Here is a 72,089-nt window from a genome sequence, read left to right as displayed (position 1 = left end):
GTGACACTGGAGACTCATTCCATGAAGGTGAAATAACCATCGCCTTACTCCAAGAAGTCTTCACCATATCAACAATTCTTTTTAATCAGTTTATTTAAGTGGCACGTCCAACGTACGAGTCCCTGTGAACGAGCCGTTACTATAGAAACGATGATGTATCAGAGTGAGTGCGTTAATATCAGCCTGTGATGTGCAGCTGCACTACTGTCAGAGCTGCTGTTATAGAGAATTAATCAACTCCTTCATACAGGGAGGATTCACGCATCACCAAAGTGACTTTAACACGTCCTCAGCGTCAAGGCTGCTGCCATCATCCATTAGAAACGCTGCCTCTAATGTTTAGTGGCTTTCCCACACGCCGCTCGTCTCCCATTACACTCACATTCTCCTGCGTCCCTTCACCCGATAGACAGCTCAGCAGGGGAGATGTGGACCAAACAATAATTAAAGAAGTGGCATTTACTCTCTCTCACACACACACACACACACACACACACACACACACACACACACACACACACACACACACACAGTTTCTCTTTTTCAGAGATCTGAATCTGCAATTACCTTCCAGAAAATAGCGTTGTCAGGACAGGGCCAGCATTAATAATGGCCTCCATCTCTCCAGCCTACAATCGTTTCTACTGAAGCTGCACTTTGATTGTTTATTGGTTCAGCTTGGGTTATCAGCTCAACACTGGGGCAGAAATGGGAGGAAAAAAGACCAAGGAAAAAGGGTTGAGTGTGAGACGAAGTGTTTATTTCATGTCACCTATCTGAGTGTGATTCACAACACCATGCCCTGTTCAGGAGGAAATATTGTGATGCTCATGGGTAATGGACAGCATAACATTTTATTTTAGACTGTTTTGTTTTTGTTATTTTTTCCTCATTTTTAACAAATACTCTCTTTTCTGGAGTGAATGAATATAGACTTCAGATCGGTGATACAGAACTCTGCTTCATTTCCTTTTCATCTTATATTTTTATTGTTTTTAGTTTTGTCATTCCACCGTCTCAATAACGTGTTTCTTCAGATGTAAAGTTTGTGCATTTCAGAATGTTGGTCTCAGTACTGTCACTAACATGCAGGAGGAGGACACAAGTGCAGTAAAAGACAGTTTATTATACAATGTACACTGTAAGTGCGCTATAGTGAACTCCTGGAGGACGTCCAAATAGTTTGTTATACAGAAAAGTTCGTAACGCTGAAGTGGAGCCACTCATCACACCCAACCCTCACTCTTACATAGAACAAGACCAACTGTGCTTAATTTATATTTACACTTAATTCACTTATATATTTACAAAGTACAGGAAATAAGTCAACCTGCTAGATTTTTTTTCTCTACATATTTTATATTTGTATATCTCATCTCATTATCTGTAGCTGCTTTATCCTTCTACAGGGTTGCAGGCGAGCTGGATCCTATCCCAGCTGACTACGGGCGAAAGGCGGGGTTCACCCTGGACAAGTCGCCAGGTCATCACAGGGCTGACACATAGACACAGACAACCATTCACACTCACATTCACACCTACGCTCAATTTAGAGTCACCAGTTAACCTAACCTGCATGTCTTTGGACTGTGGGGGAAACCGGAGCACCCGGAGGAAACCCACGCGGACACGGGGAGAACATGCAAACTCCACACAGAAAGGCCCTCGCCGGCCACGGGGCTCGAACCCGGACCTTCTTGCTGTGAGGTGACAGCGCTAACCACTACACCACCGTGCCGCCCATATTTGTATATGTTAATATTTAATTTATCTAGAATTTTTTTTCTATTTTCTATTCTCTGTTTATTCTCTAATGATGCTGCTGGAATTTTAATTTCCCTGAGGGAACCCTCCCAAAGGGATCAATAAAGTTTTATCTATCTATCTATCTATCTATCTATCTATCTATCTATCTATCTATCTATCTATCTATCTATCTATCTATCTATCTATCTATCTATCTATCTATCTATCTATCTACTCACCATCGTTTGCTTGCTGCATCTTCTTTCTTTTCAGCCCGTCATGTTGATCGCAGTTATGGACGAAGTTTCACAACTCTTTTACTGTTACTTTAAAAGTTGAACTTGAATTTTTTGGGATTCCGTATTCTTTAGATGAATTGTCTCTTTCTCACCGTGCTTTAGACGCTCCAGTATATGAAATTAGTCTTAGATGGAGAGGATCTTACTTTTACGAGTAACCATGACAACAGTGTTTACAGACTAAAGACTCAAGTAAAACTGCTTTCAGCGCATAAAATAAAGTCCTTTTAAGGGATTTGCTGAAGTCAGTGATCACCGTTCTTGATAACTGTTAGCGATCGACATCTAAGCGAGGCTTGTTAAGTCTTTGTTTTATGGCATTAACATGTTTTGTTAACTTGACTGAGGACTTGATTCCTGATTGTTTGTCTCTGGGAGGGGAGGAGCGCATGGCTCAGTGACGATTTTTTGTGAAGACTCTGACTCATTGTCACTAAAGTCGGGGGACGCAATCTTAGTTTGGTATATTCAAAAGATTGTAGTAAAAGAGTTGGTTATAGCGACATTGCAGTGTGTGTGCAGTCAGATCAAAAACACGAAGCAGAAGTATGGTCAAAAAATCAAGCAAAGTGCAAACAGCAAAATACACTTCAAAGGCAAATCCCAAAAAATCAAGGTCGAGATGCAGGCGGAATCTCAAAATACCAAGAACAGCAACGTATAATCAGGGCTTGGTAATGTGAGACACAAAGACACAGAACGATGACGTCCCACTGAGTGAGTGGGTGAACAGTGTTAGTGGTGTGGCTGTGTGCTGATTGAATGTGAGTGACAGAGAGTTGGGTAGTTGTAGCTCTCAGCAGCCATGTTTGTAGGAAGTGAGGCATTGTGGGAACTGGCGTTCAGGACGGATTCCAGTGATTAAGATTCCAGTGAAGATGAACTTCAGCAGCTGCAGAACCCGACTCCAAACATGAGGAACGTGTAAATATTGATGTAACTGATGTAACTTTGCGAGTCTGAATGTGGGTCGTATTTTGTTTGGAAAATGGGAATATTTCAAATTGTTTCATCTTCACATGCACACTTTTCCTTGTGCTGCAAGTGGACACTCCTGTGACGTAAATGGTGTGACATCAATGAATATTTGTAGTATTTGACTTTTGCCTGATTTTATAACAAAAACAAAACAAGAACAAATTTAAAAACTGGTGTCTCTGTGACCGTGTCATCTAAGCAGCAGTTGAATTCCCTGAGTAATTGTGGGCAGGGTCACTGTAAACAGCATTTGTTAAGAAGAAAAACTGTGTACTTAGCATTTAGTGCTTATTTTTACTGGACAACCTGTAAAATCAGGTCCACATGAATGGAACAGTGAAGATTAGTGAAATGTGCTCAAGCGATGTTGAATAATGATAATTCTGCTCGTCTGCTATGTCACCGTCGAGGTTAGTTTCTTTTTGGAATTTTCAAGTGTCATTAAGCTCGAGCTTCACCCTTCATTACATGCTAATTAGTAAGTCTAAATGCCAGAGAGAGAGAGAGAGAGAGAGAGAGATTATGTAGTTATGTATCTTAATTATATTAAAAACATTTAAAATGGCATCACAGAATCATACAATATAACCACAAAGCACCTGCTATAAACACTTGGTGCTTTATAATAATAATAATAATAATAATAATAATAATAATAATAATAATAATAATAAAAAACAAGAAATTTCAGCAGGTAGAAACATTAGATTTCATATTTATCTAATAAATATGTTTTTAATTATTTGAGGACAGAAATGGCACCATGATTACTGACACAAGTTCTCCAATTATTCTAATCGTTTATTTTTTATTTTTTTACAAATACCAAGATACAACATATTTACACACGTTTGTGTTAAAGTATTAACTGAAATCAGGCCTTGGTTCCTGAATGATATGTCCAAAATCAGTAAAGTTACAGAATACAGTTTATATACAGTATAATGTATTGTTGTAGGAATAAACTCAAACAGGGTTTGAAGTGAACGCTTGTGACAGGAATCTATTGGTGCCACACCCAGACAAGTGCAAGGCAATGATCATGCAACGGAAACCATTTACTGGTCCCATTCAAGCTCTGCATCTTGGTAACAACATTATGAAGTGGACAACCTCAGAACAACTCCTTGGGGTTGAAGTGGACGATAAGATGTCTTGGTCAGATCATGGACTTCTAGGACTTCTACATGAAGGTTGTACTGCCATCAGTTACATACAGTCTAATAGTTTGGGACTCGTGCAACAAGACACACAAGCAACCTGGAAGAACCCCTTGCGAGGGTGGGCGTACTGCATACGGACTGTCACGGGACACTAGCGCTGAAGAAGTTTAACACGAACAGGATGGGACAATTTGGTGACAATGTACAAGGTATGATTAACGAAGTTCGTCTTCAAATGCACAAAAGATTATACTGTTACAGAATTTAAGGACAGGATCAAAATTTATTTTACTAATGTCAAATTTAGCGTGTAAAAGATTGAATTCATTTAAGTTATTGGCCGTTGAGTCCTTGATAGATCGACTGATCCACGATATCACTCCACCAAGCTGAATTTGACGTTAGTAGAATAAACTTTGATCCTATTGTAGCTGTAACTAATTACAAAGACAATAATTATGCATACTATTAATTAACTTAATGTGAAGATAAACAGATAATCAACAGATGTTAAAGGCCATCAGCAAGGGTCAGAGGTGAAACATACAATATCAACTTTATTGTCTAGAAGAACGACCCAAAAAGCAAATTCAATCTTCCCAGTGTCTAATTTGCACCCTACAATTGAATAAAACGGTTAAAATATTCTGTTTTGCTCAATTTCCGAAGGTTTGTTTACATCTCACTTATGTGCACTTTCAGCGCCAGGGGGCGTCGTCGTGACGTCATTTAAGCCAAACAGACCGGGAGCAGCTCTGTGTTTACCTGCGAACCGAGCACACGTGTACGGACTTTGGTCGTGAGAGGTTGTGTAAAATGTCTGAAAGCGAGAGCGATTTTGAAGTAGGAACTCTCCAAATTGAATATCGAGAGGTGAAACCGTATCTGTATGACCCTATGGCCGTTGCGAAGCAATCGCTGAATGTGGCTCACTGGTTTGACCGTGCGGCCTCGGAATCGGACGGCGACTCGGCCGACTCTGATCGCGGTGACCCCGGACCAAATGATTTATCCTGGTAGTTACGATAAATTCCTACTTTCATCGTAATACTAAATAAGAGCCCTTTTGAAGAATAATTAAACTGCCCTCCCTAGTGGATATAGGGAACGATTACTGGACAGCGCGCCGGTCGGCCACATTAGCCTGCCATCCGCGGCATTATACTATTTATAGCCGACTCTAAGCGAGGAAATATCCCTTTGCCTCATTTCCACAGTGATTGTACAGGATCCCTCAGGATTCTTGACTTGTCAGTTGCAAGTAAAAGTAAAAATATTTCCCTCCAATCTTCTCCTTTTTGCTGCTCCGTTTCTTCTTTGACTGCTTGATTTTGTTTCACGCGCAAAATCCACTCACTCCGTCTTGTCTCCTCTTTCGGAAAAAGCCAACCCACTCTCTCCGCCTCTTCTCCTCTTTTGGAAAAAGCTAACCCACTTGCTCTGCTTCTTCTCCTTTTTTGGAAAAAGCCAACCCACTTGCTCCACCTTGTCTCCTTTTGCCAGAAAAAGCCAACCCATTCTCTCCGCCTCTTCTCCTTTTTTGGAAAAAGCCAACCCATTCTCTCCGCCTCTTATCCTTTTTTGGAAAAAGCCAACCCATTCTCTCCGCCTCTTATCCTTTTCCTTTTTTGGAAAAAGCCAATCCACTCGCTCCATCTTGTCTCCTCTTTTGGAAAAAGCCAACCCACTCTCTCCGCCTCTTCTCCTCTTTCGGAAAAAGCCAACCCACTCTCTTCTCTCTTCTCCTTTTTCGGAAAAAGCCAACTCACTCGCTCCACCTCTTCTCCTTTTTTGGAAAAAGCCAACCCACTCGCTCGGCTTTGTCTCCTCTTTCAGAAAAAGTCAACTCACTCGCTCTGCCTCTTCTACTCTTTCGGAAAAAGCCAATCCACTTGCTCTGCTTCTTCTCCTTTTTTGGAAAAAGCCAACCTACTCTCTCCGCCTCTTCTCCTCTTTCAAAAAAAGCCAACCCACTCGCTCCCCCTCTTCTCCTCTTTCGGAAAAAGCCAACCCACTCGCTCCCCCTCTTCTCCTCTTTCAAAAAAAGCCAACCTGCTCGCTCCGCTTCTTCTCCTCTTTTGGAAAAAGCCAACCCACTCTCTCCGCCTCTTCTCCTCTTTTGGAAAAAGCCAACTCACTCGCTCTGCCTCTTCTCCTTTTTCGGAAAAAGCCAATCCTCTCGTTCTGCTTCTTCTCCTCTTCTGGAAAAAGCCAATCCACTCTCTCTGCCTCTTCTCCTCTTTCGGTAAAAAGTAAAAACTTCTTCCTGAACCGGTCCCTTTGTTACAGTTCACTGCACAACAATAAGGCATGGGGGTTTTCTTTGGAAATTCCTGAATGCACGTCTGCACTCAAGTCGAACAGCAATATAAGTAAACGGAAGTGGATTCAACTCAAGCGGTTTGTTTGACTTAAATGACGTCATGCGCTGAGTGGTCACAAAAATAGCCGAACAGAAATTCGCAGCGATCTGCACTAACTTATTTTAATTATTACTTATTAACAATACTTCTTGGGACCAGAAGAAAATTACAGAGGGTTTTTTAACATATAAAGTTTCAAATGTGCATAAAATTAAAACCATTGCCTATGAGCTTCAAGTTGTTTTTAAAAGATTGTATATATCTTAGACTTTTGTATTTGTAATTATTTGTCTCTGTACATGCATGGCCCCACAAGCTCTGCTGATCAACTTATTGTGTTTAAATAAAGGCATTAATTAATTAATTCTTGCATCCCACAGTGTTTTTGAATGGACCAAAATGAGAATACATCTCTATTTTACACTTTATCTACAAATAAACTGAATTCCAAGAAATAAAACAGAATATATATATATATATATATATATATATATATATATATATATATATATATATATATATATATATATATATACACACACATACATACATACATACATACACACACACATATATATATATATATATATATATATATAATGAGTGATTCCACGCTTATGGGTACTGAAATGGGGACATGAACTTATTTTTAAAAATTCACCTAAAACCATTTCTTTTTTTTACCATCAGGTCACAAAACATGTAATCTTTAATGAATGATATGTTAAAAGATAACTTTAATTTTCTGAGATGTAATAAAAACATATTTATATGCCAAAGTCAGAACGTAACAGAAGTGTTGTGGACATATATATTCTCAATTTTAACAATGTAGAATTACTTTTTGAAACATAGGAAGGTGATGTTATAGCAAATATAATTAATAAACGTGTGTAGTAGAATAAACATACACATTCTTTCAATAAGATTAACATGGTGTATAGCTAGATTGTAATTCATTTGTAACAGACGCGAGATGGACAATCGTAACAGAAGTAATGTAACAGACATCATTTTGGAACTCATAGGCTTGACTTTGGCATATAAATATGTTTTTATTACATCTCAGAAAATTAAAGTTATCTTTTAACATATCATTCATTAAAGATTACATGTTTTGTGACCTGATGGTAAAAAAAGAAATGGTTTTAGGTGAATTTTTAAAAATAAGTTCATGTCCCCATTTCAGTACCCATAAGCGTGGAATCACTCATATATATATATTTCCCTTGCATTTGCCATCTGACGTAAAGAAGGCAGGGTGTGATGTCTGATACAGTTACAGCAGAGATGTTGAATACTGTGGCTGAGAGAATGTGGATGTGAAAGAGGTGAAGAAAGAAAAGTGTGGACAGGTTATTACAGTATATTTACTTCACATCAGAAAAGACGGTATGAGCTTCTGATTTCATGTTTAGATTTTTTTTGTTAATTAACATCTTTACATGATTGACAGTTTTTGTCCCTCTCTCCAAACCAAACACACCCCTTTCTGAAATATCACCTCTGCAAAAACTCTTTAATCATTTAATTAAAATTCTGTTCTAGCGACTGGAAGATGGAGTCCATGAGCAAAAATGATGGCAAAGAAAAAAAAACAAACATGAGCAGAACGAACACATCAGAGGGAAAAAAGAGAGAAACCAGCAAACTGAATTTGACAAGCTACTGTATGAAAGGGCAGAATGTAGTTTTCCTGTCCGTGCATCTGTGTATAAAACACTGCACACTTCCCTGCACACCAGCACTGGATATGTTCTGCTGCATTTGGAAGATGGGTTTTTGCTGCTCCATGAAATGTGGTGTACAGTTTATATGTGGATGCTTACCAGTGTTGTATAGTAACGAAGTAAAAATACTTCACTACTGTACTTAAGTACATTTTGGGAGATTTTGTACTTTACTTGAGTTTTCAAATTTTTGAGAACTTTCACTTTTACTTCACTATATTTTTTAACTTAATTGCACACTTTTACTCCGATACATTTTCAAAGAGCCATTTAGTTACTCGTTACAAAAAAAGAAAGGAAAAAAAAACGTGTTTTAACCCCACTGACTGCAGCGAAGTCAGGACGTGCCTGGGCTTGCTCACCACTTGTGCATGACAACCAATAGATAGTTTTCACATGATGTCACAGAGTCGGGGAGTCCCTGGTGGCGGCCATCTTGGTGGGCCAGCTTACCGTACGGCTCACTGAGCACACATTGCAGTGCGCGAATTACATTCATTTATATATTATTTACATTTATAGTTACATTACTACTATTTAAAGCTAGCAATGGTGCAGACTTGTTGTATTCACGGCTGTCGTAATAGGTCAAATGATGAAGTCAAGCGGAGCTTTTATGGAATTCCCACTGTACGGGAGCACGAAGGCGAGCAGACAAAGAAACTCAGCATACAAAGGAGAAATCAATGGCTTGCGAGAATCAACCGCAAGGATTTTCAGCCTTCCAAACACAGCAAAGTCTGCTCCGATCATTTTATAAGTGGTAAGTTGTTTAAATAAACAATCAATTGTGTTTAAGTTTGTTTTTGGAAACCAAAACATCGTGTAAACAATCTCTAGAGAATGCCTAACTGGAACCGCTGAGTGTACGTTTACATGGTACTGTAATACCACTAATGGATATAAAATTTGTCTTAAATCAACTCGATATTATACACACACATATATTTATATGCAGTGTTGAGAGCTCTAAAATTCCAATGTTTACATACCTTGGTTGTAATTAGGACACGACTGTCACTGGTTTTTATATGGTGGACTTCACGGACCCAGCCACAGACAAAATAATTGTATGACTCCAGCGACTTGTATGCTTTGAGGTCGTCAAGTGTGTAGGCGCTTTTAGTATTTACAAAATAGATCACAATATCAGGGTACGATATGGATGGCAGCCCTGCATAGTCACTGGAAAATGCTTCTTTGTCCACTTCGTAGGGGTCAATTCCCCCAATCAAGCCCAGTTTGGCTGCATACCGTTGTCGTGAGATGTTGTCCAATGTATCCATATACTTCCGTTTGCTTGATTTTGCCGACATTGTTCTTTATTTTAGAAAACTGACTATATAACTTAATAAATTCGTCCAAGACAACGTGGCCGGTAGTGGCGATGGTCCGTTTTGTTTGCCCACCAAGACGGCTGGGGGGCGTTCCCCGGGATGCCGTGATGTCAGTGAAAACTATCTATAGGCTATACCTGTTGGCTTCATGCAGTAAGCAGACAGCTAGCTTCGCAATCAACAGCCCTGATGGAAGAGGAGACGGAGAGAGCAGCTACTTCGGCTACAAATGAAGAGGAACCTGATGCTGAGCACCCCTGGCCATATTTGAACACAATGTTCTCTTACGTTGATGTGAAGGATTCGTCTTATCGAATGAAGTGCCTCTTATGCCTTCCAAAAAACGTGGAAATTCTATCTTATAGAAACTCCCCGTCCAATCTAAAGAAACACATCGGAGTAAGTTCTAGGTTTATGAAATTGTTACAGTATATTCCCATTTCAGCAACCATAGTATGAATATTCTAGACGCAATTGTCAAACCTTGAGCATTCCTTTACAAACAAACTTTTTTAAAATGAAAGTTTTACAGTTTCAAATGATGGCGGGGGTTACGGTATGTGCAAGGATGACCTCAAAGGAGGTTTAAGTTAGAGGGGAAGAATAAAAAGGTCAAGGGTAAAAGTGTGTATTGGGGATGAGGAAGTGGGGCTTGAATGTGCAAAAAGAAAATCTGTTGGTGCTATGGTAAATGTTAAGATTTAGTTTATAAAGTGCAATAATGGTAGCAGCTCTTTTTTGTTTTATATTTTTTCTTGATGGTGTGATGTACGCCTCATTTTCAGTAGTATTTTATTTTTCAAAAAAAGGTTTCAAACTGTGGTCACCCTCTCCAGATGCCAGATAAGCTTCAGTTTTCTCCAAATTACTTTTTTCTTTTGATTATTATGACAGCAATTGGTCGTGTATGCACTGCCATAGTTTATAAAGTGCAATAACAGTAGCAGCGTTTTTTATGTTTTTTTTTCTTAATGGTGTGATGTATGCCTAATTTTCAGTACTTTCTCTTAGTTTAAAAAACAAAGGAAAAAAATGAGAAAAAAGGGTCAAAACTGTGGTCTCCATCTTCAGATGCCAGATAGGCAGCTTCATTTTTCTCCCAATTTTTTTTTTCTTGTTTATAATGGTTGTGTGTGCACCTCTATTTTCAGCAGTGTAACTGCTTGTCATGAACCATTGGTGACAAATTACCTTCAGTTTACCAAAATATTAAAAATATTACAAATTCAGATTGCCTTTGCTTGTTTACTTTTACGTGTACTTTTAATTACATTACTTGAGTACATTTATTTTTGCATTACTTGTCATACTTAAGTGCAAGAAATGTCAGATACTTTAAGACTTTAACTCAAGTAACATTTCAGTCAGTGACTTTGATTTTTACCAAAGTCAGTTTTTGGAAGGGTGGGCGGCACGGTGGTGTAGTGGTTAGCACTGTTGCCTCACAGCAAGAAGGTCTGGGTTTGAGCCCCGGGGCCGGCGAGGGCCTTTCTGTGTGGAGTTTGCATGTTCTCCCCATGTCCGCGTGGGTTTCCTCCGGGTGCTCCGGTTTCCCCCACAGTCCAAAGACATGCAGGTTAGGTTAACTGGTGACTCTAAATTGAGCGTAGGTGTGAATGTGAGTGTGAATGGTTGTCTGTGTCTATGTGTCAGCCCTGTGATGACCTGGCGACTTGTCCAGGGTGAACCCCGCCTTTCGCCCGTAGTCAGCTGGGATAGGATCCAGCTCGCCTGCGACCCTGTAGAACAGGATAAAGCGGCTACAGATAATGAGATGAGATGAGATGAGTTTTTGGAAGGGTACCAATACTCGAGTGTGATTTCCCAGTACTTTATACAACACTGATGCTTACAGCTGCTCCACTTGCCCTTGTGAGGGGATGGACACGCAGAGAGCCAGGAGGCAGGTGGAGATTGGTGTTTTATTAACAGGTGAGAGAGGGAAGGGGAGACGTGAGGGTTGTTACAATGTATGTGTTGTACCCGGTGGGATTTGAGGGGTGCACCAGGATGTAAACACTGTTCTGAAGTTACCGGTAAAATGAGTTAAACGCACTACTGTGTGAGCGTCTTCATTTAATGATATAAACAAGCATAAAACAAGGGTCATGAAGGAGATGGTGGCTGGTGTTTCTGTGGGATGCAGTCAGTGAGGTGTGTACTGCTGCAGGTCAGTCAACTGGGCATGGACAGACTGGGCATGGACAGACTGGGCATGGACAGACTGGGTGTGGTGGTGGTTAGGGCTCTTCTGAGAAGGGGCGGGGCCTTGGTGATCTCCCGGTCCTCAGTTGTGACGGGTGTGTGTGTCCTCAATGCCGCTATATGAAGGCAAAAGAGAGACAGAGTCAGAATTAGCATGGTAACTGAGCATACTCACCTGTGTGAGAGAGCAGCGGCCTTTTACACTCTCAGCGCATTTTCAGGAAGATGTATGAGCACGCCGGTTATTCTGCTCCACCCATGTGAGGTGATCTTTCCCACCTTCTGGCCATGTGACTGCTGACTGTCCAAACACTGTCTGTGGGAGGGTTACGAGGCGTGGCATAGGCCTGCCATCATCCCAATGTCAGTAAAAAAAATACTCTATCCTGATTGGCTGCTGGGTGTGCACTATTTTCCTACTCATCTAATATAGTTGTTTCAGTAAACAAAAGCTGGGCTCAAAATCAACATTAGTGCCTTATAATGCATTATGTAACCATGTAATTATATCAACAAGCATAAATAATGTGTCACACATGGCTGCAGCAATTACAGTGATCACTGTAATTATTGTACACAGAAACGGTTTGTTTAGATATTGTGGTACTTCAAAGAGATTTGTTATTATAAGTGGCACAATAAATGCAAGATGTAACCACAGCAACAATAATATAATGATAACCAACTGATGTCTGCTTGCTTTCTCTAACAGTAGCTCTGACAGTAGCACAGGTTTATGTTGATGCACTCATTCTAATACGTTATCGTTTCTATGGCAACCGCTCATTCACAGGGGCACGTGCCACATGAGGGATGTTTATTTAATATCTACAGAAGGAGTCTTCTGCGGCTCAGCAACATGACAAATCAGGACAACTGGAGTCCTGGAAGTTCCACAACATTAAATGCAATTATAAATGGATAAAAAAGCACAGTGTGTAAATCTTTAATAAATTAACTTTTTTTCTTGCTTCTTTTTACTGTGGTATAAGAGAAATAAAACACGTCAGGATGTGTTGTTTATCAGAAAATAATCAACTTCAGGGAGGTTACAGTAACTCTGCTTCAGCACACCACGCCCTCATGTATTATTTTAGTGGAACAGCACAATGCGGAGTGTTTTATTCCTGTTAGAGAGCTGGATGATGTGCCAGTGAGTGACTGTGGAGATGATAAATCTGTTACGATGTCAGAAAATAATGGATGCTGCTTCCTTAATTTTGTCCGTTGGCTCTCTTTGGTATACTCGGCACAAATTCATGTTTATGGAAATTAATTTTACATTTTCACTGAGTGTTGAATGAGAATTTAATTTACACCAGACAGTGAATGATAGTGAATGAAAACAAGATAAAAAACACACACTAAAGTCACTAGTTTAGAGAGTCATCTGTTATATTAGAAGATAGTGAAAAAAAACCCAAAACACCAGATACCAGCTCCAAAGAATGTTGATCATAAAACCGAAAATAAACGCACAGCGTTTTATGAGTTCTTTTGTGAACTGCCTGATTTTTAAATACAATTTATTTTAATTAATTAGAAGTCATATGTAACATTTTATATTATTATTATTATTATTATTATTATTAATCCAGCCACTGGGGGTGCATAAGCGTACTCTTGGTGTCGGTCCCAAGCCCAGATAAATTGGAGAGGGTTGCGTCAGGAAGGGCATCCGGCGTAAAACTGTGGCAAATCTAACATGCGGATTGAAAAGAGAAATACCATACTGGATCGGTCGGGGCCCGGGTTAACAATGACTGCCTCTGGTACTGTTGGTCAAGTAGTATAGCCAGGGAGGAAGTATAGCGAGGGAGGAGCGCGTGCTGATAGGAGCAGATTTCAATGGACATGTTGGCGAGGGAAACAGAGGAGATGAGGACGTGATGGGCAGATATGGTGTAAGAGAGAGAAATGTGGAAGGGCAAATGGTGGTTGATTTTTCAAAGAGGGTGAATTTGGCAATAGTCAATACATACTTCGAGAAGAAAGAGCAGCACAGGGTGACGTTTAAGAGTGGAGGAAGATCTACACAGGTGGACTACATACTCTGCAGAAGGGGTAACCTGAAGGAGATTGGAGACTGTAAAGTGATGGCAGGGGAGAGTGTAGCTAGACAACATCGAGTGGTCGTGTGCAGGATGAGCTTGAAAGTGAAAAAGAGGAAGCGTGAAATAGTGGAGCTGAAGATTAAGTGATGGAAACTAAAAGAGGTTGAACATCAGAAGGAGTTTAGGGAAGAAATGAAACGAGCATTGAGTGGTCATGGAAGTCTGCTGGAAGATTGGAATACTACTGCTGTACTAGTAAGAGAGGCAGCAAGGAAGGTGCTAGGGTGGTCATTGGGAAGGAAGAAGGAAGACAAGGAGACATGGTGGTGGAACAAAGAAGTGCAGGAAATTATAAAAGAGAAGAAGCTAGCAAAGAAGAATTGGGATGATCAGAGAGACGAGGAAAGCAGGCGGTTATAGCCGAGCAGAGCTCCATACTTAAGAAAATCTGGTAACCCATCGAGTTGATTTTTGATGGACACACAGGGATCCCAGCCATGTCTGCCCATCCCAGCTCCTCGTGATTCTTATTGGCTCTTTGATTTTGGTGGGAACTAGAAGCGTGAGCGCGCCTACATAACTTGTTTTTGTCTACAGATAATTTCATATTCATTGGGTTTTTCGACCGAGAACAGCTCAAACAGTGCAACCAAATAATAATCATTTTTACAAACTTTAATACAAACTTCAAAAAGATGTCAGAACAAGTTAACCAAGGAGAGAAAGATGAAGTCAAAACCAGGAAGAGAAAGAGTGTTTTGACAGAGGAAGAAAAGGAAAGAAGACATGAAAGAGCGAGAGAAAGGTGAAGAAATCTTTCACAAGAAAAGCGACAAGCTGAAAGAGAAAGAAAATGTGTAAAAAATGAATTTATAGAAATGATGAGTTGTAGGAATTTAATTCTAAATAGTGATGTTGATTTTGAAATCACTGCGAAATCCTTGGGGATCTGACACATTGACCTGAATCCACTCAGTGTTCTCATAAATCGTGTCTCTTTTGTTTTCAAAACATTTTGCTATAAATCCCGAAAGCACACTGTAGTTTATAGGAATAAAAAGAATAATATACATGTGAGTTTGGAGAAATTTATCTTCTCATAATAAAATTGAAATTGAAACACATCAAAGTACATCATCTGTTACATGTTTGTTTTCATTTGAATGGAAGCTCAGCTATTAGGTAGGACCTCATTTTATATTACAGAGAGACGAGACAGAAGGCAAAAAGATCGGTAGCGAAGGCGAAAGCAGATGCATACCAGGAGTTGTATGAAAGACTGGAGACCAAAGAAGGAGAGAAAGACCTGTACAGACTAGCTAGGCAGAGAAACAGGGAAGCGAGGGATGTACAGCAGGTAAGAGTGATGAAAGATGTAAATGGAAATGTGCTGAGAGAGTGTATTAAGAAGGTGGAAAGAGTACTTTGAGGATTTATTAAATGAGGAGAATCCAAGAGAGAAAAAGTCAGATTCGTTGGAGACAGCAAATCAGGAAGCAGAGTTGGTTAGTAAGGATGAGGTGAGGGCAGCCATGAAAAGAATGAAGACTGGGAAAGCAGTCGGACCAGATGGTATCCCGATTGAGGCTTGGAGATGTTTGGGTGAGACGGCTGTGGAGTTCCTAACGAGATTGTTTAATAAGATCCAAGAGAATGAGAAAATGCCAAATGAATGGAGAAAGAGTGTGCTAGTCCCAATATACAAGAATAAGGGAGATGTACAGAGCTGCAGCAATTACAGAGGGATAAAATTGATGAGCCACACCATGAAGCTATGGGAAAGGGTATTGGAGGCGAGATTAAGAAGAGAGGTAGCAATCTGTGAACAGCAGTACGGGTTTATGGCAAGGAAGAGCACGTCGGATGCAATTTTTGCTTTAAGAATGTTAATGGAGACGTACAGGGAAGGCCAGAGAAAGCTACATTGTGTGTTTGTAGACCTGGAGAAGGCATACGATAGAGTGCCGAGAGATGAGTTATGGTATTGTATGAGAAAGTGTGGAGTGAATGAGAAGTATATTAGAGCGGTGCAAGACATGTATGAGAACAGTGAAACAGCAGTGAGGTGTGCAGTTGGAACGACTGAATGGTTCAAGGTGAAGGTGGGACTCCATCAAGGATCTGCTTTGAGTCCATTCTTGTTTGCCATAGTGATGGATAGCATGATGGATGAAGTGAAGCAAGAGTCGCCATGGAACATGATTGTAGAATTTGGAGTGGGTGGCTGGAGCACAGAAGTATGGCAGGCCAGAACTGAGTTTCCAAAACCTCTTTATTTTTCACTTTTCAGTGATATTTACACTCTCCCAGCCACACACACATGCACACACACAAGTCGTCTGGTTGGGGAGACAGCCCCCTTCCTCTGCTCTCGCTCTCCTTTTATAGGGCGTGGTCACTGAGGAAGACACACAAACACAGGTTAACTGACATCAGGTGCAGTGATTCTGCCACTTACCTTCCCTGACTCCGCCCTCTGTTCACAGACCGACACTTGACCACACCCCTGCTGCCACATACCCCCACCGCCTGACTCAGGCCAGGCAGCCATCTGGCCTGCAGCCGACTCCCTCCCCCCCGACGGGAGAGGAAGTCAGCCACGACCATCTGTGCCCCCTGCCTGTGGACCACCTTGAAGTTAAAGGGTCGAGTGCCAGATACCAACGGGTGATCCGCGCATTGGCATCCTTCATGCGGTGGAGCCACTGGAGGGGCGCGTGGTCCGAACAGAGGGTGAAAGGGCATCCCAGCAGGTAGTAGCGGAGGGTGAGGACTGCCCACTTGATGGCCAGGCACTCCTTCTCTATCGTGCTGTAGCGGCCCTCACGCACCGAAAGCTTCCTGCTGATACAGTGGGGCAAAAAAGTATTTAGTCAGTCACCAATTGTGCAAGTTCTCCCACTTAAAAAGATGAGAGAGGCCTGTAATTTTCATCATAGGTACACTTCAACTATGAGAGACAGAATGAGAAAAAAAAATCCAGAAAATCACATTGTCTGTCTGATTTTTAAAGACTTTATTTGCAAATTATGGTGGAAAATAAGTTTTTGGTCAATCACAAAAGTTCATCTCAATACTTTGTTATATACCCTTTGTTGGCAATGACAGAGGTCAAACGTTTTCTGTAAGCCTTCACAAGGTTTTCACACACTGTTGCTGGTATTTTGGCCCATTCCTCCATGCAGATCTCCTCTAGAGCAGTGATGTTTTGGGGCTGTCACTGGGCAACACAGACTTTCAACTCCCTCCAAAGATTTTCTATGGGGTTGAGATCTGGAGACTGGCTAGGCCACTCCAGGACCTTGAAATGCTTCTTACAAAGCCACTCCTTCGTTGCCCGGGCGGTGTGTTTGGGATCATTGTCATGCTGAAAGACCCAGCCACGTTTCATCTTCAATGCCCTTGCTGATGGAAGGAGGGTTTCACTCAAAATCTCACGATACATGGCCCCATTCATTCTTTCCTGTACACGGATCAGTCGTCCTGGTCCCTTTGCAGAAAAACAGCCCCAAAGCATGATGTTTCCACCCCCATGCTTCACAGTAGGTATGGTGTTCTTTGGATGCGACTCAGCATTCTTTCTCCTCCAAACACAAGTTGAGTTTTTACCAAAAAGTTCTATTTTGGTTTCATCTGACCATATGACATTCTCCCAATCCTCTTCTGGATCATCCAAATGCTCTCTAGCAAACTTCAAATGGGCCTGGACATGTACTGGCTTAAGCAGGGGGACACGTCTGGCACTGCAGGATTTGAGTCCCTGGCGGCGTAGTGTGTTACTGATGGTAGCCTTTGTTACTTTGGTCCCAGCTCTCTGCAGGTCATTCACTAGGTCCCCCCGTGTGGTTCTGGGATTTTTGCTCACCGTTCTTGTGATCATTTTGACCCCACGGGGTGAGATCTTGCGTGGAGCCCCAGATCGAGGGAGATTATCAGTGGTCTTGTATGTCTTCCATTTTCTAATAATTGCTCCCACAGTTGATTTCTTCACACCAAGCTGCTTACCTATTGCAGATTCAGTCTTCCCAGCCTGGTGCAGGTCTACAGTTTTGTTTCTGGTGCCCTTTCACAGCTCTTTGGTCTTGGCCATAGCAGAGTTTGGAGTGTGACTGTTTGAGGTTGTGGACAGGTGTCTTTTATACTGATAACGAGTTCAAACAGGTGGCATTAATACAGGTAATGAGTGGAGGACAGAGGAGCCTCTTAAAGAAGAAGTTACAGGTCTGTGAGAGCCAGAAATCTTGCTTGTTTGTAGGTGACCAAATACTTATTTTACCGAGGAGTTTACCAATTAATTCATTAAAAATCCTACAATGTGATTTCCTGGATTCTTTCCCCCCGTTCTGTCTCTCATAGTTGAGGTATACCTATGATGAAAATTACAGGCCTCTCTCATCTTTTTAAGTGGGATAAGTTGCACAATTGGTGGCTGACTAAATACTTTTTTGCCCCACTGTATATGGTACAGCACTGGGCGATCCTCCCCCTCCACCTCTTGGGACAGAACAGCCCCCAGCCCTCTGTCCGATATGTCCGTCTGCAACATAAAGGGGAGAGAAAAGTCAGGGGAGTGCAACAGTGGCCCCCCACACAGTGTAGCCTTTACCTCAGAGAAAGCCCGCTGGCATTGCTCCATCCACTGGACCGGATCTGGTGCTCCCTTTTTAGTGAGATCAGTCAGTGGGCTGGTGACGTCCGAATAATTAGGTATAAACCTACAATAGTAGCCAGCCAGCCCCAGGAACTGTTTCACCCCATTTTTGGTCTTGGGCCTCGGGCAGGCCGCAATCGTTGATGCTTTATTAATTTGGGGACGCACCTGCCCATTGCCCAAGTGGAAGCCCAGATACCGTACTTCCACCCGCCCAATCGTACACTTCTTCGGGTTGGCTGTGAGACCTACTCGCCTCAGCCACCCAAGGACAGCCCTTAGGTGTTGAAGATGCTGCGGCCAGTCATTACTATAGATTATAATGTCGTCTAAGTATGTGGCCGTATAGGTGGCATGGGGGCGGAGGACCCTGTCCATAAGCCACTGGAACGTAGCGGGCGCCCCAAACAGCCCAAAAGGAAGTGTGACAAATTGGTGTAAGCCAAACGGTATGGAAAAGGCCATTTTCTCTCGCGATAATGGAGTCAAGGGGATCTGCCAATAACCCTTTGTCAAATCCAGTGTCGAATTAAAACGAGCCGTGCCTAATCGATCCAGCAACTCATCAATACGAGGCATTGGGTACGCATCGAATTGAGACACCGCGTTGACTTTTCTATAGATTTGAAGCTGTTGGCAGCTTCAAACCTAAACTAAGACCAAGCTGTTTTCAGATGCTTTCTGCTAACTGATTAATATTGTCATCTTTACATGTTTTAAACTTTACTTAACTTTTATTCTATTTTATTCTGCTGTTTTTTTTACCGAACTTTTACTTCATTTTATTATTTTATTTCTACTATTGTTTAATTCTTATTATTTTCTTTTCTCTCTTCTTCCCCATTTATTTTATGTAATTTTATTTTCTATTGTTTACTGTTTTGCTTTTACTTCTGTAAAGCACATTGAACTGCCACTGTGTATGAAATGCGCTATAAAAATAAACTTGCCTTGCCTTGCCTATAGTCCACACAGAACTGGACCGACCTGTCTGCCTTGGGAACCAAGACCACCGGGCTGCTCCAGTCACTGTGAGATTCCTCGATGATGCCCATGTCAAGCATGGCCTTGAGTTCTTCCCGAACAACCTTTTTCTTGTGTTCGGGCAGCCTGTAAGGGCGGCTGCGCACTTCCACCCCCGGGGGCGTCTCAATGTGGTGTTCTATGAGGCGGGTGCGACCGGGCAGGGGCGAGAACACGTCCGAAAATTCGGTCTGCAACTGGGCAACCTCCGTGAGTTGGGTCGGGGAGAGGTGGTCTCCACAGGGGACCGGAGAGGTAAGCGATGTAAATGTTCCCTTTTGAACCTCCAGCCCCAGCTCCGCCTTCTCCGGAACCGATGACACCAATGCCATGGGGACCTCCTCGTTCCAAAGTTTGAGCGGATTGAGGTGGTAAATCTGTAGCGCCCCACCCCTGTCCGTTCGCCTCACCTCATAGTTGACGTCCCCGACTCGCCATGTGACCTCAAAGGGTCCTTGCCACTTGGCAATCAATTTGGAGTTCAACGTAGACAACAGTACGAGTACTTTATCTCCTGGTGCAAACTCCCTAAGGCATGTAGCCCTGTCATACAGGCGGGTTTGCCGTTCTTGGGCCTGCCGCAAATTCTCCTGGGTTAGGTGTGTGAGTGTGTGGAGTTTTGCACGCAGGTTGATAATGTATTGAATTTCATTTTTGCTCGTTGAAGGTCCCTCCTCCCAATTTTCCTGCAGTACATCTAGGATGCCACGCGGCTTATGCCCATATAATAATTCGAGCCATTTATCCCAATTGCGTGCATCCTCGCGTACTGTACAAACTTTTTAATTATGTTCTTGAGGGTGTGATTGAACTGTTTGACTAAACCATCCGTTTGTGGGTGATAAACGCTGGTGCGGATCAGCTTAATTCCTAGTAACCCGTACAGTTCGCAAAGTGTGCGTGACATAAAAATAGGGCCTTGATCAGTCAGAATCTCTTTGGGGATTACAACTCGGGAGATGATGTGGAAGAATGCTTCTGAAATAATATGTGCTGAGATATTGTGGAGAGGCACTGCTTCCGGGTATCGCGTTGCATAGTCCACCAGAACTAAAATAAAGCGATACCCTTGTGTTGACTGATCTAATGGCCCGACGAGATCCATCCCAATTCTTTCGAAAGGGGTCTCAATTAATGTCAGAGGGCGCAAAGGCGCTTTTGGAATGGCCGCTGGATTTACTAACTGGCATTCGCGGCACGTCGTACACTACCTACGGACATTGCCACGAATCCCTGGCCAATAGAACTGGGCCATTATTCGGGCTAGTGTCTTATCCTGCCCCAAGTGTCCAGCCATGGGTGAGCCACCTGGAATACCAATTCCCGGCGGCTCTTTGGGATCAAAAGTTGTGTTATTGGCTCCTTAGTCTGAGTGTCCTGCGTCACTCGGTATAATCTATCCTTCATAATGGAGAAATAGGGGAAGGATGGGGTGGCACTTGGCTGGAGCATTTGACCATCGATTACTTTCACTTGGTCAAACGCATGCTGCAGAGTCTCGTCTCGTGACTGCTCTAATGGGAAATCTGTGAGGGATTCCCCGAGAGAGGGAGGAGGAGCCTGCTGCTCCTCACTCTGACGCAGTGATGACGTAGACGGCTCTGTGACAGCTGCTCCTGCTGTCCTCCTGCAAAGAGCGCAAGGAAGGCCTCAGGGTCATCGTGCGGGCCCATCTTCGTTAGGGTGAGGTGGGGAGGGCCTGTGATGGTGGAGGTGGTGGACCCTGCCAACGCAAGGAGGTGCCGGAATGCCTGACGATCTTCCTGTTGCGCCAGCACCAGAGCCTCGAACCTTTGCTCTTGCTCCTTCTGGAGGGCGGCCAGCGCCTGGTGCTGGCTCTGTTGGGCTGTGGCGAGGGTATGGATCAGGTCCATGAAGGGGGAGGACTCCATGGGGCTGTTCTCCTCTGTGCTCTGAATCCCGGGTTTGGGTACCACTGGAAAACTTTGAGCGGGTGGGTGGAGCACAGAAGTACGGCAGGCCAGAACTGTTTCCAAAAACTCTTTATTTTGCACTTTTCAGTGACATTTACACTCTCCCAGCCACACACGCATGCACACACACACACACAAGTCGTCTGGTTGGGGAGACAGCCCCCTTCCTCTGCTCTCTCTCTCTCCTTTTATAGGGCGCGGTCACTGGGGAAGACACACAAACACAGGTTAACTGACATCAGGTGCAGTGATTCTGCCACTTAGCTTCCCTGACTCCGCCCTCCGTTCACAGACCGACGCTTGACCACGCCCCCGCTGCCACAATGATGTTTGTGGATGAAATTGTGAAAGTATAAAGGAGGTTGAGTTGGGTTTGGAGAGATGGAGGGATGCATTGGAACGAAGAGCAATGAAGGTGAGCAGTAGCAAAACAGAATACATGTGCATCAGTGAGAATGGGGATGAGAGTGTAGTGAAGATGCAAGGAGCAGACGTAAAGAAAGTTGGTGAATTCAAGTACCTGGGGTCAACTGTGCAGGAAAATGGGGGCTGCGATAGTGAGGTGAGAAAGAGAGTGCAGGCAGGGCGGAGCAGGTGGAGAAGGATTTCGGGAGTCAGCACGTGTGGAGAGCTTGGGAATGAAGCTAAGAGAGATGAGACTGAGATGGTACGGGCACATCCTGAGAAGAGCTGCAGAGCATGTGGGAAGGAGAATGTTGAGGATGGAGCTGCCAGGCAAACGAAAACGAGGAAGGCCAAAGAGGAGATACATGGATGTGGTGAGCGAGGACATGAAAGTGGCAGGTGTGGTAGAGAAGGATGCGGAAGACAGGGAGCAATGGAGACGAAAGATCCGCTGTGGAGACCCCTAATCAGGAGCAGCCAAAATAATAATAATAATAATAATAATAATTATTATTATTATTATTATTATTATTATTATTAATAAAAATAATCACAATCATAATTTCTTATGCAGTATTTTCACATTTTAATATTACATATTATATGAGAACTCTTAAGCATTATCTTATTTTGTTCTTATGTTATCTATTTGTCTTTAGTTTTTATATATGGTCACATAGGATATGTGATTTTATCTGATGCAATAAAGACCAATAAATAAAAAAAAATAATTAAATTACCTTTGGCATGGAACATCAATCTCCTCACTGATATCAGGATGTATGGATTTTTTTATTTGTTACAATGATTAACACACACACACACACACACACACACACACACACACACACACACACACATGCACGCTTAAAAAAAAAAAAAAAAAATATATATATATATATATATATATATATATGTACACACACACACACAGTGGTGCTTGAAAGTTTGTGAACCCTTTAGAATTTTCTATATTTCTGCATAAATATGACCTAAAACATCATCAGATTTTCACACAAGTCCTAAAAGTAGATAAAGAGAACCCAGTTAAACAAATGAGACAAAAATATTATACTTGGTCATTTATTTATTGAGGGAAATGATCCAATATTACATATCTGTGAGTGGCAAAAGTATGTGAACCTCTAGGATCAGCAGTTAATCTGAAGGTGAAATTAGAGTCAGGTGTTTTCAATCAATGGGATGACAATCAGGTGTGAGTGGGCACCCTGTTTTATTTAAAGAACAGGGATCTATCAAAGTCTGATCTTCACAACACATGTTTGTGGAAGTGTATCATGGCACGAACAAAGGAGATTTCTGAGGACCTCAGAAAAAGCGTTGTTGATGCTCATCAGGCTGGAAAAGGTTACAAAACCATCTCTAAAGAGTTTGGACTCCACCAATCCACAGTCAGACAGATTGTGTACAAATGGAGGAAACTCAAGACCATTGTTTCCCTCCCCAGGAGTGGTCGACCAACAAAGATCACTCCAAGAGCAAGGCGTGTAATAGTTGGGGAGGTCACAATGGACCCCAGGGTAACGTCTAAACAACTGAAGGCCTCTTTCACATTGGCTAATGTTAATGTTCATGAGTCCACCAGTAGCAACCAAGGAAGGCCGTCCTCCCAGTCTCTGCCCAATTCAACACAGTAGGCACGAAGCATCAATTTGTACATTTGGTGGAACCTCTCCAGCATGCCTTGGCTCTGCGGATGCCGGACAGAGGATTTATTATGTTTAACTTTCAAAACGTGCAAGACTTGGGAAAATGTTTTCGATGTGAGATTGGTTCCACGGTCTGACTGAATTATTTTGGGCAACCCAAGGATAGAAATAAACTGGGACAATGCTTTGACCACAGGCTTAACAGTGATGGAGCGCAAAGGATAGGCGGCAGGGTAATGGGTAGTCTGGCACATGACCGTAAGTAGATACATACATCCCGATTTAGAACGAGGCAGTGGACCGACACAATCTATTACCAAATGCTCAAAGGGCCTAGGCCTAGGGCACCATCAGCCGCTTTGGCAGCATGCGCAGCCACATGCGTCACAACTGTCGCTGGGGACACGCAAGGGATTTCACCTTCCTCACAGAAAGGCAGTATATCAGGTTCCCAGGTGGTAAATCTGTTAAAATGTTGGAATGAGGAGGTCCCTGTGGCATTGGTGTCGGTAATTCCAGAGAAGGCAGAGATGGGGCCGGAGGTTCAAAAAAGAAAATTGACATCGCCCACTGCTCCGATCCCCTATGGAGACCACCACTCTCCGACCCAGCTCACAGAGGTAGCCCAGTTGCAGAAAGAATTTGCTGACATGTTTTTGCCCCTGCCCGGCCGCACCCACCTCATAGAACACAAAATTGAGACACCCCTTGGGGTGGTAGTGTGCAGCCGCCCTTACCGCCTGCTCGAAGAGCATGAGGAAGGCTTCCGGGTCATCATGTGGACCCATCTTCATTAGGGTGAGGTGGGGAGGGTCCGCTCTGGTGGCAGTTGTGGGCCCCGCCGATGCGAGCAGGTGCCAGAACGCTTGGCGGTCTTCCTGTTTGGCCAGCACCAAGGCTTCAAACCATTGTTCTTGCAACTTCTGGAGGGCAACCAGCACTTAGTCCTGGTTCTGCTGGGCTGTGGTGAGGGCATGGATGAGGTCCTTGAATGGCAAGGACTCCATGGGGCTGTTCCCTTCTGCACTCGTCCCAGGTTTCAGCACCACTGTAGTGAGATTCAGGTGTGGCTGGAGCACAGAAGCATGGCAGGCGGCTGTTTGCACTGAAGAGGGGTTTTTATTTTATAGCTTTTCAGCATAGGGCTCCAAAAAACTCTCACTCTCTCACACACGCACACACACACATACAGGCTGTCAACGAGCCCTCGGCGCCGACCTCCCCTTCTCGCTCTCCTTTTATCGGGCGCGGTCACTGAAGGAGACACACAAACACACGTTAATTGACAACAGGTGTAGTGACACGACCACTCACCTTCCCTGACTCCGCCCTCCATTCACAGACTGACGCTCGGCTATGCTGCCACAGATGTATAGCATTTTGAGAAAAAAATAACAAAATCATATTTTTTTTTCATTTTGCATGAGTTAAGGATTTTATCAGAACATATATGATTTAGATTAGTTTATAATACACTTTTCAAATAACATTATATCTCATCTCTCATCTCATTATCTCTAGCCACTTTATCCTTCTACAGGGTCGCACGCAAGCTGGAGCCTATCCCAGCTGACTATGGGTGAGAGGCGGGGTACACCCTGGACAAGTCGCCAGGATAACATTATATCAGTTTCATTTTTCAATAATGCACAATAAAAAATGGCTTTTTTATCAAATTAGCAAAACTGAATATATAGTATTTTGCAATGAAAGTCTTCAATTTTCACCTTTAAAGTTGTCGGCATGTTGTGTAAATCAAATGGTGCTAACCCTCCAAAAATCCATTTTAATTCCAGCTTGTAATGCAAGAAAACAGGACAAACACCTGCCTTGTCCACTACAGGCAGGTTCCACAGCTTCAGAACAACTAATCACAACTTTCTTAAGCGATATTTTACTGTTTTTTTTTTAATAAGGTACAACATCGCACGCTTACGTAATTGAATGTTGTTTTTCTCTTTCTGTTCAACCAGTGGTTCACAAAGTGCAGTCCTCATTGGTCCTTGTGTACAGTGCCTTGCAAAAGTATTCATACCCCTTGAACTTTTTCACATTTTTCCACCTTACAACCACGAACTTAAAAGTTTTTTATTGAGATTTTATGTGATAGACCAACACAGAGTAGCACATAATTGTGAAGTGAAACAAAAATGATAAATGGTCTTCAAAATTTTAAACAAATAAAAATCTGAAAAATGTGGTGTGCATTAGTATTCAGCCCCCTGTACTCTGATACCTCTAAATACAATCCAGTGCAATCAATTGCCTTCAGAAGTCGTCTAATTAGTTAATAGAGTCCTACTGTGTGTAATTTACTCTCAGCATAAATACACTTGTTCTGTGAAGGCCTCAGTGGTTTGTTAGAGAACACTGAAGAACAAACAGCATCATGAAGACCAAAGAACTCACCAGACAGGTCAGGGATAAAGTTCTGGAGAAGTTTAAAGCAGGGTTAGGTTATAAAAAAATATCCCAAGCTCTGAACATCTCAAGAAGCACTGTTCAATCCATCATTCAAAAATGGAAAAAGTATGGCACAACTGCAAACCTACCAAGACATGGCCGTCCACCTAAACTGACAGAGCGAGCAAGGAGAGCACTGGTCAGAGAAGCAGCCAAGAGGCCCATGATCACTCTGGAGGAGCTGCAGAAATCCACAGCTCAGGTGGGAGAATCTGTGCACAGAACAACTACTGTATAAGTCGTACACTCCACAAATCTGGCCTTTTTGGAAGAGTGGCAAGAAGAAAGCCATTGTTGAAAGACAGGCATAAGAAGTCCCGTTTGCAGTTTGCCAGAAGCCATGTAGGGGACACAGCAAACATGTGGAAGAAGGTGCTTTGGTCAGATGAGACCAAAGTTGAACTTTTTGGCCTAAATGCAAAGCGCTATGTGTGGCGGAAAACTAACACTGCTCATCACCCTGCACACACCATCCCCACTGTGAAACATGGTGGCGGCAGCATCATGCTATGGGGATGTTTTTCTTCAGCAGGGACAGGGAAGCCGGTCAGAGTTGATGGGAAGATGGATGGAGCTAAATACAGGGCAATCCTGGAAGAAAACCTGTTGGAGGCTGCAAAAGACTTGAGACTGGGAAGGAGATTCACCTTCCAGCAAGACAATGACCCTAAACATACAGCCAGAGCTACAATGGAATGGTTTAGATCAAAGAATATTCATGTGTTAGAATGGCCCAGTCAAAGTCCAGACCTAAATCCCATTGAGCATCTGTGGCAAGACTTGAAAATTGCTGTTCACAGACGCTCTCCATCCAATCTGGCTGAGCTTGAGCTATTTTGCAAAGAAGAATGGGCAAAAATTTCAGTGTCTAGATGTGCAAAGCTGGTAGAGACATACCACAAAAGACTTGCAGCTGTAATTGCAGCAAAAGGCGGCTCTACAAAGTATTGATGCAGGGGGGCTGAATACTAATGCACACCACATTTTCCAGATTTTTATTTGTTTAAAATTTTGAAGACCATTTATCATTTTTGTTTCACTTCACAATTCTGTGCTACTCTGTGTTGGTCTATCACATAAAATCTCAATAAAAAACTTTTAAGTTCGTGGTTGTAAGGTGGAAAAATGTGAAAAAGTTCAAGGGGTATGAATACTTTTTCAAGGCACTGTATATATATGATCCATTGTTAACAAAGCTGTTATAGTTCTCACTAAATTATATCATTATTAGCCTGCTGAATTTGAACACAATTTAATTCAAACATCAATCAGAACAAAAAGGGTGATGCTACAAATAATTTCATTTTGGTCCTATGTTCTGTCAGTAGATCATTACAGGAATGGAAAGCTCTATGCCTCTATTACATAGACAAATTATTATTATTATTATTATTATTATTATTATTATTATTATTATTATTTCCTCTTCACAGGCTGATCTTTGCTGGTTTTAGCCAAGGAGCGGGTCATACCAAATGACTAAGGGTCCTGGGAGTTCATGTTTTCCTCCATGATCAGGTTTCATGCACTCTTCTCCATAGCCTTGCTGTTCCAAGCAGTGCTGTCTTCTGTAACATTGATGTTGCCATTTTAATTCCAAGCTTTCCTCCCCATTTGCTGAAGTCAACTGTTACACAACCAAGCACACCTATCACCATTGGGATGACTGTTACCTCTTTTATCTGCCAAAGTCTAGCCATTTCTCCCCTGAGATCTTGATACTTCTCTATTTTCTTAATTTCTTTCTCATGGACCCTGGAATGACCTGGGATTTATTATTCTTAAATTTAAATTAAATTTATTATTATTATTATTATTATTATTATTATTATTATTATTATTATTATTATACTTTAAAATAATGTTCATTAAATAAAACCGTAACAAAGACTGGGCAATTAAACCCGATTGTTTTGGTGCAAAGGGTTCAGTGTGGCCTAAATTGATGAACAGCATTTCCATCTGCTCTTACTGAAGGAATAAGGAGGATTCCTGAGCATGAGAACAAACTGGTCCATAAGGATTGTTTATATAAAGACATAAATATAATATACAGCTTATTTTATATTCATTGTTGCAGTAGCATTGCTATAAAACCAAAAAAGATATGATTTGAGACAAGTGGACATGATAAGGCTACACAGTGAACACTACAAGAGGCTATTTTATAACAACAGCAACAACAACAACAACAACAACTGAGTACAAATACTATCATGGCGGCCTGTCAAGAAATAAAATGAATATGCTGCTCTTTTTGGAGTGTCCTCGCAGAGCCACAAAACTCGACTAATGGTGAAACACCAAACACAACAACAACATCCGTCTTCCTGTCAGGCTGTATTGACGTAACATTACTGCTCCCAAATTGTTTTGTGTTGTGAAGTGTATCTCAGAGATACCTTTAGCTTTATCATCTGCCAGGTCTAAAGTTGAATTTTACCATGTGCACACACACACACACACACACACACACACACACACACACACACACACACACACACACACACAGCAGCAGCAGCAACCTCTCGAACCTGTACTCTATTCCAGTTCATTTAACTTCTACAAGATCACAGCTGCTCACTGTATCTGAAATCTATACATTTTAATTCTTTTAAAAGGCACACTATTGTGTTCCTGCTTTAACAAACCTGATTTAGCTCCACTCATTCACACACGAGGTCCCTGAGATTAAACTGGGTGTGTAGATGTGTGTTAAACCATAGCGCTGTTGAATTCTTGATTCAGAAGGTATTGATTAATTTCAAATAACATGCTATGTATATAAACACACTAGTTCTGACATGTTAATGCTTCTATAGGTTGTATTCAGTTATGTGACTTTTGCTTGTGAGTTTACTTCCAGTGAATGAAGTGGTGGTCAGGCAAACCAATTTGGGTGCTGTTATGTCATTTGCGAATCCAAAGGAAATAAGTCAGAGGAATATACAAACCTTTCACAAAGTTATCACTGTAAACTCAAGCATTCTTCAACTCAGCTCCCTTCCAACGCAGTGAATGGTTTAGGAGCCACCTTTCTCATCATCTTTTGGTAAAAACCTTTTCTCTTTCACCCTTTATCACTTCATCAGGAACCTGGAAGAAACTTTTGTCAGTTTCACCTTTTATTTTATTCGAGCAGCCCAAAACAATGCAAGAGTAGGGCATTTTAATAACGAGCAAGGCACCCCAGTGATAGTAACGCTTTATGAGCAGTGAGCTTAGCTGACCACCACTTCATGTCTTACATATCTAATGAGGTGGATGTGACATCAGATGCAACCCTGCTATAGTTGCACGATGGCCACTCCACAGAAATTTGTGAATGTTGATATGGTCGAGTATTCTCAAAGGAGATTGTAGAACTCTGATGGATTAGGGAATGAGGAACAGGCAGACAGGCTTGATAGCTCAAGCTGGGTTTTTCTTTCCCTCTGATTTCACTTTTCAGTGACTTTAGTTTCATATTGTTTTACTCACACACAGACATGGTGCTGGGTAGCTCAGCTCTCTCTCAGACTACTGGCTTCTCTCTGAAAGAACACACAAGGGTAATCAAACATAGGTGCAACTCATTACGTGTTACCTGCCAGTTCTACCTGAATCCTCACTGCCCACAGTTGACGCTCGACCATGCCCCTGCTGCCACAGACATGTTAACATTAATGGAAGGAGACTCCAATGTTAGAGCTCTGTAACCATAAATGTGTGTAATATTGCATTACATGGCATTTAGCAGATGCTCTTATCCAGAGCAATGTACAACGAGTGCAAAAGTCAGGTAGATGAAGTGCTGAACTTCTAGACAAGAAAGTTCTAGTGCCAACTAAACAAGTGACATCAATACCTCGTGCAATATGTTGTTGAAGTACCAATACTCAAACAGCCAAGGAAACAAACCAACCATATAAAGTACAATTAAATAAAGAACTCAAAACACTTAGCCCCAAGCTAGACTAGACACAGCCTGGGTTGGTCAAGACTGAAATGCAGTTACACAGTGGGCAGAGAAGAAGGGGCGAGGTGCAGCCTGAAGAGGGGAGTCTTCAGTCTGCACTTGAAGGTGGTCAGGGAGTCGGCAGTTCTGACATCAATGGGAAGGTCTTTCCACCAACGGGGAACCAGAACAGACAGCAGTCTTGAGTGGGCTGGGCAGGAGCAGAAAGGAGGAGGGGTCAGGTGACCAGTAGTAGTGGAGCATAGGGGTCTGGCTGGCATTTAGGGGCGGCTCAGACTCTGGAGATATGTTGGCCCTAACCCCTTGAGAGCCTGGTAAGTGAGCACCAATGTCTTAAATTTGATATGAGCTGTGATAGGTAGCCAGTGCAGGTCGGCAAGCAGAGGGGTGACATGGGAAGAACAAGGGAGGTAGTAGACCAGGCGAGCTGCAGTGTTCTGGATGAGCTGCAGGGGTCTGATGGCAGAAGCTGGAAGGCCAGCAAAGAGAGAGTTGCAGTAGTCCAAGTGGGAGAGGATCAGCACTTGGACCTGGAGCTGAGTAGAGGAGGTGGTGAAAAAAGGGCGGATCCTTCAGATGTTGTAGGGGAGGAATCCACATGTCCAGGTCACTGTAGCAATGTTCACTGAGGTGGAGAGTTTGTCGTCGAATATTATTATTTAATAAATAAAAAATAGCCATCGTTGCTGTGGTATAAGAGGAATAAAACACTCACGGACATGTTGTTATTGGAAAATAATCAACTTCAGGGTGGAAACTCTGCTTCATCATAGGTACCACTGTGTGTTTATAATTTTCTGATAACTGTATGACATGAAATATTTTATTCCTTGTGTGTGTGTGGGGGGGGGGGGGGGGGTTACATATTTTTGTGTTTGTGAGTGTGCTATAGAAGCAAATGTAGATGTATAAAGTTTCATATTTCAGACACACAGAAATTATGTGATTGTTTGCTGTTGGGCAAAAAAATATATAATTTCCACTTGCTGCTGCGTGATAATCAGTCAATAGCTCAGAATCAATCTGACGTGGAATCATGTATGAATTAAAACTTGCATTTTTCATTTGCTGTCGCCAAAGGTCAGCATTCATCTCGTCAATAAAAATTTGCTGAACCTGTGACCTGTGTTGTACACTCTGCAGAGGAGCGGTAATAGGAAAGTGTTTTAATTTCCTCCTGACATTCAGATGTTTGTGCCTTTTAGGTGTGGAGTGTGAGTGTGGTTAACAGTGTTTTTCATACGTTAGTCTGGTAAGTCCTTCCACTAACACTCTGTGGATAAAATGCTGCCTGTTTTCATGATTTTAAATAAAGTGTGCAGATTATAAAGTGTGTTTTTTTTATTTCAACAGGTTTCTCTGGAGTTTACGTGACTCATATCCATGAGTACAGTGAGGATGCCTTCAATGACAAAACGTCTAGTCCTTCTTCTTACTAATTTGTATGCCTGAAATGCCATTAAAATATAATTCAAACAAGAAGGAAACTATGGAAGTAAAATGATTTCAGACATTTAACCTTGCTGTGACTTTGACCATGTTTTGATCAATACCAAAATCTAATCATTTCTTCTTCTGGTTATAATAATAATTCTTTATAAATTCTACAAACATTCAACTGATTATTTTGACATATCGTGCTACAAAGAATTTCAGATGGATGGATCCAGTGGCAACTGTTTTTTTTTTTTTTGGGGGGGGGGGTGAATAATATACACCGTTCAGCTATAACATTAAACCCACTGACAGGTGAAGAAGTGAATAACATTGACGGTCTCATTCCAGTGGAACCTGTCAGTGGGCGGGGTTTATTAGGCAGCAAGAGAACAGTCAGTCCTTGAAGTTGATGTGTTGGAAGCAGGAAAACTGGGTGAGTGTAAGGATCTGAGTGACTTTGATGAGGGCCAAATAGTGATGGTGAGATGACTGGGTCTGAGTATCTCCAAAATGGCCCATCTTGTGGGGTGTTCCCGGTATGCAGTGGTTAGTACCGAACAAAAGTGGTCCAAGGAAGGAGAACCGGTGAACCGACAACAGGGTCATGGGTGTTGAAGGCTCATTGATTCACATGGGGCATGAAGGCTAGCCCATATGGTCCGATGATGATGATGATAGTTTATTTCAAACGTGTAAACAAACAATGAATAAATAAGCAGATAAGAAAAACAAAACAGCATTTGCAACAAAAACACGTAAAAAGCCACTAAATTAGAAAATAAACCTTAAATAATATAGGTAATAATAATATCTCATCTCATCTCATTATCTGTAGCCACTTTATCCTGTTCTACAGGGTCGCAGGCAAGCTGGAGCCTATCCCAGCTGACTACGGGCGAAAGGCGGGGTACACCCTGGACAAGTCGCCAGGGTAATAATAATATATCAAAATCAAAACAAAAGAAAACAAAACAAAAATACAAACAAGGACGCACTAAGCAGTTTTGAGTTTACATGTCCGAAAAGGAGTGGGCTGAAGTAAAAACTTATTTAATCCCACCCTTCTACTTTAGTCAATATAAATTGATTATCGAGCTTCCTTATATATATATATATATATATATATATATATATATATATATATATATATATATATACACACACACACACACACACATACACACATACACTGTATATTACTTATTATTTCAAATATTCAGATAGCAATTCTCTATGACTATATCATATAATTAATTAATTATAAATGTATATCCATATGTCTACACACAAGTTTACTACAAATACCACGCTCACAATGGAGAACAAAATAAAAACAAAACAAATAGATGAAGACTCAAAAAAGAAAAAAGTAACAAATACACAATAAACAGCCAGTTATGATTAATCCCCTTCATCCTTATACCTTGTGAAAATCAATTTTTTGTACATCTTTTTAAACCGCTTCATGTCTGGACATCCCTTGAGCTCCTCATTTAAACTGTTCCACCGCTTCACCCCACAAACAGAAATACAAAAACTTTTCTTGGTTGTGCGCACCCTATCATTTTTAAATTTAAATAAACCCCTTAAATTATAACTCCCTTCTCTTTCAGTGAACAGTTTTTGAATATGATGTGGTAGTTGATTATTGTTTGCTTTGAATAATATTTGTGCTGTTTGAAAGTCCACCAGATCTGCAAACTTCAGTATTTCTGACTGTGAGAATAATGTGTTTGTATGATCGCGATAACCAGCCTTGTGTATAATCCTTATTGCTCTTTTTTGGAGAATGAATAATGAATGTATTGTATTTTTGTAATTATTGCCCCATACCTCTGCACAGTAACTTAAATAAGGTGAAACCAGGGAACAGTAAAGAATCTGGAGTGAATTGTGATCTAGAAACTGTTTGACTTTGTTTAATATTGCAATACTTCTGGATACTTTGGATTGTATGTTTTTTATATGTGGTTTCCAGCTGAGTTCTTCATCAATAGTTGTTCCAAAAAAAAAATTGATTTCCTTAACTCTTTCTATAATAACCCCATCTATTTGAATATTTATTCACGTGTTTGTTTTGTTGTTGCCAAATAATATTACTTTGGATTTGTTCAAGTTTAATGATAGTTTGTTACTGTTGAACCATGTTATTAATTTACTCATTTCTGTTGTGATCTCCTGCAATAGTTCCATTAAATTATCACCAGAAAAGAGGATATTTGTATCGTCAACAAACAAGACAAGCTTCATTACTTTAGATACACTACATATGTTGTTGATATATAGTATAAAAAACTTTGGTCCTAACACTGACCCCTGGGGAACACCACAAGTAATGTCCAAACATGAGGAAGAGCAATCTCCCAGCTTCACAAACTGTCTCCTGTTGCTTAAATAGCTTTTAACCCAGTTTAAAACTATACCCCTGATGCCATATTGTTCCAGTTTTTTTATTAATATGGCATGATTTGTCTCAAATGCTTTCTTTAAATCAATGAATATTCCCACTGCATGTTTTTTCTGCTCTATGGAATTGGTGATTTCTTCAACTAATTCTATTAAAGCCCATGATGTTGATCTGTGTGCTCTAAATCCATATTGACTGTCACTAAGTAAATTATGTTTGTCAATAAATTTATCCAATTGGTTATTGAAAAGTTTTTTGAGAATTTTGGAGAATTGCGGAAGTAGTGAGACAGGTCTGTAGTTTGTGAAGTGGTGTTTGCTCCCAGTTTTGTACAGAGGAATGACTTTTGCTGTTTTCATTCTGTTTGGAAATGAACCAGTTAGAAATGACAAATTACATATGCGAATGGTTTGGATATTCCATCAATAACATTTTTCAATATCATCAATGTCATCACAGTCGGTAGATTTTTTGTTCATACATTTCCCAACAATATCAACAATTTCTTTTTCTTCCGCTGCTGTAAGGAACATTGAAAAAGAATTATTATATATTAAATTGCCCAGATTTTCAGCAGATGTTCCTGGATCCGGGATTTGTTCTGCTAAGATTGGTTCTACAATCCCACAGAAGAGCTACTGTAGCACAAACTGCTAAAAAAGTGAATGCTGGCTCTGATAGAAAGGTATTGGCATTACCTTTTTCAGAAGGTTGTGCTACAGGAGCTCTACAGAAAGAAAGATTCAAGTATCATTTCAGAGTTGTAGAATAGTACAAGTTTGAAAAGTCAGATGAGCATGTTTAGGTAAAATGCAATGCCACATTACATCCTAATCCTATTCACAAGTCAGAGTGACATCATTTTTGACTCAGCACATTTGACAGATAAAGTGGGAAACTGTTTTTGTTTTGTTAGCAACAAGCTAGGTGCCTAACTCCGATAGGTGATGTATATTTTCTTTCTCAAACAGTGAACTATATAGTCAGTGTTTTACATTTAACAAATGAATATGTCTGTATGTTGATCAATCTAAAACTTATACACACAGTATAACTCATTTAAAGGTAAAAAGTTTTAATGTGTATAATTCTGATGCTGAGTGCAGCCATGTTGATTTGACACCAATGGGGAAGGAACTCGGATTTAAGAAAAATACCCCAAGTTACTGCAAGGCATTTCATGTCATGACCCACATGGTGCCTGGTTACTCTGTAGAGAAAGGAGGATTCACTAAGTTGTGCAAAAATAGTATCAGCACCATCTTTAGCAAATAGTGCAAATAATGTTTTTTTTTAAATATATCCTTGACTTAAAAGAATGATTGTTATTTGTTGTAGATGGTGCTGTTACTATTTTTTCTCAAAGTCCATTCTAATAAATAAAATGTTACAAATACCTTGTGTCATTTGTCAACTGCATTATGGAAGAACAAAAAAAAATTAAATCATAATCAAGAACCATTCATAAAATTGAAAATGAACTGAATGAGGTCTAAACACAATGCAAGATGTGATGCTATATACAACATGTGAACTGGCCTTTAGAGTACCACCCAGTAAGGAGCAGTTTTCTGAAGTGTCCTACAGAGTGTCCTGAATGTCTGAATAGTTGAGATAATTTCTGGCGTACTTCAAGAGTCTGTACTCAGCCTCCTCCTTTTCCTGGTGCGCAGCACCCTGTTGGGAATAATCATCAAATCACACAGCTTCTCCTTCTGCTGGTATGTTGATGACCCCCTGCTAATGACACAAAGACCTACCTGTCCTTCCTTCCATGATCTTTGTTTGCATTCCAACAAGCTTTAGAGATATTTCGGACTGGATGAGGGATCAGCAGCTCCAACTGAACCTTTTAAAAGCAGAGAAATCAGGAAGTCTGTCATGTTTAACATGGCACCACGGTCAAGTTTGATTCCTTGTTGGCATTTATATGAAGGACCATGGAGAACTTTGGAGTAGTGATCCTTGACTAGATAAATTAAACAATGGACCAATCACTGTGAAAATGGTTGATTTTCAGCTTCTCACCAGAATACAATGTTAGCATAGCAAACTATGTTGCACAAATTGTACTAGCTAGTATGAGCTACAGACTTTCATCAGCGGCACCAACAATCACTGCTACTTTCTTCATAATGCTGCGATACACATTTGACAGGATACGATGAAACCATAGCTGTCCATTTTGCATGTCAAACAGTAAATGGGAACTAATTGAAGGTAGGCACTAAAGTGTGTGGAGAGCTAAAGAAATATCAGGTGACATGCTGTAGGATCGGTCAGATGAATCATTCAAGCCAATTGTTAGAATTTGTCACTTCTTTACACCATCATACTGAATTTGCAAATGTCATTTGTCATTGTCAGTGAAATCGCAGCTCCGTATATAAACATGCTCACCTGTTGCTTTGTCACTCACTACTGTAAATGTAGGGATAAAAATATCAAACCATCTCAGTGGCTACAGTGAAGAATGAAGACTTGGTGATTATGCCACTATTTTGTATTTAGTTGTAAATGAGACCCTGCTCTTTCTCTGGTTTCTTGATTTTGGAGAAGATTAGTTCACAATATTCAAGAAACTCAAAGACGAAGTTTTTCAGATACAAAAATAACCACATTACATGTCAGCAGAGAAAGTATACATTCATGCCTACATCGCACTAGCATCCATTAGCATTTTGATTGTCCCATTAGTGAAAATGAGCGCCTCTGTCTTTGGTAATTAATTGCCTCATTTCATGAATGTTGCCGTTGTTTATTTTTGTCTCAGCACACATTTAGCGAACCCTTCAATTAATTTGTTAATAGAAATGTAAAGACCAATCAAATTAACCTCTTTTCCACTACATTACACTCTCTGATTAAAAACAAACTGCATGATAGACACACTGCCACATTCTCATTCATGCTGCACAAATAAAGTCCATTATATCATCAATGAAATAAATGTTTATCAGTTTCAGTAGTCTGAGTCCACTGACAGAAAATTTTATTTTTGCATTGATTTTTGAATAAAATACATCATTCATCACACAGACAGTCAGTCATTCATTCAATCAGTCATTTAGTTACTCAGTCATTCAGTCAGAAGCTTTTCCCCTCCAGTTTCAATGTATTTATCTGAATTTAATCTCCATCATTTCACATCTTTTCTAGCACCAGATTCCCCACACTGATCTCACTGTAACTGTTTTTTTTTTTTGCTATATTTAACAGTGATCAATGTGATAAATGTGAGAGTGTATTGTGTGACTGTGGGTTTTAAATTGGTGTGGCACTTGTGGACCAGTGAAATTTGCCAATAATACTGTGCTCACATCATGTTGGAATTACGGTAATTATGAGCTTCCGACATGTAAAAGCAGTTCACGTCAGTGTTGAACTCATAATGACCAGTTAGCAGCGCTGAAATGCTCTGACTGGACAGTGTGTGGTGTCACATTCATTATATACTAACAAGACTCAAGAAATGCTCCACAGTTAGAGGCAGCGAGGATTTAACCCTATACATGTGATTTAAATATTCCTGCTCATGTTTCTGTATGAATTAATTCATATAGCATGGATTAGGGGTGTAACACAGTGCTCTGTATCTGTATCTGTCAGTGTGTGAGAGACTGTAACCATAAATAACATAATTCCACCATGATATGAATATGGTTAAGGTTATACGGTTAAGGTGTGAGGTGAGGGTGAGGTCAAAGAGATGCTGTATAAACTGGATCTTGCACCAGCCACACATTCTATACTTTGTTCTTTCCTGAAAGAAAAAAAGTAAAATAAACAAAAGGAACTGAATTTCTGAAAATTTTAATTATACTTCAAGTAAGGGTAATAAAATCATGCCCATATAGGAGAAACAATACACATAATAGGGCATAATTGATCAATAAAAGGAATGGGAACAAAATATGTAATTTGCAGTACTAATATCATTAGCATCCCTATAGCATTAATTACTATTAATTACATACTCATTCAATTATGCAAATTAATGTTCAATTTAGAGACAGGTTAATATTAGGGCAGTTTAAGAGGTCAGGGTATGTGGTTAAAGGGTGTGGGATATGTCTATACAGTTAAGGGGACGGGGTTGTATGGGTCAGTGGTGATGGTGTTATGCTTATGGGATCAGGCATAGGTGTGGCATGATATACCTTTATATATAAAGCACTTAACCCCAGCAATCATTTGCCTTTCTATTTATTTATTTATTTATTTATTTTTTGTAGGTCACTTGATGCCATCCTACAGTTGCTGAGTGACATTCGAAGGAGTTGATGCTCATCCCGGTCAGTAGAGAGTCATTTTCACCCTCTGCCAGTCTGTAACTTTGTTGTCCCCAGTGTCTGCTGCTTGACCTTGTTCTTATAAACTGCCGTCTTTAAAATTTTGAGGCTGGAAGCAACCTGACACTCACTGTATCCCTCTGCCAGTAAAGGCATAACTGAACCCTTATTTTTCTCACTCAAAGCTTTTCTTTTTAACTCTTTTGTGATGATGAATAGATATTTTTGTATTCCAATTAAATTTAAGGTCCTACTAGCACTGGTTTTGCCATCCAAACTGGTCCAATTGCAAGAGGACAGTGATGACCACAGCAGTGTTTTTATACTTTTCATTAATTAAACAAGATCTGGTCCAGGTGATCACCTCATCAGTACCTCATTAAGTAAAGTGAGGTGTGCTTGTGTTGGAATTCCAGCACAGACACTGGAATGAAATGGCTGCCAGACATAGAGATGCTGATTTAAGAAACAATTGAAGTGGACTCTTAATTTTTTCCGTAGCTGTGTGTACACACACACACACACACACACACACACACACACACACACACACACGTGTTTTACTGGGAGATACGCTGCTTGTATTTTTCATACAAGCTACATCTGGGATATTGAGTAACATATTTTCCAATATCTTCACTCATGAGGAAATTGATGAATTGTTTTGATAAATTTGGGTACTTTTTGTTTATGAATGTGTCTGTACAATAAAAAGAAAATCACATGTTGCCTTGAAGATATGAAGTTTATCTTCTCGTGTTGAAAAACACATTTTTCATATGAAATACATCGCAGATCTGAGTGACATACAGTGGTGCTTGAAAGTTTGTGAACCCTTTAGAATTTTCTATATTTCTGCATAAATATGACCTAAAACATCATCAGATTTTCACACAAGTCCTAAAAGTAGATAAAGAGAACCCAGTTAAACAAATGAGACAAAAATGTTATACTTGGTCATTTATTTATTGAGGAAAATGATCCAATATTACATATCTGTGAGTGGCAAAAGTATGTGAACCTCTAGGATTAGCAGTTAATTTGAAGGTGAAATTAGAGTCAGGTGTTTTCAATCAATGGGATGACAATCAGGTGTGAGTGGGCACCCTGTTTTATTTAAAGAACAGGGATCTATCAAAGTCTGATCTTCACAACACATGTTTGTGGAAGTGTATCATGGCACGAACAAAGGAGATTTCTGAGGACCTCAGAAAAAGCATTGTTGATGCTCATCAGGCTGGAAAAGGTTACAAAACCATCTCGAAAGAGTTTGGACTCCACCAATCCACAGTCAGACAGATTGTGTACAAATGGAGAAAATTCAAGACCATTGTTACCCTCCCCAGGAGTGGTTGACCAACAAAGATCACTCCAAGAGCAAGGCGTGTAATAGTCGGCTAGGTCATAAAGGACCCCAGGGTAACTTCTAAGCAACTGAAAGCCTCTCTCACATTGGCTAATGTTAATGTTCATGAGTCCACCATCAGGAGAACACTGAACAACAATGGTGTGGATAGCAGGGTTGCAAGGAGAAAGCCACTGCTCTCCAAAAAGAACATTGCTGCTCATCTGCAGTTTGCTAAAGACCACATGGACAAGCCAGAAGGCTATTGGAAAAATGTTTGGTGGACGGATGAGACCAAAATAGAACTTTTTGGTTTAAATGAGAAGCGTTATGTTTGGAGAAAGGAAAACACTACATTCCAGCATAAGAACCTTATCCCATCTGTGAAACATGGTGGTGGTAGTATCATGGTTCGAGCCTGTTTTGCTGCATCTGGGCCAGGACGGCTTGCCATCATTGATGGAACAATGAATTCTGAATTATACCAGCGAATTCTAAAGGAAAATGTCAGGACATCTGTCCATGAACTGAATCTCAAGAGAAGGTGGGTCATGCAGCAAGACAACGACCCTAAGCACACAAGTCGTTCTACCAAAGAATGGTTAAAGAAGAATAAAGTGAATGTTTTGGAATGGCCAAGTCAAAGTCCTGACCTTAATCCAATGGAAATGTTGTGGAAGGACCTGAAGTGAGCAGTTCATGTGAGGAAACCCACCAACATCCCAGAGTTGAAGCTGTTCTGTACGGAGGAACGGGCTAAAATTCCTCCAAGCCGGTGTGCAGGACTGATCAACAGTTACCGGAAATGTTTAGTAGCAGTTATTGCTGCACAAGGGGGTCACACCAGATACTGAAAGCAAAGGTTCACATACTTTTGCCACTCACAGATATGTAATATTGGATCATTTTCTTCAATAAATAAATGACCAAGTATAATATTTTTGTCATTTTTTAACTGGGTTCTCTTTATCTACATTTCGGGTTTGTGTGAAAATCTGATGATGTTTTAGGTCATATTTATGCAGAAATATAGAAAATTCTAAAGGGTTCACAAACTTTCAAGCACCAATGTAATTCCCGATATTTCACTCTGATTACGTCACTCCCAGTGTTTTCTGGCTGACTAGATGCACATTGTCAAAATGGTGAACTGGTTCAGAATTAAAATTCTTTTGATTAACTTGCATATTATTTTGTGGATGTGTCCATATAATATAAAGAACATTACACGTTGGTGTGAAGATATGAAGTTTATCTTCTTGTGTTGAAAAATATATCACTCATTCTCTTCACTCACTTGTGAAATATGCATTCACCACTCGAAGATAAACTTCATATCCTCCCACCACTGTGTAATATCCTTTATATAGTCAATTATTGAAATACCTCTCACACATTAAATGTTCAGCATTTTTTAAAGACCAATAAAAATATCTAAAGAAGAAGAAGAAGAAGAAGAAGAAGAAGAGGAAGAAGTGTGAATAAAATTGAGATGAACAAATTGCCTGCTTTTAACTTTCTCTGTGTCAGTTGTTCCAACAGGAAGTTAATGATCCTGGAAACATGATGAATCACTAGAGACAAGACCTGAGAGAGAGAGAGAGAGAGAGAGAGAGAGAGAGAGAGGGGGGCTGGGAATGTTGGAGCAGATATGAAGATGCTGTATTATTAGAATTATAACACTCATTATGATGTAAAACAAATGCTAACATGAGTACAGTTAACAGGAATGAATATGGTTAAGTTTATATCCACTGAAGTCTGAAATTCATCAGAAAAACCCTAAAAGGTAATTCCAGAAATAATAAAGAAGGTTTTCTGCCTGACTGAAGTGACATATCATTAAAGAAATGATCCAAACTGTGCCAGAACAGCACTAATCCCACACACACTGCTAAAATCCTGCTTTTTGGTTCAGTTCTTTTTCAGTGTGAAGCCCTTAAAAGTGTCCACTCTGTAGTGGTTGATATACGAGCCAAGGCCAGAGTCAGCATGGAGACGCACTGCTGGAACAATGCTCAGATCCATCACGCTGTCATCTCATATTAATGATGAGGTCATGATTCTGAGGGTCATGCCAGCTGATATTTACGACAGCCAGTGTGAGAGAGAGCGGGCGTAATTCTCCCTGAAAGAGAACGGCATTTTATATCACTCTGGGTTTTAATCTGCTCGATTATTTCTCACAGAGGTTTGATGGGAAGTACAATCATGTCTCCGATATGGTCCATTATAAACATATTTAGTAAAAGCGTACATCATTTAAGTCAGAAATAAAACACTCCATTTCTCCATGTTGTGCTGTTATCATAAAATAATCAACGATGGGGTGGTGTGATGAAGGAGAGTTGCTGTAATCATCATGAAGTTACTTATTTTTCCATAACAGCACATCCTGCAGTGTTTTATTCCTCTTATACAGCAGTCATTTTCCAGTGATTATTATTTTTATTTACTTTTTATCTATTTTTAGGTTCAATTAATGAAGTGTCCAAGAAACAAGTTAGTTTTTCTTTTTTCTCTTTTATAAGACAAAACACACACACACACACACACACACGCACACACACACACACACACACACACACACACACACACACACACACACACACCACCACCAACAACAACAACAACAACAACAACAACAAAACACAGCTTGTCAAGTTACTGAGTGTCTGCAAACTGTGAACTCATCTATCTTGAAGATGTTGGAAACTGGTGGAAAAGTTACTGTTACAAAGCACTGACACTGGAGACTCCTTCCATAAATGTTCAATAAACATCATGTTACAGAAAACTTCAATATAGCAATGATAACACACCTTTAAGAAAATCAGTTCATTATCAGCCGTAGATTATGTTTTTCATAATGTAAGAACTGAACAATGTTTTGGTTGAACATGTATCAGCTGTACTTTGACTTGGATTTCTGAGTTTGTCTGGAGCCTCTCATTAACAATCATAAGTTTTCTAATCTCGCTGCTTTCTGTGGAGACGACAATGCTGTTTAAATGATCGAATGTGAGTCCCTTGACAGCTGCTGCTCATAAACATCATTTATGAGTGTGATAAGGAGAGATAGGACTTTGTTAAATGAGATAATGGTGAGATGGTCCATCATCGACAGTCTGTGCTGATTCAACACTGAACATTGAGGGACTGTGATTATTTTCCAGTAACAACATGGGTGCACAGTTAAAGATAACTGGCTCAGGAATTTTCAGCACCAACTCAGATGTAGTGAGCAAATACTAAAAGATTATAGACACTGGTTTGGCATCATAAACTAGGAACTATGTGAATTTAGAAATTGTGAAATAAGACCTGAGGGAAATTATCAGAACTGGTTACTACATGAACCAAGAAATGTCAATCAAACTGAAGGTACATCATCATCCACATCACTTCTAACACTGAACATCAGATCAAACAAAAACTTTTGGAAATGAAGAACTCGCTCAAGAGATAGACAATAGAATTAGAAAGGCGGCTGATGCTTTTAACAAAATATTACCAATAATAAAGTACAAGTTGATAAGTGTAGCAGTTCGGATGGGTGGGTGGAGCACAGAAGGACGGCAGGCCAGAACTGAGTTCACAAAACCCGTTTATTATAGCTTTTCAGCTTTCTTTCACTCACTCACTCACTCACTCACTCACTCACTCACTCACTCACTCACTCACTCACACACATCTGTTGTGGTCAGGTTGGGGAGAGAGCCCGCTCTGCTCTCGCTCTCTTACTTAAATAGGGCGCGGTCACTGGGGAAGACACACAAACACATTAATCAACCTCAGGTACAGTGATTCTGCCACTTACCTTCCCCGACTCTGCCCTCTGGTCACAGACTGACGCTTGGCCACGCCCCCGCTGCCACATACCCCCACCACCCGACTCAGGCCGGGCGGCTGTCCGGCCTGCAGCCGACTCCCCCCCCCCCCTTTGATGGGAGAGGAAGTCCGCCACGGCCATCTGCGCCCCCGGCCTGTGGATCAGCTTGAAGTTGAATGATTGGAGTGCCAGATACCAACTGGTGATCTGCGCGTTGGCATCCTTCATGCAGTGGAGCCACTGGAGGGGTGCGTGGTCCGAACAGAGGGTGAAAGGGCGTCCCAGCAGGTAGTAACGGAGGGCGAGGACCACCCACTTGATTGCTAGGCACTCCTTTTCAATGGTGCTGTAGCACCCCTCACGCACCGACAGCTTCCTACTGATGTACAACACTGGGCGGTCCTCTCCCTCCACCTCCTGGGACAAAACAGCCCCCAGCCCGCTGTCCGACGCATCCGTCTGTAACATAAAGGGGAGAGAAAAGTCAGGGGAGTGTAAAAGTGGCCCCCCCAAACAGTGTAGCCTTTACCTCAGAAAAAGCCCGCTGGCATTGCTCCGTCCACTGGACCGGATCTGGTGCTCCCTTTCTAGTCAGATCAGTCAGCGGGCTGGTGACGTCCGAATAGTTAGGTATAACCCTATGATAATAGCCAGCTAGCCCCAGGAACTGTCTCACCCCCTTTTTGGTCTTGGGCCTCGGACAGACCGCAATTGCCGCTATCTTTTTAATTTGGGGACGCACCTGCCCATTGCCCAAGTGGAAGCCCAGATACCATACTTCCACCCGCCCAATCGCACACTTCTTCGGGTTGGCTGTGAGATCCACTCGCCTCAGCGACCTAAGGACGGCCCTCAGATGTTGGAGGTGCCTCGGCCAGTCATTACTATAGATAATGATGTCATCGAGGTAGGCAGCTGCATAGGTGGCGTGGGGGCAGAGGACCCTATCCATCAGACGCTGAAACGTAGCGGGCACCCCAAACAGCCCAATAGGAAGTGTGACAAACTGGTGTAAGCCGAACGATGTGGAAAAGGCCGTTTTTTCTCGGGATAATGGAGTCAAGGGGATCTGCCAATAACCCTTTATTAAATCCAGTGTTGAGTAAAAGCGAGCCGTGCCTAGTCGATCGAGCAACTCATCAATATGAGGCATTGGGTATGCGTCGAATTTAGACACCGCGTTGACTTTCCTATAGTCTACACAGAACTGGACCGACCCGTTGGTCTTGGGAACCAAGACCACCGGGCTGCTTCAGTCACTGTGGGACTCCTCGACGATGCCCATTTCGAGCATGGCCTCGAGTTCTTCCCGAACCACTTTTTTCTTGTGTTTGGGTAGCCTGTAAGGATGGCTACACACTACCACCCCCGGGGGCATCTCAGTGTGGTGCTCTATGAGGTTGGTGCAGCCAGGCAGGGGCGAGAATACGTCCGAAAACTCGGTCTGCAACTGGGCGACCTCCGCGAGTTGGGTCGGGGAGAGGTGGTCTCCACAGGGGACCGGAGAGGTACGTGATGCCAATGTTCCCTTTTGAACCTCTGGCCCCAGCTCTGCCTTCTCCGGAACCACCGACACCAATGCCACGGGGACCTCCTCGTTCCAGAGTTTGAGCAGATTGAGGTGGCAAACCTGTAGCGCCCTACCCCTGTCCATTCGCCTCACCTCATAGTCAACGTCCCCGACTCGCCGTGTGACCTCAAAGGGTCCTTGCCACTTAGCGACTAATTTGGAGCTCGATGTGGGCAACAGTACAAGTACTTTATCTCTCGGTGCGAACTCCCTGAGGTGCGTACCCTTGTTGTACAGGCGGGTTTGTCGTTCTTGGGCCTGCCGCAAATTCTCCTAGGTTAGGTGGGTGAGTGTGTGGAGTTTTGCACGCAGGTCAATAACGTATTGGATTTCATTTTTACTTGGTGAAGGTCCCTCCTCCCAATTTTCCCTCAGCACATCTAGAATGCTGCGCGGCTTACACCCGTATAATAATTCAAACGGGGAGAACCCCGTGGAGGCTTGGGGGACCTCTCGCACTGAAAACAACAAGGGTTCGAGCCACTTATCCCAATTACGTGCGTCCTCACTTACAAATTTTTTAATTATATCCTTGAGGGTGGATTGAACCGTTCAACTAAACCGTCCGTTTGTGGGTGATACACGCTGGTGCGGATCGGCTTATCCCCCAACAACCTATACAGTTCATTTAGTGTACGTGACATAAACGCGGTGCCTTGGTCAGTCAGAATCTCTTTCAGGATTCCAACTCAGGAAATAACACGGAAGAGCACCTCCGCAATACTGTGTGCTGAGATATTGCGAAGAGGCACTGCTTCCGGGTATCGCGTTGCATAGTCCACCAGAACTAATATAAAGCGGTACCCCTCGTGTTGACCGATCTAATGGCTCAACGAGATCATCCCAATTCTTTCGAACGGGGTCTCGATTAATGGGAGCAGGCGCAAAGGCGCTTTTGGAATGGCCCCTGGATTTACTAACTGGCATTCGCGGCACGCCGTACACCACCTACGGACATCTCCGCGAATCCCTGGCCAATAGAACCGGGCCATTATTCGGGCTAGTATTTTATCCTGCCCTAAGTGTCCAGCCATGGGATTAAAGTGAGCTGCCTGGAATACCAATTCCTGGCGGCTCTTCGGAATCAACAGCTGCGTGACTTGCTCTTTAGTTTGAGTGTCCTGCGTCACTCGGTATAATCTATCCTTCATAATTGCGAAGTAGGGGAAGGACGGGGTGGCGTTTGGCTGGAGCGTTTGACCATCGGTTACTCTCACTTAGTCAAATGCATGCCACAGAGTCTCGTCTCGCGACTGCTCTAATGGAAAATCCGCAAGGGATTCCCCAATAGAGAGAGGAGGAGCCGGCGGCTCCTCACTCTGACGTGGAGCTGACGTAGATGGCTCTGTGACAGCTGCTCCCGCCAAAGCGACACCGGGACCTCCCTTTATTAAACTACGGCAGGACCCACTCTTCACTAGGTGACTCATTAATTCCCCAAATCCCGGCCAATCCGTCCACAAAATTATTGAGTGGGTAAGGCGAGGATTAACCACCGCCTTCACTATAAATTTTTCCCCTCAAAAAAAAATGTGGACCGACACTAAAGGGTAGCTGTGAACATCCCCATGCACACACAACACCTTCACCAATTGTGCTCCCCCCAATGCCTCGTCTTGCACCAGGTTTTGGTGGATTGAGGTCTGATTACAACCAGAATCCACCAATGCCTGATGTGTATCCCCTTGGATACTCACCGGTATGCGATATGCTCCGGCCTGATCGAGGGCGGCTCCTGGCGCGTCGGGGATCCGAACCACCGTGCCCACCTCCATTACCAAGCACTGCTGTTGGAGGTGGCCCGGCTCCCCGCAGCGCCAGCAAACCGGCCCGGGCTTCCTCTCTGCACTGGTGCTCTGGGGCTCACTCACCTGAGGGGGGGGAGAGACAGACACAGAAGGGAGAAATGGGAGGGCACCACGGGTGCAGCGGGCCGGCTGGGGTGGTGCCGGCCCCCGCCTCCGCGGTGGGGGAACGGGGCGAGGATGAGACACAGGAGGAGAGAGGGAGAGAGAGAGAGAGAGAGAGGAGAGGGGAGAAGAGGTTGTCTGCTGTCCTGCCGTCGGGACAGCCGCCAAACGGTCCTCCGCCAGCTCGATTGCCTGATCCAGCGACGCCAGGCGGTGGCACTGGACCTACTCTGCAGCTCCGGCTGGTAGACACGCGATGAACTGCTCCAGTGCCACCTGGTCGATGATCCCCTTGGCATCGTGGTTGTCGGCCCTCAACCACTGCCTGCAGGCGTCCCGGAGTTGCTGGCCAAATGCGAACGGCCGGCCGACTTCCTCCAAGCGCAAAGCGCGGAAGTGCTGCCATTGTTGCTCGGGGGTGCACCCCACACGCTGGAGGACGGCCCGGTGAAGGTCCGCATAGGCCAGCCTGCGGTCGGCGGGGAGCTGTAGCATGGCCAGCTGCGCCTCTCCCATTAGCAGGGGGAGGAGGCGTGCCGCGCGCTGTTCCATCGGCCACCCCGAGGTCTCTGCCACCTGCTCAAAGAACATGAGGAAGGCCTCGAGGTCGTCCTGTGGGCCCATCTTCGTCAGGGTGAAGGGGGACGGCCCCGTGGCGGTGGACTCCGCCGACGCGAAGAGGTGCCGGAAAGCCTGTCGCTCTTCCTGCTGAGCCAGCACCAGGGCCTCGAACCGCTGTTCCTGTTCCTTCCGGAGGGCGACTAGTGCCTGGTGCTGGCTTTGCTGGGCCGTGGCGAGGGCATGGACCAGCTCGGCGAAAGGGGAGGACTCCATGGGGCTGTTCTGCTTCGGCGCTCCAAATTCCGGGTTTCGGCACCACTGTAGCAGTTCGGATGGGTGGGTGGAGCACAGAAGGATGGCAGGCCAGAACTGAGTTCACAAAACCTGTTTATTGTAGCTTTTCAGCTTGCTTTTCAGCTTTCTTTCACTCACTCACTCACACACATCTGTTGTGGTCAGGTTGGAGAGAGAGCCCGCTCTGCTCTCGCTCTTGTCCTTAAATAGGGTGCGGTCACTGGGGAAGACACATAAACACATTAATCAACCTCAGGTGCAGTGATTCTGCCACTTACCTTCCCCGACTCCACCCTCCGGTCACAGACCGACGCTTGGCCACGCCCCCGCTGCCACAATAAGTTTAACCACAAAGTTGAAAATTTTCAAAGTAGTAGTTACCACCACTCTTCTATATGGTGCAGAAACCTGGAACACAACCATTAAGGAAGAACGACGTCTTTTGTCCTTTTATAATTGGTGTCTAAGAAGAATTCTCAATTCTCAAGAATTCTCAAGTTGCATGGATCACATCTCAAATAAGGAATTATACCAACACACTAACCAACCTCCAGTGAGAAACATACTACAAATGAAACAACAAACATGGTTTGGCTATGTAGGAAGGATGGCACCTTCCCAAATTACCCAGAGAGTCGTCTTTTGGAGCCCATTAGGAACATGAAAGCCTTGTAAAGGCACTATGTGACACTTAGTCACAAAAGCTCAAGAAGAACTTTTGCATGATGCAAAACTGGATGCATTAAGCCTTCATTGCTTGTTAGAGACACTCTTGGCCAATTAATTGTTTAAGATTTATTATTATTATTATTATTATTATTATTATTATTATTATTGTTGTTGTTGTTGTTGTTCCAAAATAAATGAAAATAAATAGCATAAAGAATTCTAATGTGTAATTTGGTCTGTCACTTTCACATTGATTAGTCAGTTTGCAGAGTTTAAACCAGTGTCCCTTTACACCAAATGCAGAAAGAGCATCAAAGCATCCAGAAGTCATTCATTTTCTCTGAGAGCCAGCGTCCCTCGGTGATGAGTAGCGGTGTGGCCGTAGACAGCACATCTTGGACAGTGGAAGTTGAAGTCCAGGCAACTTTATGGTAATGAGCTATGATATGGTTGGGCAGCAACCAATCAGAATTTAGAAGAATTTATATTAAAAGAATACTAGAGAACACAGTCATCTGAATTTTGGTTCCATTCAAACCATTCTCAAGTTCAGTGGAGGAGAAAATGGTAATTGTGGTGGTGGGTTTACCCATCATAAATAATGTGTTCTTGTTCCAAACAGGGACATAAAAAAAGTAAAACCTGCATGTTGAATTTTGACTTGATACTTAGCATCAACACAAAAGTCACACCACACAAATGGCTTTTAATTAGTTTATTTTCTGACCAAACATGTATCATAATTGTTCATTATTTTCCTTCATCAACCAGTCTCTTAACTTCACATTTAAAAGATTTCATGAGATTAACTTATACCCTACATGTGGTCAATCGGCACAAAGATACCGGTTGGCGTGTTTTTGCTTTGAAGGTGCTGACTGCAAAGTCATCTGAATTTAATTTTTTTTTTTTATTGTGCATGGCATTTTCCTCTGTCTCACAAAAACAATAATGTGGACAAAATGTGATTACTTTGATGTGCTGAGGGTCGCTTGTCTCCATTTTGGGACCATTTTCCTCCCTCTTGAGGTAAACAGTATGTCCCTATGGAAACAGCCGAATCTCTTTAACTGATTAGCATAACTGTGGAACTGCATCACAACAAGATGGCAACATGCGGAAAACATTGTGACTGTGCGTCGACCTCAGTGTGTTTTGAGTCGCAGGGATATAATTCGTGGTTGACATTTGCAAATAGATCCATGAAACAAAAGACGACTATATCTTTTCTCTGTTGCTGCTTTTGTGTTCTCATTTCTTTCTCTGTAAGATCAAAACATTAGGTGTATAACTCTATACTCAGACTCACCAATCCAAGACAAGTGCTGCAAATTCTTCGTCAGATTTCGTGCCTGTTTCATTGCTTAGTTGTATCCAGTGCTCGGTCTGTCCCTTCACAAAAATTCTTTATTTGTCACATGTTCACTCAAGCACAGTGAAATTCCTCTCTGCATTTAACCCATCTGAAGCAGTGAACACACGCATGCACACACAAGTGAGCAATGAGCGCATACACACATACCCACACCCAGAGCAGTGGGCAGCTACACTACAGCACCCAGGGAGCAGTTGGGGGTTAGGTGATTTGCTCAAGGGCACTTCAGCCATGATAGAGGAGGGGAAAGTGCTGTTCATTCACTCAAGTCCCCTCACATTCTTCCTGCTGGTCCCAGTTATCAAACCAGTGACCCTTTGGGTCCAAGGCTCTTTCTCTAACCTTCAGGCCATGGCTGTCCCCAAGACAAAAGGTTGTCTGTTCTTGCGGACAACCTTTTGGTTTCCATCACTTTTCTGGCATGCTTTCTAGCTGATTTGCTTTCATATCTTCCTTTTCTTTTCTGCTGGCTTTTAGCTGGCAGGAGCATGAAATCCACCATGTTTGCCCAAGCTGACTTGTTTTGGTTAAAAGTAGGTCAAACATGGCCCATGGTGGTCACGTGATATTGTTGCTCAATGCTTCAGCAATCTGCAAAACATTTACACACAGGATACATGGTATGTGCAGCAGCACAATTCTTCAATTTCAACTCAAATCAACTTCAAATCAATGCGAAACATCTCGAAACTCCACCAACAATAGAATTAGAACATTTTTGCCCAGAATTCAACTTTACAGCCAGAACCTTTCAATAAAGTTTGCACGACGAAGCATTCTGAATGAACTTGTAGCTGCTTATTTCATTTACTTGACAGAATGTCCACAAACTTATCAGCGTTATTGGTAGAGCAACCAGCGTGGATTTTGATGCTCTCACCATGTTTGGTGTGAACGCACCATATGATAATGATTGTCTTGTTTTATTTTGTTTGGAATTTTAACAATTATGTGGTCCTCACTAATGTCTAGAAACAAAGAACCTCATGTGACATCATAAAATACAAGATTTCAATATATAGTTATTTTTCCCCACAAATAGTAAATCAACTTTTGGAAACCAGCGGCACGGTGGTGTAGTGGTTAGCACTGTTGCCTCACATCAAGAAGGTCCTGGGTTTGAGCCCAGCAGCCGACGGGGGGGCCTTTCTGTGTGGAGTTTGCATGTTCTCCCCGTGTCTGCGTAAGTTTCCTCCGGGTGCTCCACTTTCCCCCACAGTCCAAAGACATGCAGGTTAGGATAACTGCTCTAAATTGACCGTAGGTGTGAATGGTTGTGTGTCTCTATGTGTCAGCCCTGTGATGACCTGGTGACTTGTCCAGGGTGTACCCCGCCTCTCACCCATAGTCAGCTGGGATAGGCTCCAGATTGCCTGCGCCCCTGTACAGGATAAGCAGCTACAGATAATGGATGGGTGGATGGATGGATAATCTCATCTCATCTGATTATCTCTAGCCGTTTTATTCTGTTCTACAGGGTCGCAGGCAAGCTGGAGCCTATCCCAGCTGACTATGGGCAAAAGGCGGGGTACACCGTGGACAAGTCGCCAGGTCATCACAGGGCTGACACATAGACACAGACAACCATTCACATTCACTCAACTCAACTCAATCCTCTTCTGAGCCTAGTGGTCCTTGAGGCATTAGGAAGAGTGCTCTCTATCTGGCTCTGTCTGAGGCAATACTTGGGGCTGTATCCAGAGTCAGTCCTCTCTCTTTTAGGTCTCGTTCTATTGTTCTTCTCCAGGTCTCTTTGGGGCGGCCTCTGTTTCTTTTTCCAACTGGCGTCCACTTTAATGCACTCCTTGTTATTGAGTTGGGAGCCATTTGACATATGTGGCCAAGCCAGGTCCATCTGCGGGCTGCAATAGTTTTCTCCAGGGGTGCCACTCCTGTTCTGCTGTGAAGGTCCTCATTTGAAATGGTGTTCGGCCAAAAGATCCCCAATATGCGTCTTAGGCATTTATTTTGGAAGACTTCAAGTTTGTGTCTGATAGTAGATGTGGTTTTCCAGCACTCTGCTCCATACAATAAAACACTTTGCACATTGCGCTTGTATATCTTAATTTTTGTGTTAGTATGGATTGAGGTGTCTCTCCAGAGTGGGCCGAGCATTGCAAAGGTTCGATTTGCTTTGCTAATCCATGTATTTATTTCTTTAGTACAGTCCCCATCAGAGGTTACCACGCTGCCTAGGTATGTGAACTCTTTCACATCTACAAACTGCTTGCCATTCAAACTAACCGGGTCTTTTGTAGCAGTTCTGTTTCTAGGTACTTGTGTTTTCTTTTCATTTATCTGTAGCCCTATGGTACCAGCAGTTATGTGGAGTCTTCCTGTCTTCTCTTGTACATGACGGTGTAAATGTACTAGTAGTCCTAGTCATCAGCATAATCTAAGTCTTCCAAAACTTTGTTGAAGGTCCATTTAATGCCTTGTTGATTTTCCTGGGTGACATTTTTCATTATCCAGTCAATGGCCAATGAGAAGAGCAGAGGGGAGAGGATACAACCCTGTTTAACCCCAGTATTTACATTAAATGGATCAGTCAACATGTTGTTGTGGATAACTCTACATTCAAAGTTCTCATACATTGATCTAATGATGTTTACCAGCTTCTGAGGTATTCCATAATGCCGGAGTATCTTATACAGAGAATCCCGATGTAGGCTATCAAACGCCTTCTCAAAATACACAAACACGTCATACAGAGGGCTGTTCCATTCTTGTGACTGCTCTAAAATCTGTCTCAGTACAAAAATGTGATCAATACATGAGCGTCCCTTCTGGAAACCTGCCTGTTCCGGCCTTAATATGTTATCTACTGCTGTTTTAATCCTTTGAAGAATAATGCGACTGAAGACTTTACTTGTAATTGATAATAAGGTGATACCCCTTCAGTTATTACAGTCTGTCAATTTCCCCTTTTTGGGTAGTTTCACAATCACTCCAGTTTTCCAAACAGCTGGTATTGCTTCATGGTCCCATATATTCTGCAAAATGTTTCTTAGTATTTGAGGTGTAAGTTGTTTTTCTGCCTTGAGCATTTCCAGGCACACCCCATCCTCCCCAGGGGCTTTACCATTCTGCAATTTTTTAATTGCTTCTTTAACTTCCTCAACAGTAATATCATTCATGTTGATGTCAAGGTCGTTGTCTGTCTCTGTTATACTTGAGAGTACTTGTGGTTCTGGTCTGTTTAGTATACCCCTGAAGTGTTCTCTCCATCTTTCCAGCTTTCCCTTCTCTTCTGTGCTGGTAGTGCCGTCTGCTGCTTTGACTGGCTGATCTTGGTTGGTGCCCTGGTTTCCACACAGTTTCTTTGTGATCTTGTAAACGGTCTTCATGTCTCTTCTCTGAGCCGCTGATTCAGCTTGTTCTGCCAGTTGTTCTGTGAAGCGTCTTTTGTCTCTCCTCGCAGAATTCTTAACCTCTTTGTCTATTGCTCTATACTGGGCGTTCAACCGTTGTGTCTGTCTCTGTGATCTCGAGCCTAGGATTTTCTTCTTTATCTCCTTTCTTTCCTTTACTATTTTCCAAGTGTCTACAGTCATCCATTCTACCTTGTTGTTCTTTCTGTAATCAATAGTTTCTTTGGCTGCATGAGCCATAGCCTCATTGAAGGTATCTATGGTCATAGCTGCCTCATCTTGTAATATACTGAAGCTGTTTGTGAGTGCTATACCGAACTCTTTCCTTTCTACTGGTTTTTCTAGTTTAGTAACATCAAAGCGCTTATTTCTACTTTTCCCAATTTTTGCTTTTCTCAATTTTAGGGTGAGTTTTGCTACGACCATGTAGTGATCACTGCCAACATCTGCGTTTCTCATAACTCGGACATCTTGTAAAGATCGCTTCCATTTATTATTGATAATGATGTGGTCTATTTGGCTCTTGGTTTTACCGTCCGGCAATGTCCATGTTAGTTTGTAGATGTCTTTATGTGTGAAGATTGTACCTCCAATGGCCAGGTCATACTCCTCGCAGGTGTCTATCAGACGCTCTCCATTGTCAGTGATGTCTCCTAGACCATGATTTCCCATGGTCTTTTCCGTGTCTGTGTTGTCACTTCCCACCTTGGCATTGAAATCCCCAATTACCAAGAGAACATTGTGCTTGGGTCTTTCCTCTAACACTCCCTACAAGGCACTGTAGAACTGTTCTTTGTCTTCTTCTTCAGCAATGTCAGGAGGTGCATAGGCCACAATAACAGAGTTTTGTGTACTTAGAGTTCATCTTACATACAATAAACGTTCATTAATTGGTTTCCATTCAATCAGAGTGTTAGCATATGTCTTACTGATAATCAGGGCTACCCCTTGTTGATGTTTATCGTCATCCCTTCCTGACCATATTATTGTTTCACCAGTACTGAGTGCTTGTTTTCCTGCTTTAGTCCATCTCGCTTCTGTAATTCCTAACAAACATAAGTTGTATTCATTCATTTCTTTGACAGTTTGTGCAAGTTTTCCAGTCTGGAACAGAGTCCTTACATTCCAGCAGCCTACTTTTATACAGTGTTTCAGCGACAGGATGTCCACTCTCCAGTTGAGGGTTTCCTCTCAGCTTTGACACCCCACCATCATATGTCCATTTGCATGGACAGCTTCTCTCCTATTGCCAGATTAGTTCATTCTCCTTCCTATCATTTCCATAGCTACGTCTGGTTTGACAGGGTGGGGAAGCAGCCCCCACGCCTAACCTTCCTCACTTTCCTGGTAGGTGACAGTTTGGATAGGATTCAGGGTACCAGTTACTGCCTCCGATGTAGTTGGAGGGGTGCGGGTGCTATTAGCCAGCAGCAGCTCCCCTGAGAACCGTCCCACCATGGTTGAATCTGCCAGGAGCAGGGGGAAGCTCTGCAGAACAAGCCTGCTCGCTTGCCACCCTGCTCCCGGTGGTATCGCAACTCAGGGTCATTGCTGTAGCCGTTGCCCAGGGAAAACCACTAGGAGGTTAGCACTCCAACTTTATCCCCAAATGAGATAATGAGCTGAGGTTCACATTCACACCTACGGTCAATTTAGAGTCACCAGTTAACCTAACCTGCATGTCTTTGGACTGTGGGGGAAACCGGAGCACCTGGAGAAAACCCATGCGGACACGGGGAGAACATGCAAACTCCACACAGAAAGGCCCTCGCCGGCCACGGGGCTCGAACCCGGACCTTCTTGCTGTGAGGCGACAGTGCTAACCACTACACCACCATGCCGCCGGATGGATAATAATCTCATCTCAGCTCATTATCTGTAGCCGCTTTATCCTGTTCTACAGGGTCGCAGGCAAGCTGGAGCCTATCCCAGCTGACTACGGGCGAAAGGCGGGGTACACCCTGGACAAGTCGCCAGGTCATCACAGGGCTGACACATAGACACAGACAACCATTCACACTCACATTCACACCTACGGTCAATTTAGAGTCACCAGTTAACCTAACCTGCATGTCTTTGGACTGTGGGGGAAACCGGAGCACCTGGAGAAAACCCATGCGGACACGGGGAGAACATGCAAACTCCGCACAGAAAGGCCCTCGCCGGCCACGGGGCTCGACCCCGGACCTTCTTGCTGTGACGCGACAGTGCTAACCACTACACCACCATGCCGCCGGATGGATAATAATCTCATCTCAGCTCATTATCTGTAGCCGCTTTATCCTGTTCTACAGGGTCGCAGGCGAGCTGGATCCTATCCCAGCTGACTACGGGCGAAAGGCGGGGTTCACCCTGGACAAGTCGCCAGGTCATCACAGGGCTGACACATAGACACAGACAACCATTCACACTCACATTCACACCTACGCTCAATTTAGAGTCACCAGTTAACCTAACCTGCATGTCTTTGGACTGTGGGGGAAACCGGAGCACCCGGAGGAAACCCACGCGGACACGGGGAGAACATGCAAACTCCACACAGAAAGGCCCTCGCCGGCCATGGGGCTCGAACCCGGACCTTCTTGCTGTGAGGCAACAGCGCTAACCACTACACCACCGTGCCGCCAGATGGATAATAATAATAATAATAATAATAATAATAATAATAGCAAGATGTGAGTGCACAAACAAAATATTCATACACGGCTGTTTTTCTTTGTTATCTTGGATGGAACTTTCAAAAACCATAAGGGGAAAAATAAGTACACCCTATAGTTTAGTAACATGTAGAACCACCTTTAGCAACAATAACTTGAAGTAAATATTTTCTGTAGTTTATCAGTATTTTGCATTGTTTTGCAGAAATTGTGACCCACTCTTCTTGACAATGCTGCTTAAGATAATTGATGTTTAGAAATGTATTTAAGAACATCTCTAAGAAGATGTGAAAATAGGAGCATTTTGAGGAATCTAAAAATCAATCAATAAATTATATAAAATAAAACTATAATAATCACATGGAAACATCCATGTGATTTAATCAATAATTAAAATTATTTTTATCCATTTATGGTTGCATTGTTTGCTTGAGTGTTTCACTTTTAAATCCTGACACATGCAATCTTCACTTCTGGTCTTGGCTTCTTTCTTGTTCTGACTGATTGTTAATTGACTAATGATTTTGGCCATTTAAAAATCACATTATCTAATCAAACCTCCGGGGTGTCAGTGCTGATCTCCAAATTAAGTCCTAAGTGAAGCTCTGGAGGTGAGACGTGACACTGTGCTTTGGGAGATGGTTGACCTTCTGGCTGGATGTCTGAAAGTCTCTGGGAAATGTCTCAGGGTCGTTGTGGGGAAATGGGAGGATGAAACCAGTGATATTTACTCAGCCTGGAGGAATGCATTTATTATATACACAGTGGAGTGTCAAGGTGAGATATGGGGAATTGTTATTCTTTTCAAGAGGTGAGTGCACAAACAAAATATTCATACACATCCATTTTTCTTTGTTATCTTCCTCTATAATAATGGGATTTCTGTATCTGCACTACTAAAGAGCAGAATGTAAACTGTCTGCTCCGCTTCATCAGAGCAGCTCAGGGGTTTCAGACACCAGAGAAATCAAGTGCTCTTCTCTATATCATCCACTCACAGGAGAGAGAGAGAGCAAATATGTCCATGATTGCTCAAGGAAAAGATATGGGGAGAGAGAGAGAGACAGAGAGGGGGAGAGATGGAATGAAAGAAGTGATGCTCAATATGGCTTGAGGAGAGAGAGTCAGAGAAAGAGAGAGTGAGTGAAGGATGTTCTGCCTCATTTAATCTGCTATCCTGTGAGTAGTGCACTCACTGAGGAGAATAAAGCACAAGGGAGAGAACTAAGGAGAACTGGCAGGACAGAGAGAGAGAGAGAGAAAGAGAAAGAGAGAGAGAGAGAGAGAGAGAGAGAGAATTGAAGCCATCATGGACTCAGACAGAGACAAATCACAGGAGGCTAAAGAACAGACTTGCCCAAAATCAGCATGTTGAGAGAGAGAGAGAGAGAGAGAGAGAGAGAGACTCTTCTTGGCTGATGAGATAATTTTTCTAATTAACCTTAAGAACAGCACTCAATGTCCTGCTGCTGGGCTGTGGAGCAGAAAGAAGAAAGAAATTCCACCCTCTCATTGGTCCATCCTCTGTTTTCTTTGGCTCTGAGAAGAACTGAACCAACACATATATCCAAGCATAAAGCAAGCAACATGTTTACCCTCACAATTATTCTACACTAGCAGGTTACCTGGTGTTGCCTGGGTTTTGCAAAATTCTGGGTTGCCCCCAGACTTCCATGTCAAATTTGGTGAAGATCCATCAAGAAATGGTGATGTTAACCCAAAACAAACAAAAATCCAAACATCCACCACCCAAGGGACCACTGGGGACCTCCTGGGGCCCAAATATGGAATTTCTGAGTTCTGCCAAATTGTGTCTATCTCTTGTACCTATGTGCCAAGTTTAGTGAAGATCTGTCGAGTTTGTGTTGATAAATGTAATGTGAAAGGCATTGAGGGAGGGGGTGGATGTTGTGCCTCCCAGGGACCTCCCTGGGGCCTGTACATGAATTTTGTTTATACGAGTATCTGCAATTCTGGGTCATCCCCGGACCTACTTGCCAAATTTGGTGAAAATCCGTTGAGAAATGGCGATGTTAACTCAAGATAAATAAACAAACTTTGCCACTTATTATATAGATGAACCTTGGTATTGTTCTCACACACTTAGGAAATTCATGCTTGGTGCTTTTGGACCAGAGAAACATTTTCATAGTTCTTAGAACTGTTAGAGGAAGTTCCCCCTTTTTGTGTGTCCACATTGAAGGAACTGCCCAGATAGCAAAAATCAGTTGAATCAACATTGAAATAGCGTTTGGCAGAAAACATTGAAATAATGTTGAAATGATATTGAAAGTGTCCCCTTGAATTTGGATTGAATCAACGTTGAATTTTCAACCCTATCAGCATTGAATCAATAGTGATTCAACCATCATCTGAATAGAAATTTCTATTTAGATGATGGTTGAATCACTATTGATTCAATGCTGATAGGGTTGAAAATTCAACGTTGATTCAACCCAAATTCAAGGGGACACTTTCAATATCATTTCAACGTTTTCTGCCAAACGCTATTTCAATGTTGATTCAACTGATTTTTGCTATCTGGGAATTGCTCAAGGGCCCCACGTCAACCTAACTGCACATCTTTGGACTGTGGAGGAAACCCACACAGACACGGGGAGAACGTGCAAACTCCACACAGAAAGGCCCTCGCCAGCCGCTGGGTTCGAACCTAGAACCTTCTTGCTGCGAGGCAACCATGCTAACCACTACACCACCGTGAGAAATTGGGTTGATGTTGATGTTTCACCGTACACAATGATGGAAAGGCCTGTCTGTGGACATGAACCAGATATGATATGAACCAGAAAGGATTATACAGTCTTTACCTGGACAATAAAATATTGCCTAAATACAGGACTAGCAGTTAAACTTACTGTACAATTCAAATAACTGCCTGACTAACAAAATATTTGAATATTTGCTCCGGTTTCCCCCACAGTCCAAAGACATGCAGGTTAGGTTAACTGGTGACTCTAAATTGAGCGTAGGTGTGAATGTGAGTGTGAATGGTTGTCTGTGTCTATGTGTCAGCCCTGTGATGACCTGGCGACTTGTCCAGGGTGTAGATACCCCGCCTTTCGCCCATAGTCAGCTGGGATAGGCTCCAGCTTGCCTGCAACCCTGTAGAAGGATAAAGTGGCTAGAGATAATGAGATGAGAATACATAACATGTCATAATAAGTCTGTATAGTAATCCTCAGTCACTTTTTTATCCTACTCAGTATGGTGGTGAATCTGGAGCCTATGCCAGGAACACTGGGCATGAGGTGGGATGGGGTTCTTGTCCATCAGAGTACCATGTGTACAAGCACATGTTCACTTAACCACTATTTTTAACCACACTACCACAAAGAGGAGAACTGGCCAGTGTTGTTGAAGCAAATTTCTTCAGTCGCAAGCACGGACAGTCTATGGTCGCAAGTCTCGTCGTCAACGGAGCTTGAGCTCTTCTGAAAGTTCTTCTGAGAGACGGTTATTTGGACCATTCCAAATAGCGGCCGGTACGGTAGAATTTTCTGTTCGTTTTTTCCTTACATGTTGCACACACAAGATTTGCACATAACCATAAATAATAATCTATTCTTCATAGTTCCTTGTGCTCTATTAAAATTCTAAATTAAATAAATGAAATTCAGTGAAATATAGGAAACCCCCCTCCCCCAAAATGGTCTCACCCAGAGTGCACCCCAGGCTCCCGTCCAGTGGTGCAGTGTATGATGACAACAAAATCAACATATATTCAACATTGATCAAATGTTTCCTTCAACCATTACATTGATTCGAACACATTTTTTCAACTTTTTATTTTATCAGTGGTTGATTAATGGTTGATCCACCATCAGTGTTCAACTATAACTGTAAATCAACCATCTTGACCAAATATCAACATTGAAATAACATAATTTGCTATCTGGGTGAGAACAATTGTAGTTCTTAGAATGTTGTTTTGAGGGACATTTTTATCTCCTACTTCAGGGTAGGTTCTTTCCCAGCATAAGAGGAACTGTGAGTGCTGTAAGTACACAGTGACAGGTCTAGAGGTAATTGTACATTGATTGGTCAAATGTGAGCCAGTGCAGCACCAGCAACTGGCATTTTTAAAAATTCATGTAAAACATTAGCCATAAACAATAGCTCTTAATGTCAGGGTGTCAGTCCGGCGTGCTTTGCCGTGCACACCTGAAGAACTCTCTGGCATATTACAGACTGTGTGTGCATCGAGTGACTGCTCACACGTGTGCCATTAACGACACACACCTGCACTTGATTGAGGAGCAATATGTGCACCTATATAAGGACTGCTTAGATGCATACCTAGTGCGAAGTTTTACACCACATCAGTCGCACATTACCGAGCCTTATATTACCCGTATCTGAGTTCCTGGTTTCCTGATTTCTCTGCCTGTTCCTCGTTCCTGTTTTCTTGCTGCCTGTGATTTCCTGTTTGTGCCTCACCTGACCTTTTGCATGTCTTCACGTTTATGAGTTTAGATTAGATTAGATTAGATTAGATTAGATTAGATTAGATTAGATTAGATTAGATTAGATTCACTTTATTCATCCCACATCGGGGAAATTCATGTGTTACAGTAACAAGAAAATGTCAAACAGATAACAAATAAAACTGAAATGAAAATTAGACAAACGAAGGATTAAATACAGAGGGCTATTTGCATTATCTACCATGAAAAAGTATAGAAAAATTGCCTTATTGAGAGGCTTGGAAAAATTGCACATTACAGGTAGACTCTGTATATATATACACACATATATACATAATATATATATAAGTATGCATAAAAATAGTTTAGGGCCTATATTATTGCACATAATAATTGCATCGATGAGAGATGGCAGAGGTAGTAGTGGTGAAGTAGTGCAAATTAAACGACAAACAGGTTATTGGTGCTATGTTACAAGTTGTGGGTGTTATACAGTCTGCCTGCTGATTTGCAATTGTTTGCATGTGTTTGCACTGTTCTAATAAATATAATTTTGCACATACATCTGCTTTCTACCTCACACCTGACAGAATACTTCACCAAACAATGAATGTAGTGGAATTATACCAGTATGCCATTCCACGCCGCTTCCGGGTTTATATATCTCAGCCCCTCACCTCGTATTTCCAGTGGCATTTTGGAATGAGTCCCCCAGCACCCTATGATGGAATATATCATCCTAGTGGATTCAGCTTACAGTGTGACTTTTTCTATGCAGACCTCCAATAGCCCAAGCCACCAGAACCTACCTGGGTAAGCTTTATACTCACTTTGATTTCTGGATGAGCACACCGATGGGTGGATTCCCTCATCAGAGTAGAGCACTCATGCCTCTGGAGCTCACAGACCTTTTTAGGCATGCTCCTCCTGGGTGCCCACTACGTCGATCGCGATCGACCGGTCGATCTCGAAGGCAGGGATGGTAGATCTCATGATTGATATGTAAATATTAATATATTTGTTATGAAATTTAAAAAAACTGTCGTGGTCATTTTTACATGTAAACAAATCAGGGCTTTGAACCGGTTCAAGGAACAAAAACGAAAACCGGGAACTTTTTCTATTTCACATGGAACAGAAACGAAACCAGAAACTTTATTATTTTTTATGTTCCGGAACAGAAACGCTTATTAAAAATAATGGTAACCGGTTAATACCGGTTTTTATTTCGTTCCTCAAAGTTTCCGTAGCCTACAAATAAAAAAGTCATTCTTCTCCTGCGCAAGTTTCTATGACCCGCTGGGGTTCACTTCCTGTGTGACGTTCGCTGACTGAATGGAGAGAGCGGGAAGGTGGACTGCTATCACGTCTCCATTGCTGAGTGTCTGAGCAAAGAAGAGCCTGAACGTTGCAACCTCCCTATTGGCTGTTTGTAAAAATGTATCAGTTGTTGCCCTTCCCACGGGAATCATCGCGGGCTCGAGAGACGAGACCTGACGAGTTAGTTCGTTGGTAGCAGAACAAAATGTCTGGACATAAATCGGGTTTTCAGAAAAGGAAAGAAAATAAACGGAGGGTCGAAAATACAAAAAAGGAGGCAGAAAATGCAAAACGAGTTTTAAGGTAGGACAAATGGTTACTTTTTAAGGCAGCCCGCCATGGCTGCAGGCTTTCAGTTGTCATTGAATGGTTACTTTTCTGAGGCAGCCCGCCGTGGCTGCCTGCAGGCTTATTGATTATAGCCCATTTAGTTAAAATAGTTGATATAAAATGTTTATAGTTATGTGATGGTTGTCCTGATTTAGACTGGTGGGTTTTTTTTTGGGGGGGGGGGGGGGGGTTGCGCGATGTTGCACCCGGGTCCAGATTAGGGCAGAACCGGCCCTGGCTACATTTCAGCTGTAGTTTGTTTTATGTATGTATGTACTTGCATAGATGTGTACTTGGTCTTCCAATATGGCGCCTAACAAAATCTCGCGGCGCGGTGACGTCATGCGGTAGCCCTCTATAGGGCCTGACTAGCCTTTGGTAACACACTAAACGAATTCTCTTTCATTTTTGGCACTTTTTCTGTTTGTGTAGATGGGAAGACAGACTGAGAATCCAAATCGCCAACATTTGAAATAATAATTGTTTTGAATTATTTCTTGTCTTATTTAATGAAGGTTGTAATAGAATTAGCCTACATTTGGCTTAAGCTGGATGAGACTGAGACATAATTTTATAGCCATTTGTTAAACAGCTGACAGGGAACGTAATTAACCGTTCCGGGAACGAAATTTTTTTGTTCTAACCGGTTCGGGAACGTCTATTTAATGGTGGAACCCCAAACCGGAAACGTTAAAATTCCGTTTCTGTTGGGAACGAACCAATAGGAAAAAAATTCTGGTTCAAAGCCCTGAAACAAATTCGCTTTTTCCCTGAAGCGAAATGTCAGCCAAGCGCTGCGTCAAAAAAATTGTTACATTAGGTTACCATGACAACCAGCAAAATGAAACTGCTGGTTTCAAAGATGCAGCGCTGTGATTTAGGAAACTTCCGAAACCTCGCCTCGGAGCTGGAGATGCAAGGGAGGGCGTTTGCGCAACTTAACAGTGCGCGCTACACGGAGCAGATTGAAATTCTCCAGTCAGAGTTTGAGAAGCGATTTCAAGACTTTGCTTTGCTCGAGCCACTAGCTACATTCATGTGTCACCCATTCGGGGAAGATACTGAGGTGGATTCCCTCGCCTCAAAAGTTGCGGCACTGTTTCAGCTGAACACGTCTGCCGTGCAAGACGAGATGCTGATGCTGCAGTCTGACATCGAGTTGAAGTCCAGGGCGCATGGGCCGTTTTGGAATTTACTCACGGAGGCGAAGTACCCGAACATGCGGCAGTGTGCCACCTCCTTAACCGCATTGTTCGGCTCCACTTATTTGTTCGAGTCGGCCTTTTCGCATATGAAAATCATTAAGTCTAAATACCGCTCCAGTATGTCCGACGATCATCTCGAGGCCTGCTTGAGGCTCGCTACCAGCAGCTACTGTCCGGACTACGCAGCCCTCTCTGACTCCCTCCAGTGCCGATCATCATCGGATTAAGATCTGATTTAGGGCCTACATCAGTATGCTATGTATTAAAGTTGTGCTGTTGCTAAGTTCCACGGTAAAAAAAAAAAAAAGAAAAGAAAGAAGGAAAAAATATCTCATCTCATCTCATTATCTCTAGCTGCTTTATCCTTCTACAGGGTCGCAGGCGAGCTGGATCCTATCCCAGCTGACTACGGGCAAAAGGCGGGGTACACCCTGGACAAGTCGCCAGGTCATCACAGGGCTGACACATAGACACAGACAACCATTCACACTCACATTCACACCTACGCTCAATTTAGAGTCACCAGTTAACCTAACCTGCATGTCTTTGGACTGTGGGGGAAACCGGAGCACCCGGAGGAAACCCACGCGGACACAGGGAGAACATGCAAACTCCACACAGAAAGGCCCTCGCCGGCCACGGGGCTCGAACCCAGGACCTTCTTGCTGTGAGGCGACAGCGCTGACCATTACACCACCGTGCCGCCGGAAAAAATATAAAAGAAGGAAAAATGTTTTTATATAAAATTGTTGTAAATGTCAAATCTCTGTCTAGCAGGCTATACAAAAGTCAGTTGATGTGAACAAAAATGTTTTGGGGTTTACAATGCCTGTCTGGATGCATTTAACTTTTTTTTCTTTTTTACAGTGGGCTTGTTTCATGTTTACATATTAGTAGTTTGCGGTTTATAAAAGTTAACAGTGATTTGAACAAAAATACGTTTAGGACTACAAAGCTTATGCATTTAACATAATTTGAATGTAAATTTCAGTCACCTTTTTGTATGCATGTTTGTATATTATTAAACAAATTGCATATGAATGTTTATAAATCAAAACAAGTGTCATTATTGTTATTGTTATTATTATTATGGGCGGCACGGTGGTGTAGTGGTTAGCGCTGTCGCCTCACAGCAAGAAGGTCCGGGTTCGAGCCCCGTGGCCGGCGAGGGCCTTTCTGTGCGGAGTTTGCATGTTCTCCCCGTGTCCGCGTGGGTTTCCTCCGGGTGCTCCGGTTTCCCCCACAGTCCAAAGACATGCAGGTTAGGTTAACTGGTGACTCTAAATTGAGCGTAGGTGTGAATGTGAGTGTGAATGGTTGTCTGTGTCTATGTGTCAGCCCTGTGATGACCTGGCGACTTGTCCAGGGTGAACCCCGCCTTTCGCCCGTAGTCAGCTGGGATAGGCTCCAGCTTGCCTGCGACCCTGTAGAACAGGATAAAGCGGCTACAGATAATGAGATGAGATTATTATTATTATTATTATTAGTCGTAGTAGTAGTAGTAGTAGGCCTAGTAGTAGTAGTAGCAGTACTAGTAGTCATAGTAGGCCTAGTAGTGGTAACAACCTAGTCCGAGTAGATCATATTAACATGGTCATTTTAAAAGTAGCTCACAAATCAAAATATTGTGGGCACCCCTGCGAGTCCAGGTCATCTATGAATCTTTGGAAGAGAAGGACCCCCATGAAATTTTTTGGGAGGGGGCTATCACGCCTGAGGCTGATGCAGTGGCAGCAGAGGAGGCCATTACTCCAGAGCTCCCTCCAGTGGCTGACACAGAGACAGCAGAGGAGGCTGTTGCTCCAGAGCCCCTCCTAGAGGCTGTCATTCCAGAGCATATCTCACAGCCAGAGCCAGCACCTGAACCCGAGCCTGCATCAGAACCAGTGCCTGAACCTGAACCAGCACCTGAACCCATTCCTCAGCTTGCATCAGAACCAACATCCAAACCAGAGCACCAGCCAGTGTCAGTGCCAGTTCCACAACCAGTGTCAGCATCAGAACCAGTGCCAGTGTCGACTCCAGAACCAGTGCCAAAGTCGGAGTCAGCTACAGTGCCAGCATCAATGTCTAAGCCAGCACCAGTGTCTATTCCAGAACCAGCACCAGAATTGGAGCCAGCTCCAGTGCCAGAGCCAACACCAGCATCAGAGCCAGCACCCGCTCCTGAACCAGTGCTAGTACCAGAGTCAGAGTCAGCTCCAGTGCCAGCATCAGAGCCAGAGCCAGTGTCTGCTCCAGAACCAGTGCCAGCACCAGAGTCTGAGCCAATGCCAGAACCTGAGCCTGTTCCAGAACCAGCATCAGAGGACAATGGAGCTGCCTGAGCTGGCTATCATGGCATTGTCATTGTCCCACGGCCACCCAGCCATGAAGGCATTGTCATCATTCCGCTGCTGCCTGGCCATGAAGGCATTGTCATCCTGCCACCAGGTCCTAACCAGGACCAAAGCAATGTGCTAACAGAGCTTGAGTACAGTCCAGAGCCCAAGTCAAGTCTAGAACTTGAGCAAACTTCCAGCCCTGAGCTTGAGTCCAGTCCAGGGCTCAAGTCATCTTCAGAGCTCAAGTCCAAGTCCAGTCCAGAGCTTGAGCCCAAGTCCAGCCCAGAGCCAGAGTCATCTCCGGAGCTCAAATCCAGTCCAGAACCCAAGTGAAGTCCAGAGCTTGAGCACACTTCCAGCCCTGAGTCCAAGTCCAGTCCAGAGCCCAAGCTCAAGCTCAAGTCCAGTCCAGAGCCAGAGTCATCTCCAGAGCTTTCCTTATAATTGTAACGTGACCTTGGGTATGAGAAAGGTGCTATATAAATGTAACTTTATTATTATTATTATTATTATTATTATTATTATTAGTAGTAGTAGTAGTAGTAGTAGTAGTTGTTGTATCTGTTTAATCAAGCCTTTTTGTTAATTTTATTAGGTAAAGGTGTAGATCTGGAGGGTCCTCAGGCATACAGTGTTTTGGTAAACTGGGATGTATGGATGCTGTCAGCCCCTCATTCACTTGCTCACACAAATTTGTTGATGGTGTAGTGGCTGCTGCTTTATGTCCCAGGGCTCCCTCATGCCTGTGTTACCTTCTGGCTCTCCTTTTTAGTTATGCTGTCATAGTTAGTTTTGCTGGAGTACCTGATTGCACTCAGTGCAAAATGTATACTGTTCTTACTCATCAGGTGACATTGGGCATACCTAACAACCTGTGTTCTCTCTCTCTCTTTCTCTCCCCCCACCTGTCTGTCCCTCTGAGTTACATGTCAATCCTGAGATCTAGATGCTGACCTCCTCTGCTCCTTGGACCTGTCTGATCCATCCTGACTCCCTATGTCTGGCTGGAGTCTCATTACATGGCTCCTGTGGAGGACGGCCCCCATATGGACAGATGAAAGTCACACTTGGAGGACGCTCTGGACTCTTACAGTAATGCTTTTATGGCTGAGGACTACAGTTGACTTGCTAACTTTAGGGCTGCAGTTGTCATGAACAGTTTTGCACTCAAGTTTCCATCAATGAAGAGTCTATAACATCAACAAAATAGACATCATGTTAAAACTGTTAAAAATGTTATAATCATGTTATCTGTCATCACCCAAATGAGGATGGGTTCCCTTTTGAGTCTGGTTCCTCTCAAGGTTTCTTCCTCATGTTGTGTGAGGGAGTTTTTCCTTGCCACTGTTGCCACAGGCTTCATCATTGAGGATAGATTAGGGATAAAATTAGCTCATGTTTAAAGTCATTAAAATTCTGTAAAGCTGCTTTATGACAATGTCTATAGTTAAAAGTGCTATAAAACAACAACAACAACAACAAAAATACTTGACTTGATCTGAACATGCCAAATGACAACTAGGAACTATTAGGAAGTAAACTAGGAAATAATTGAAGTAATTATTTATTTTAAAAAATAGCAGAAGTAGGAATTAGGAGAACTACGAAATTAATGAAACTACAAAATCTAGGACTCTAGGGAAGATAGAAAGAATAGAATCAAATACAACCCTGATTCCAAAAAAGTTGTGACAAAGTACTAATTGTAAATAAAAACGGAATGCAATAATTTACAAATCTCAAAAACTGATATTGTATTCACAATAGAACATAGACAACATATCAAATGTCGAAAGTGAGACATTTTGAAATTTCATGCCAAATATTGGCTCATTTGTAATTTCATGACAGCAACACATCTCAAAAAAGTTGGGACAGGGGCAATAAGAGGCTGGAAAAGTTAAAGGTACAAAAAAGGAACAGCTGGAGGACCAAATTGCAACTCATTAGGTCAATTGGCAATAGGTCATTAACATGCCTGGGTATAAAAAGAGCATCTTGGAGTGGCAGCGGCTCTCAGAAGTAAAGATGGGAAGAGGATCACCAATCCCCCTAATTCTGCGCCGACAAATAGTGGAGCAATATCAGAAAGGAGTTCGACAGTGTAAAATTGCAAAGAGTTTGAACATATCATCATCTACAGTGCATAATATCATCAAAAGATTCAGAGAATCTGGAAGAATCTCTGTGCGTAAGGGTCAAGGCCGGAAAACCAGACTGGGTGCCCGTGATCTTCGGGCCCTTAGACGGCACTGCATCACATACAGGCATGCTTCTGTAGTGGAAATCACAAAATGGGCTCAGGAATATTTCCAGAGAACATTATCTGTGAACACAATTCACCATGCCATCTGCCGTTGCCAGCTAAAACTCTATAGTTCAAAGAAGAAGCCGTATCTAAACATGATCCAGAAGCGCAGACGTCTTCTCTGGGCCAAGGCTCATTTAAAATGGACTGTGGCAAAGTGGAAAACTGTTCTGTGCTCAGACGAATCAAAATTTGAAGTTCTTTATGGAAATCAGGGACGGCGTGTCATTCGGACTAAAGAGGAGAAGGACGACCCAAGTTGTTATCGGCGCTCAGTTCAGAAGCCTGCATCTCTGATGGTATGGGGTTGCATTAGTGCGTGTGGCATGGGCAGCTTACACATCGGGAAAGACACCATCAATGCTGAAAGGTATATCCAGGTTCTAGAGCAACATATGCTCCCATCCAGACGACGTCTCTTTCAGGGAAGACCTTGCATTTTCCAACATGACAATGCCAAACCACATACTGCATCAATTACAGCATCATGGCTGCATAGAAGAAGGGTCCGGGTACTGAACTGGCCAGCCTGCAGTCCAGATCTTTCACCCATAGAAAACATTTGGCGCATCATAAAACGGAAGTTACGACAAAAAAGACCTAAGACAGTTGAGCAACTAGAATCCTACAAGAATGGGTTAACATTCCTATCCCTAAACTTGAGCAACTTGTCTCCTCAGTCCCCAGACGTTTACAGACTGTTGTAAAGAGAAAAGGGGATGTCTCACAGTGGGAAACATGGCCTTGTCCCAACTTTTTTGAGATGTGGTGTTGTCATGAAATTTAAAATCACCTAATTTTTCTCTTTAAATGATACATTTTCTCAGTTTAAACATTTGATATGTCATCTATGTTCTATTCTGAATAAAATATGGAATTTTGAAACTTCCACATCATTGCATTCTGTTTTTATTTACAATTTGTACTTTTTCCCACCTTTTTTGGAATTGGGGTTGTATGTGTGGAAAAATATTGTAGGATCAAAACCTAGCCATGCCCCAAAATCAACACTCACACTATCTCATCTCATCTCATCTCATCTCATCTCATTATCTCTAGCCGCTTTATCCTGTTCTACAGGGTCGCAGGCGAGCTGGAGCCTATCCCAGCTGACTACGGGCGAAAGGCGGGGTTCACCCTGGACAAGTCACCAGGTCATCACACGGCTGACACATAGACACAGACAACCATTCACACTCACATTCACACCTACGCTCAATTTAGAGTCACCAGTTAACCTAACCTGCATGTCTTTGGACTGTGGGGGAAACCGGAGCACCCGGAGGAAACCCACGCGGACACGGGGAGAACATGCAAACTCTGCACAGAAAGGCCCTCGCCAGCCACGGGGCTCGAACCCGGACCTTCTTGCTGTGAGGCGACAGCGCTGACCATTACACCACTGTGCCGCCCACTCACACTATCATAACTTGCAAATTTGTGTGTCTCTCAGACATGCCAGAACACAGGAAAATCTTATCACCCAAACCCCCTTACAAATGGGTCTGAACTGCTGAGTCAGAAGGAAAAACACAACCTCCATTGTTTAAGCATGATGCAGTTCTCAGAACCAAGGAGATCCAGAGTTTATCCCCCCATTAACAAAGCCTACCACCAGAAGATAACCTAAACAAAAACATTTACAGATTTAGTGAAGATAGTTAAAGATTGCTGAACAGTCATAAAACCCAATCTTTCTGGCACCTTACTAGCAGATCATAAGCTCAACAGACTTTAGTGTACAGCAACTACTGATCTCAAGATGATCTCCTCTGGAGCCTCACGAAAACCTCAGAACAAGAAAGACTTTATTTTTATTAAGGAAACAGTCACTAAGTTAATTCAACAATCTTTTTCCACTGTCTCAGCATTTTATGGTAAAATTATCTTTATTTCAATGAGAATTATTAAAACTAAAACAATAAAACATTCTGCAAATGTGCACTTGTGTGCGCACACACACACACACACACACACACACACACACACACACACACACACACACACACACACACAGGGGCGCCGCCAGAAATTTGAAAGATTAGAATTTTGGGCCCCCCAACTTTGCCCACCCTCGTCACAATTTTGATGCATTTAAATGAACTCCATACTCAGCAGCCTTACAAATGTTACCCATAAAAGACAGGAAACATCTTATTATAAATTTATTTCAAAGTGACACGGAGTGACATTTCAATTTGATCAATTACGTACGTATTTCTTCATATGTTGTGACCTCTACCCCTCTTTTATGTGTGCTGCGCTTTCTCCAGCTCCTCAATTTGAAACCAATGGTTTAGAACGTGTGAACATTCCACACACATAACCATGTCAAACACTTGACTGGTGTCCGTTATTAGCAACACTTTAATCTAGCAAACTGTATATGGCGCTCGCTCATTAAAAACTTCAATCCTAAAGCATTTATGGGTTGTATTGCTGCTTACCTCCTTCTCCAAAGGGGGGTTCAGTGGTTTGGTAGGGCGGAGGTCCCCCTGAGGCTGAATCTGTGCATATTTAGGGCACCCCATTAGTTATGAAATTGGTTATTAGCACTAGTTATAAGCACCAGCATAACGTAATATTTCATCTTGTTTATCACACAAGTCAGTTCAGTTATTAAAATGGAAAAAATGTCACTGTACAAACTGTAAAAGTGTTCTCTTGATAGGCTAATCCAACCACGTTCATACTGTTCATTTACCATTCGCTAATATTTTGAACACACACGTGAGCGATAGCTACCTTTCTTTGGGAAAAACTGAGTGACCAGTTGCCTGCCTCTCCGGTCCCGCTCAGCTTTCAGCTGCCTTTCTTTACGTTTTTGACAGCCACTCTTCATATTTAGCGATCATAGACTGTACGCACTCCACTGCTGGCTGGCTGCTGCACCGCTACACAGCAGCAAGTAGCGTTGCACTCATAGACATATAAACATAGACGCCGCATTGAGCTGGTGGCCCGTTGCTGGGATACGTCAGAGTGTCCGCCATATTGGATGTGGCAAATCTTCCCCGTAAACCAATGCAAGTAAATGGACTGAACTTCATAAAGCCCCTTTCTACAATAATATTTAGCTCGGTGCCTTTTATTCACCCATTAAGACACACAAATATATATTTGGGAAACAAACAGGCATCAAAACAACATATATAACTTTTAATGTGATGGTTATAAATAGTGTGCGAAATACCCATCAATATTCCGTGGGAGGTGTGACCTAAATTTCCTCAACATGCAGCAGGCCTATACCGGAATCAAGCTATCGGAAACTTTTTTTTTATTATTCTGCTGCTACTATCGTAGGCTACTAATGATATCTACACATCAAGGCATGTTTTGGAGCTCAGCGGGGATCGTGTAGAATAATGTGCTGTGCTTATGCTGCTGAAGCCGTGCCGTCTCCGCATCACTTTCATTAAATGCCGTGCAGATAGGCTATAAAATGTCTCCAAAAACAATTTTTGCAATATACAGTGCTATATGGAAAAAAAATCAATTAAACCATATTACAATGGGATTGCTCCATGTGATTGCTTCACAGTCTGACATGCTTCCAATCTCTTCTATTTTTGAGTGTGCCAGTGAAATTGGTTGGGTGGGCTATGAAATAAATTATATAATATTCGTTGTTTGGAGACAGGTTTCACCGAGCGGCTATTATGCGCGAGACTTCATATTAGCCACAAAGTCAGAAAAATCTGTTTGTAAAATTACGTTATAATGACCAAATACAATGAAAAGTATTTTTCCAGTCTCACCTGTGAAAGGTAATCCCATGTGATCTCGTTTGGATGGTAAACCTGTTGGTACAGTTAAACGCAGCACATGAATGAGGCATCTTTATTCTCCACTTTGCCCCATCCAATATAGCGGCGAGAATGACGTATGATTCTAGGCGGAAGGCGGCGTCTATGTATGTCTATGGTTGCACTGATCAGCACACAGATTTAACGCATCGTGTTTCTACCAGAACTGGACCATACCATTTCACAAAAGGGGGAGGGTTAAATGACAATATGTTGAAGAACTCAAGAAATAGACAACCTTGTTCAATTAGCTCATTTTACCAGATGGAATATTGCATTGTTGTTATTTCAAAAGTCTTATTAAAATTATTAAAAGCATATTATCAGCCCCTTAAAGGGCCCCATGGCAGTGCTGGGCCCCTAGAATTGTTCTAACCTTCCCCCCCCCCGGTGGCGCCCATGCACACACACACCAACCACAAGCTCAACACATGCTTTCAGACAAAGAAACGGATTCCATGGTCAGAGAAAAGTGTTTAAGAATGAAATGAATGTGTGTTCTTCATCTGGGTGTTTGTCTACAGGTTATAACATTCAGGATTTTAATTCATGTGAATGTATTCTGTCTATTTTTAATCTAATATGTGTATTTATACCAAGCAACTGATCATTGTGAGTGGATAAAGATTCTTTAAGTGTGTTTGATGTC

Source organism: Neoarius graeffei, chromosome 9 (assembly GCF_027579695.1).
Source record: "Neoarius graeffei isolate fNeoGra1 chromosome 9, fNeoGra1.pri, whole genome shotgun sequence".
NCBI lineage: Eukaryota > Metazoa > Chordata > Actinopteri > Siluriformes > Ariidae > Neoarius > Neoarius graeffei.
This window is presented reverse-complemented; position numbering follows the sequence as displayed.